The 51,168-nt window shown below is 36.7% G+C and overlaps 3 protein-coding genes across 3 annotated transcripts; 2 read left to right on the top strand and 1 right to left on the bottom strand.

Annotated features, from left to right (window-relative positions):
- The first annotated feature begins 3,646 nt into the window (after positions 1-3,646).
- LOC105225580 (cubilin homolog) lies at positions 3,647-26,977 on the top strand. Its single transcript, XM_049457396.1, has 22 exons — positions 3,647-4,228; positions 8,981-9,084; positions 9,155-9,536; positions 9,698-9,934; positions 10,246-10,998; positions 11,060-11,383; positions 11,454-11,619; positions 11,726-11,967; positions 12,041-12,417; positions 12,481-12,614; positions 12,969-13,158; positions 14,410-15,925; positions 16,017-16,178; positions 16,239-16,713; positions 17,899-18,050; positions 18,136-19,916; positions 20,612-23,003; positions 23,067-23,243; positions 23,312-23,474; positions 24,656-24,831; positions 24,893-25,181; positions 26,713-26,977. The coding sequence occupies exons 1-22, from the start codon at positions 3,686-3,688 to the stop codon at positions 26,928-26,930; spliced, it is 10,953 nt and encodes a 3,650-aa protein (XP_049313353.1). The 5' UTR covers positions 3,647-3,685; the 3' UTR covers positions 26,931-26,977.
- A 2,508-nt stretch (positions 26,978-29,485) lies between these two features.
- LOC105225579 (MOXD1 homolog 2) lies at positions 29,486-37,255 on the bottom strand. Its single transcript, XM_011204110.4, has 10 exons — positions 36,828-37,255; positions 32,140-32,694; positions 31,790-32,062; positions 31,479-31,670; positions 31,225-31,420; positions 30,990-31,159; positions 30,748-30,910; positions 30,553-30,688; positions 30,324-30,489; positions 29,486-30,253 (listed from the first exon to the last, which is right to left on the bottom strand). Exons 2-10 carry the CDS (start codon positions 32,638-32,640, stop codon positions 29,969-29,971), a joined length of 2,082 nt encoding a protein of 693 aa, XP_011202412.2. The 5' UTR covers positions 32,641-32,694; positions 36,828-37,255; the 3' UTR covers positions 29,486-29,968.
- Positions 37,256-47,749: 10,494 nt separating this feature from the next.
- On the top strand, positions 47,750-48,824 carry LOC105225627 (uncharacterized). Its single transcript, XM_011204176.3, has 2 exons — positions 47,750-48,378; positions 48,444-48,824. Exons 1-2 carry the CDS (start codon positions 47,844-47,846, stop codon positions 48,629-48,631), a joined length of 723 nt encoding a protein of 240 aa, XP_011202478.1. The 5' UTR covers positions 47,750-47,843; the 3' UTR covers positions 48,632-48,824.
- The last annotated feature ends 2,344 nt before the right edge of the window (positions 48,825-51,168 follow it).

Raw genomic sequence — 51,168 nt, 5'->3', positions numbered from 1 at the left:
AAATAGCCCCATCTGTTATAGAGATATAATATGATTTGGTAATATTAATAGAAACAGTTACAAACCCGCTGTTAACAAATGAAGCACATTGTTATTGTCATTTTTTTATAAGTGAAATTGTTAGTGTAGGAGAGTAGCAACGGCAAGCTAAGAAAGTCATGTCATATAAGTATTTAAGTTCATACATATGCACTCGTATATATTTGCGCACAGGTGTAAAGGAAACGAGGATTTCATCGAACGGAACACCCATAAATCATTTTTGGATTTCGATGGCAATACTGTCGAAAAGCAATGAAAACTTAAGTCCAATGGATTTAGCCTCGGAGTCATGTCAAAAACCCACACCGATTAGTAAGTATCGTCTATATGTAAAATATCTTAAATACAGATAGAAAAATACATAAATTATAGCAAGTATTGCATATAATACATACATATAACGGCAAATATCAATACGTGGTAATAACAAGTAAAGTAGGGCTAATACGGGTGTAGCTGAATATTTTATACTCCAGCAATTTGCAAGAATCAAAGCCGGAGAAATGCTTGCAGGGGTTGGCAAAAGATTATCATAAAAATATTGCCTTAGCATTCAGCCTTCAGCATTCAGGCAAAGTAAACCTATTTAATTTAATTCATGGCTGAAATGAGGCAGAACTCAACCGAATAAGCGGAAGTCATTTTACAATAGCAGGGATATGAGGTCTAGACCAATTCGATTCATATTCCACACTAAATACACTATTATGAGGAATTATTTGGAATTTTTTAAGAATTCTAATTTTGCAAAAAGATCTTGGCATACATCCTCACAAAATCAATTTGACGCAAGAACTGTAGCCGCTTGACCACCAGAATCGTCGTATGTTCGTGAATTGGGCTGAGCAACAACTAGAAAATGATTCGGATTTTCATCGAAAACTCATCTTCAGCAATGAGTAAGCAAAATTTGCGTTATTAGTCAGGCAGAAATCCACATGTACTCCAGAGTTACCATTGCATCCCGAAAAAATTACGGTGTGGTGCGATTTATGGGTGGGTGACGTCATTGGGCCGTACTTTTTCCGTGATGATTAAGACCGGCACGTTACTGTGAATGGGAATCGCTACCGCTCAATGATAACTGAATATTTTTGGCCCTAATTGGATGATATGAACTTGGACAATATGTGGTTCCAACAGGATGGCGCCACAAGCCACACAGCGAATGTCACAATCGATTTATTGAAAACCAAGTTTGATGAACGTATTACCTCACGAAATAGCCCATTCAATTGACCATACATAATAGCATGAATGTACTTTCAGAGGAATAAAGAATTTCATTGATATCCTAAATTATTTTGGTTTTATTTAAAAAAAAAAAAAAATTTGAAGCGCTTTTATTGAAAGTTTTATTGAATTCATAGGTATAAGGGCTAGATTTTTATTCTATGGCAACCTGTTGCTACAGAGTATATATATAACGATTGTATGTATCAGCTAAAACTACTTGAGGTAGATATCAGGTTATACATATATATACAAATGGTTAGGATGACGAGAAAACATGAAATATGGGTGGCTGCCTTTTCGTGCATCCAGTAAGATGTTGATGAAACTTGGTTCGCGAGTTCCTTAGTACAAAAAAATACGAGTTCGTAGGAAACGTGGTAAAAATTTGACGATAGGCGTGGCACTGCCCACTTTTAGGTGAAATCACATATGTATCTCGGCACCCGATCGACGGATTTCGACTAAACTTAGTACGTAGCATTTTCCTAATATTTCATTGTGTGAAAAACGCACTACAACCACGCCTGCTCCCCATATAAGTTGAATTAGATTAATCTGGTAATCCAATAAGCCACGAATAGACCAGTAGTATCAGTATCTTGGAATTCCCCAAAATTCTTACCGTAGGTTGGCAGTGTTGTCAATTTCACGGATAGTGATACATAAGTGAGTTTCATTATTCGTCGATGAACGTTTTACTGTGAATTCGAGTTAGGTTTTTTTTAATGCTGTATCAGGAGTAAGTAAGCTAATGTCAATATAGAGAAATGATGAATAAAAAGAAGAAACTCAGTGCAAACGCAAACAACGCCAAGAAAGAAAATACAGTAAACAATAATTTCCAAAGTCAACAGGACTTTTTGAATCTAGCACCCTCTGTATGTCGACTAGTGCGCTAGAATTTGCTATCTTTATCGATTGCCCAGTGCGAATTTCATGACATTTCATTGATTAGAAGTGAAGTTATTGCGTTTTAAGTCTCAGTATGTTTGTGTTATCGGTGCGAAAATGAGCTTCGAACAAAGAGCCAACATTAAATTTTGTTTTAAAATTGGTAAAACTTTTACTGAAACGTTTCAATTGATGAAACAAGGTAATGGCGATGATTGCCTATCTCGTATCAGAGTGCACGAGTGGTTTCAACGTTTTCAAAGCGGTCGTGAGGACATACATAAATGGCGAACAACATGTGGGCTAATCAAAATCCCTGATCACGAAATTCCATCGAAACTGTGCGTGAATTCATCAAAAATCAGACGAAATGATCATCGAAATTCTTGGAAATGTAATTGAACATCTCCAAAACATCGATTTATCGAATTTTGACCGAACATTTGGGCTTACGAAAGGTGTGTGCACGGTTTGTTCCGCACAAATTGACTGACGACCAAAAATTACTCAGAATTCAACATTCGAAGGACATCATTAAAGAGGTCAAAAAGAAAATAAACTTCCTTTACAATACTGTGACTGGTGACAAAACGTGGTGTTTCCAATATGATTCCGAAACGAAACGCCAGAGTAATGAATGGAAGGCACCGGAAGAGCCGAAAACGAGACGCAGAGGCTATTCAAGAGGCTTGCACCGGCATACTGGCGGCCATACCGGCCATACCGCCCAACGAGCTAAACCACTCTTTCGACATTGGACTGTGCAGAAGGACACTATTTTGAATAAAATAAATTGATTTTGCCGAAAAATCCATTTGTTCTGTTTTTTTTAATGCTGTTTACTTTGAAACGCACCTTGTAACGCACAATTGGTTTTCGTTTACTATTACTTATTACTCCTTATCTCCGCATGTCTATTTATATTAATATTTGGAATATTGGGTAGTCGAACAAGTCTTTTCGTATTTCTAATCAAACTGCCACTTATTTTTTTATGTTTGTACTAATAAATAAATAAACAAATATGTACCATTTTGGTCGATCACTTTTTGCCATTTTTCCTCTAGAGACATTATTCAATCAGTGTCCCTTTTTTATACAAAAATGTCGAAATATAGCGAATTTCTTCATTATTTTAATTAATTTTTGAAATAACTTTTTTCAACTTCTCCGAGTTTAATTTTTTTTTGTTAAATGAAGCTTAAAATCTCACTTTTCCAACAGAATGTGGTATGACACAATGTGATTGGTAGCACTGGAGATACTCGTATACGACTGATGCGACATCTTTTGACAAAATACGAAAAGACTACCCAACATTTATATCAATTTTAAAATCGAGTGGCTACGAACATGTAGTAAAGTATATATTATATGCTAATATAAATAAAAGCGACAAATGAAATAATTTTATAATAACGCCCCTTTTTGTTTTTTCGTTGCCTTGTATAAATGCAGGCCGCATTCATAAATTCCGTTCAGTACTTTAAACGGTCGGTGTGAGAATCCAGCAAAAATGTGCATTAGAAAGTATTTCATATCGTTATTAATAATTGTGAAAATATTTAGTACCGTTAGTGATGAATTCAGTGAACAACCGCAAATTCATGCCGATGACGGAAAATTGATATTTCGTGCTGCGCCTTATCGAAACATCACACTTCGCGTTAAAGGTGAAGGGGGCATTTTTCTTAACTCAGTGAATATTCTAAATAAAGTGAAAAAGAAAAGGACAAAACTCGGGCCGATTCAAAACGAAGATGTGCTAACTGCCGAACGTCTTCGTGCATTATTATCCACATTCAAATCAGATTTGCAATCGCTGGGCGTACGTTACGCCGTCTTGCAAAACCGGACACGGGGCCGTGGTCTGTCAATTAATATACGCCGTAGTTTGGGGCGTTTACAACGGGCTCAAGTTCGAATCACGCGAATCGAGAACATTATTCTGAAAAATGAGTGCGAAGATAAGAGTGACAATGGTACGAAATGCAAGAATGGTGGTACCTGTTACGATGGCTACAACAATTTTCACTGTGAATGTCCAAATGGGTGGTCTGTAAGTAGGAGGTTTAAATATTTAAGTATTAAAGATAGCAGTAAACATTAAATGATTCCTGAACTTCGAAATTATAAATTTATAATAACTTAACATAACTGAATACTTCTTGTGAAATTGGATTAATAATAGAAACACGACGACAACCGAATGCTTACTTATACAAAGCATGACATGACAATTTTCTGGTTTCAGTCAGAAAAATACAATCTCATACCACTTAAAAAAGTAGGAAAAATAACTTTACTTGGATTATGGAGGAATTCACTGTCGTAAAAAATGTCCTGTTGAACTTAAACTTTCATAAAATTGAATGTTTGTGGACACATTTTTGCGACATTTGAAGATTCCTAGCGTAGCCAGGTCTTTCTCCACCTGGTCTTTCTAACCCTTCTCTTCCTCTGCAGAACGGGGATGATGAGTGACTTGTAGAATTTGGCCTTTGTTCGTGTAGAGAGGACTTTACTTCTCAGTCCGAAGTAGCTCCTGTTGGAAAGAGTTATTCTGCGTTGGATTTCGAAACTGAGTATTCATATAAAACTCAAACTCAATCAACGGTATATGTAATGACTTCTGTCTGATTTTCAACGGTTTCAAAGTAGGCTTAGAGGCCGTTGAGTAGTTTCGGCGATTAAGATTTTGGAACAGGCAGTTAAAACATTTAAAACAGAGATGCTCACGAGGCTCCGTTTGGCTGACAACAACTCTACTTACAATAAATATAGTAGTATTTTTTAAGAACCATACGCAAAATGATCACAGTAAACAAGTTGGCTTGCGCTGGCACCGTCGTTTCTTTATTGTTAGTAGAAATGTGAAAAGTTTTAAGTTCAAATATTTTTTGTTATTCTATTGTCATTTTATTGACGTGATTGGCGTGTGGCTCCGGAGTTAAACTTTTGGTCAACACTAATTTATCATACCTGTAGCTCCCTTTTCTCAAAATTTAAAAATATTTTCGGGCGTAATTCCATAGAGAGATTGCGGCTTCTAATGATTTTGACCATGTTCTGAAAAGACAACAACACATACATCAGCAGACACGAAAATTTGAGGTACATACATACTTGTATAATGCTTGTGTCAGGTTGTATCGGTTGGCTGGCTTGTCAGCTATCTTTAGACAAGTGTGCATACGCGCACGAATATGCACCGAAAAGTGGGCGTCATACAGTCACTAAACGATACGTATGGTATATTTATACGTACATACATACATATATGGAATTACATACATATGAATGATTCCGACTGACTGTCTGTCCGTCCGCCAGTTCAAGCGATAACTTGAGACTGTAACTTCGTAGAGGGCATCGAAGTATGAATGGGAACCTGGATTTACAACTTTTCACAAGTGGGCATCCCTAATTGGTTTAAAGTAAACCATAAAGCACTGAAGCTAAATCGACCAAATCTGCTGAATACAAGTCCTTAGAACTTATTCCAATACTCTCCTCGTCCATATAACGGCTACGTTGAAAAATACTAAAAGTGCGACAAGTGACTAGATAAATACGTCAGAAGCTTCAAATTTCACAACCAAGATAATGGAATCGGAATAAAATGAGCAGAACACCTTCTATCCTTAGCTAATCCTACATCGGCTGTGAGATATATTATTGAAATCTGTGCTTTATTGCTCTTCAGTTTTCTACTATTTTGAAAGGTGGTATATCTGAACTTTGCATAACAACTTTTTCCACTTGTTAAAATCCATAACAATTTCTCGTTCCTCTGCCTTGTATCAGCTTGCGTAGTGGCGTTTTCGCGGAGCTTAGCGACATATTATATATTCGCAGGTTTCCGATTTTTTCTTTTTTAACTCATGGAAGCTCACGTTATTCCACGCTTGATTTGTTATAACGTGTCGGTAACATTTGAAAGAGGCTTTTTACTGTATTGTACTATTGGTGTCTATTTCTGAGATGAGTTTTAAAGCGCGCCATTTTCGTCTGCTTTGGTTCTCTTCTGGGAAGTTCTATGTTTTTAATGATACATGCCATATGTACAAACAGTTTCATACAGATCCAGCTCCTTGGTTTCAAGCTAGAATAATGCCCTGGTTGTTCAAAAATTTGTTGCGCCTTCTATCTTTAGAACTACTAAACCAAGTCTCACTATCAAACGAAAATATTATCACTTGGTGTTAAATAGACACGTTATATAATGTAGGGATTGCTGAGTATCGTTCCCGCTCGCACCCAAAATTGGAATATCTGAGACAGGTGTTATTTAAAAAAACGAAATTTATAGTAAGAGACCCTAGTGAGAATGTAAAGAGGCAAGCTTGTGAGATTAAGCCCGAATTCTTGGCGAAACTACAAAGTTAGAAAAGGCTTACGATGATTCAGTTTTATCAAAACACAAGCCTACAAGTCTTCAAAGTAGGTCGAGGGATCGTTGAAGACATGCCACGTTTTGGACGATTCAACCTCTTCAATTGATGAAAATATACGTACGTATAAGGATATGGTGCTTGAAAAACGTCAGGCAAGTGTTAGGGAGATGGAGATGGAGCTCGACATCTCTCGCGAGTCCGTTCGAATGATTTCGGTGGATAATTTGGGTATGAAACGCATTCTTGCCCGACTCGATATAGCTGAATTTTTTTAAAACAGACTACGATTATGACCGAATTTAAAGCGAAAAAATTAATTATGAAAATGAATACCATCGATCAAGCACCGTATTTAACAGATTTTGCTCCGCGTGATGTTTTTTTTTTGCTCCCTAAAATGAAATTTCCGCTCCGTGAGACCTGTTTTCAGTCGATCGAAGAGACAAATTCGCTGAAGGAGCAGAAGGTTATCCGAAAGGAGAAGATACTCTCTAATTTCAGGCATATAATTCACACATTAATTTTTATTTGTGGTCAAAAGTTGACTATAGGTACTGTGGTCCACATATTTTGTACTTAGGGGTTTGGACAATTTTTGGTCGTAAGGTGGCACACTATAAAGGTGATATTCGTGTAAAGTTTTATTCCGTTATGTTGTTGTTGTTGTTGTTGCTGTTGTTTTAACGGTCATCTATAACCCATTAGGATAATAAGGATTATCTAAGTTGTCGTCGACGTCATCTAACGTAGGCCCAAGAAACGTGCTGTTTCGACGGGGTCGGGGCATTTTTGTTAGTAGGTGCATTTCTATTAGTAACTACATATGTGTTCAGTTTGGAAGCTATATGCTATAGTAATCCGTTCTGAACAATTTTTTTTTGGAGATTATATTGTTGGCTTAAAAAATAATCTATACCAAATTTCGTGAATATATCTTGTCAAATGTGAAAGTTTTCCATACAAGCATTTGATTCCGATCGTTCAGTTTGTATGGCAGCTATATGTTATAGTGGTCCGATATCAGCCATTCCGACAAATGAGCAGCTTCTTGAAGGGAAAATGACGTTTGCAAAATTTCAAAACGATATCTAAAAAACTGAGGGACTAGTCCGCATATATAGAGACAGACGGACGTGGCTAAATCGACTCAGCTCGACATACTGATCATTTATATATATACTTTATAGGGTCTCCGACGCTTCCTTCTGGGTGTTACAAACTTCGTGACAAACTTATTGTACCCTGTTCAGGGTATAATTAATTTCTGATTGGTACAAATTATTTAAAGAGGTTCGAGAACGCGTTGACGATGAACCACGTCCAGAACTAGGTCATCACCATCAACTGATGATCAACATCACAATAAAATAAAGGAATTGGTGCTTGAGAATCTGTGATTAACTATCAGACATCAGTGAAAAACATTTTGAAAGACCATTTGGGCCTAAGAAAAGCACGATTGATCCAAAGTCTTAAAATGTTTTGTTCTAGCTCTATTTGTTTCATACTAATTTTGGGTCGTATAGCTTAAGGGGAGGGCCTGCTTTAGTAGAATTTTTAAAGATTCTTTTGGGAGGAAGAGAAGAAGTTATATATTTAAACATCATCCGCAAATTTTTTAGATTTAAAATCTTTAATATACTACCTTTGGGAAGCACTTGCCCGATGCGGCGGGCAGGATGCAGGACGCAATTCCTATCTGAAACAAAAAGTTCAAAGAGATTCATATTTGTTAATAACTTATCTTCTAGTTAAACTAAGGAAATTCCACAAATAGTACAAAATTCTGCAATTTTTTGAAAATTGAAAAAATGTGGTTTTTGACCAAAAATTTTTACTTTATGTTGTTTAAAAATATGTAAAAATAAAAACTTGACTTTCTCTTAGTTTTTTTAAATAGAAGATAATTTAATGCCAAAGGTAATAAACCTTGCCCCAACTCCATACGATGTTTAGTTTCTTTCCTACCCGTCAATTAAAAAAAATCGTAAAAATTAAAAACCGAGAATTAGCACGTCAAAATTTTCGCTTTCTGCCCAAGCGCTCATATACATACATACAAGTATGTACCTGCTAGACGCTCGGCTACTATTTCCCTTCTAGCTTCGACAAAAATTTGGAATTCCCATCTATAACTTTGGGGACATATTCTTAGATAATTTCTAAAGAGATTTATGTAAGCAAAAAAAAAAATTGATCTTTGGAAGCTTCTAACACTATACTACTTTTAGGTGAAACAAACAACCGTTAGGTGACAAAAATAAAATACTCTGTGGCAACAACAAGTTACTTCACATAAATGACTATGGACTATTTATGCTACTGTCTATGTATATAATTAAAATGTGTATTTTTATGAATAACAAAAAATGCATATAGTATTTAATTTGAACATATATTTTCTATTTATTAAGGGGAAAACGTGCGAAGAGGATGTGGACGAGTGTTATTTGTTTGCGGGTACCGATTTGGGCTGCCAAAATAACGGAGACTGTATTAATACCTTAGGAAGTTTTAGGTAATATGTCAAGTTAAAATGAAATGAATAATAAAATATTGTAAATATTTTTAAACTATTCAATTTTTAGTTGCTCTTGTCGTAACGGATTTTATGGCTCGCATTGCCGGATACGTAAGGCCGTTTGCGAGGAGTCTGGCAATGAAGAACTATGTGGTCACGGAACATGCGTGTATGCGAACAACGATGCTGGCTACACATGCATCTGTGATCAGGGCTGGACTAAGAATAAAGTAGTGCCGGAGGCTGCCTGCAATATAGACATCAACGAGTGTGAAGAAGCAACTAATCCCTGCCATAGTGAATGCATCAACTTGCCGGGTAGCTTCAAATGTGCTCCATGTCCCATTGGCTATTCTGGGAATGGACTATTTTGCTCAGATATTAATGAATGTTCTACTGATAACGGTGGATGCAGCATTCAACCGAAAGTGTCGTGTATTAATACAGAGGTAACTTTAGTCCAATATACAAACATTCATAATTAATAATACACCCTTTACTATAAGAAAAGCAAATTTCATTACGTTGTGTCTATCAAGAAATAAATTACACTAATTGGTGTGATACCCGAAATAATTTTTGATGTTAACCTTCTTTACAATTCTAATAGGGATCATATCACTGCGGCGAGTGTCCAGTAGGTTGGAAAGGTGATGGAAAAATATGTGAAAATACTGCTCCAGAAAGTTGCGAATCCAAAAACATATGCTATGCCGGAGCGAAGTGTGAATATATTTCAAATACAGTCGTCTGCACCTGCCCACCGGGCATGTACGGTCATGGATTTGGTTCTGATGGTTGCAGTTTACAGTTATTAACCGATCCCTGTACGAATCATTCATGTCAGGTTTGTATAAAGGCACATGTCGTAAACTTATAACAGAGACTCAAGCGCTTAACATGAATTTCTTGGCCAGATTTGCAGTGAATCGGATTATTAAGAAACTATTGCTTATAGTCTGAAAAGAATACAATAGAAAACTTTGCACAATTTTAAACTTTAACTTTTTTTCTTTTAGTGATTTTCTTTTGTATTCACTCAGCATATCCTTAATTAGTTTTCGCGAAACCCAAATGAACTTAAACTTATTTCCTTTTCGCCTTAGTCTCCATTATATTCTGACAAATGTAACAATAAAGAACTTTTATTTTGTGTAGAATAATGCAACTTGTGAAGTGGTGGGAAGCGGTACACGATGCTTTTGTGAGCCCGGCTTTATGGGTCCCACATGCGATAAGCCCGATGCATGTCAATCTAGTCCGTGTCAAAATGGTGGCACCTGTACTCTTCTGCTAAATAATAAATACCGTTGCTCCTGCCCTCGTGGAACTACCGGTCCGAATTGCGAAATAGTTAGAAGTTTTTGTGGATCCATAATACAACAACGTACGGGCGTGTTATCTTACCCTCCGAATGGTGGGGAATACCTGTCAAATGAGCGATGTGCCTGGATAATACGCACCAATATTTCTCAAATATTAAATGTCACCTTCAGTAGATTTGATGTGGAACCAGCTACTGATTGCAACAAAGATTGGCTACAATTACACGATGGCCGGTCCTTAGCATCAAGACTGATTGGGCGCTTTTGTGGAAACTCTTTACCTCTGGGCGGCAATATAAAAACTTCGCAAAATGCGCTCTTTTTCTGGTTTCGTTCTGACAATGAAACGATTGGCGGCGGTTTCAATTTAACTTGGAATTCTATGGATTATATTTGCGGAGGAGTGATCGATCTCAAAGGAGAAAGTGGTATAATACGATCGCCGGGTTATCCAGGAAATACGCCACCTAATCGAGAGTGCGAATGGAAATTGAGTGCGCCATATGGCTATCGATTCCTTTTAAGATTTTTCGAAATTAATTTAGGTAGTACCAGAGATAACAATTGCACCAGAGATAAAGTGCTTGTAAGTATGTACTACTTCTGTCACTTTAATAGATTTAATTGATTAGGTTATCTTTCTGTAGATATATGATTCGGACTTATTATTAAGATCAATATGTGAACCAGCTCTGGTAGAACCATTGCACTCTTCTTCTAACTTAATCCAAGTACAGTTTCACACGGATGCCTTCGGTACAGATAGCTCATTTCAGTTGCACTATGAAGTTGTCCCGACTGCACCCAACTGTGGCGGCATATTTACGGAGCCCGCAGGCGTCATTGCCGGCTACATCAACGGCCGCATTTGTTCGTATTTAATACAACAACCAATTGGCACAAAAATTCAGCTAGATTTTACAAATGTTGATCTCGTCAAATCCGAAGGTTGTTACATACAAAAAATAGAAGTAAGTATAAACGTTTGAAAAAGAGTGCCAAAATATAATTGACAATTTTGAATACCTGCTTCATTGACAGATCTTTGATGGAAATACAGATGAAGCCAATCTTCTCCAACGCATTTGCGGCTATCAGGAAGGTATTGAACCACTAATATCCAGCGGCAACACGATGCTAATACGTTATGAATACCTTTTGCCATCATTCAGCCTGCCAAAGAGCTTCGAAGTGCATTACAAAAGGGGTACGAACAAATATAAGTATAACCGCATAACTGCTTTGTTTATAAATATATATAGTATGCAGAAATATCTAAAGAGATATATGAACTAATAATTCATTTATTTAAGTTTGCAATGAGGAATTTATTAGCACCGACGGAGGCTTTGTCACAACACCCAACTATCCAAAGTCGTATTATGAGCACATGGAATGCTCTTTTATCATACGAGGACCAGTAAACACCGTTGTACACATTAATTTTACGGACTTTTCAATAAGTAAAAATAATGCACATCAGGAGTTAGACGACGCTTCCTCATCCTTGCTGAGCAATACTACATCTTTTAGCGCTGACGAAACGTTTGTTGATGTAAATAAGACTAACATAGTTCGTCTCAAAAACCACTCCATAATACAAATGGTTTTTTTTGTGTTTTGAACAGGTTTATTTGTCGAATAACAATAAACGTCGCTATTATGAAGGAACATTTCTCCATCTGGTATCGGAGAAGAATGTTTTGCGTATAGTTTTTCATGGTGGCAGCAATCAACAAAAGGGGAGAGGCATACGCATTGAATATCATTTTGAAAAAATTAATTGCGGCGGCATTTTAACTGAAGACAGTGGCCGAATCCAACATTTGTCAATGACCCAACCGGCGGCACAGGACTGCGAATGGGTGATCGAAGTGCCACAAGGAAAACACATTCAACTGAATGTACATTTTCAACATTGGAATGTATTTAAATGCGATCCAGGTGATACAGATGTTGAAATTTATGCTAACGATACTTCCACCGAAGGTCAGCTTTTGATGAGGTAATTTTTTAGTATTCTATGGTTAAAAATTTAAACCGAACTACAAATATGTGCATATTTTAGTTTTTGCCAGCAATCAAAAACATTCAGGGAATCATTCCTTACGAAGACTATTACTGTAATCCTACATATGAGCCGCAAGATACGTTCTCTTGTCAATCTTGTAGTCGATTTTAAATCAGTTGATAACAGTGCAGGTAAGGAGCGCTAATCACATGAGAAAAATAGTTTTGTGTTATAGTATACTCGTATGTAAGAAAGCATTATACATATTGGGGTGGAGCATAACCGACCCTATCAAATTCATGGGTTAAAAGGGACCCATATGCATGAGAAAATATTCCTGTAAGAAAACTGTTTGGCTTTATTTTACAAGGTGTCGAAGATGCTCCGCAATGTAAGAAAATGTATTTTAAAATGTCTTTTTTTTAATTATGGAACGGAACACAAATAATACGTCTTATAAATATAAAAATTGTTTTTGAAATTCAAGAAGCACTATTAATATATCTACACAAAAATAAAATTAAATTTTTTAAAATATATTTCAGCTTGTGGTGGGAATTTCACAGCGAGATACGGAGTTCTCAAAACACCGTCCTGGCCAAAAAATTACGATGATTCAATGGATTGTACATGGGTCATTAGTGCTCCATTAGGTCACAAAATAGAGCTTGTCGTGCAAAATTTCAGCGTAGAAACAACATCAGAAATTTGTAACGATGATTATTTAGAGATCAGGTAATTACATATATAAGTATATCATATTTACATACTCGTATAATATACGGAAGAAAGAATTTCGCTGTATTTCGGCCGGCTAAAGGGTGATTCTTTTCGAAGTTCCCTACTTTTCAAAAGAATAAGTACAGAAACTGAAAATTTAAAGGAGCATGTTTATTATCATTAAAAAAACATTCTGTGGCATTTATTTTTTGAAGAGTAACTCTTTCAAATGTTGATCGCGTCAACATCTCGGATGGTTCATCCGTTGAGTCCAATTTTCGATTATTCGTTGGAGTATTTTGACTGGTAACTGACGAATGGCACGTGTTATATTTTGCTCCAAGGCCTAAATCGAACCGAGATTGTTCGCATAGACTTTGCATTTTACATACTTAAACAGCAAAAGCCTAACAGTGTGATCATGATGGCCAATCGACCGCTCCATAACGTGAAATCATCTGCACACCGCGATGTGTGGAAAGTGGTGCCATCTTGTTAAAACAAATTATCGCCGAGATCACGAGCTTTAATTTCAGGTATCAATAGTCTGTTATCGTGGCGTGATAAAGGTCGCCATTGATGGTTACGTTCTCACTGGCATTACTTTTGAAGAAATATGGACCGAGGATCCACCGGCTCACAAACCACACTAAACCGTTGTTTTTATGGATGAGATGGCAGCTCTTATTCTCTTTAGTTTGCTCTTCGTTCCAAATGAGGAAAGTTTACTCATGGCTGAAGGAAAGTTGGCTCGAAACGTCGGATGTTTTCATAGAGCGAAGCGGTGTCTCTTGGGAAAGTCGATCGGCTTCAGTGCTTGGAATGTCAAGTCATTCCATATGTCAGTCCGATTTGTCGCAAAGGCGCCGAATCAACTCTCCACGCTCTTTGTGTACACTCTCAGCTACGGCTGCTATATTTTTTTACTACGTGTTGAACATGGTCTATTCGGTCGAATGTTATCCAATGAATGTTGAGTCTCAAGCTGGATGATGGTTTTGCGAATAGCACGCTCAGTAGGCCGATCATATTGATCATAAGTTGACCATAAGAGATAATCTTCAAAAAATAAATACCAAGGTTGTTCCTTCGAATTATGATAAACAATCCCTCACAAATTTAAAGCTTCTGTGTTTTTTCTTTAAAAGTATAGCAAACCTCGGAATGGATCACCCTTTATCTAGTAGTTATTTAGTCTTTGTTTACTTATAAATTCTACAGATTAATTGTTTAATATTAAGACTAATTTGTTCTCTTTTTATGTAGAAATGGTAAAAGCTCAACATCCCCTTTGATTGGCAAATTCTGCGGAAGTACAATTCCCGCACGTTTACCATCCTTTACAAATTACCTTTATCTTCGTTTCGTTTCCGACTCTTATATATCCTATAAGGGCTTCTATATTACATGGCAGCAAACCGAAACCGGTTGTGGTGGTAAACTAAATTCGTACACGGGCTCCATACATTCTCCTCATAATTCAGATGTAAATGCTGGAACCGTATCTTGTGACTGGCTAATAACTGTAGCTAGAGGATCAACAATAACAGCACATATCACAGTTGTCGGACACGACTCGGATTTATGCAGTCAAAATGTTTTAGCTGTATACGATGGACGAACTGTAAGCAGTCCGCAATTAAAATTCAACTGTACGAACATTGGTAGCGCTGTTCAGTTAACAACTACTTCAAATCAGGCTTTAATAATTTACAACTTCGATAAGAGTGATGTTGAGAATGGCTTACAGTTCTTCATCGATTACGAGACTAACTGTAATGCTAAATTGGATAACTTACAAGGCGTAATCGAATCACCGAACTTTCCGGACAACTATCCGCCGAACTTAAATTGTTTTTGGGATGTTCACGGCGGTCAAAACAATAAATTTCAATTGATATTTTCGCATTTAAACGTTGAAATGCGAGATGAAAGTTGCGATTTCGACTTTGTGGATGTTATTGATTTGCGCAACGAAGACATACTATCCAAGCAGCATTTGTGTTCGAATCCTCATAGAACCATCACAACTGAAGGAAATCGGTTCCAAGTCAAATTTGTTACCGATTATTCTGAGCATGCGATAGGTTTTAGGCTGGAGTACAAACGGATCGGTTGTGGCGATAAATTGTCGGCGAATTATGGTACCATAAAGTCACCTAATGCTCCGTATAGCATCGATATGAACTGTGACTGGTATATTGAAGTTCAAGCAGGAAGAAAAATTATTCTTAACTTCCATGAAATACATATTGAAACTGAACGAGGTGACTGCACTGAAGATGGTATTATTGTTTCAGATGAAAAGAATTCCACTACTAACCTTTTAAAGGAGTGTCGTATAGATCAAGTTCCCGTTACAATAACATCACCGGCAAATCGCTTGTACATTCATTTTTTTACAAGTAATACAAGGTCGAGGAAGTATATATCCGCCACATATAGCACTCGAGATGCCTCATGTGGTGGAACCTTCCGCGGTAATAGCGGGCAAATCAAATACCCGACTAATTCGGATGTCTCTGGTATAAATACAGAATGTGTATGGCAAATCGTAGTAGATAACAGTTATGGAATAAATCTTGTTTTTGATACATTTAATATCAGTTGTAGTGGTACGTTTTTAAGTGTGTGGAAGCCACTTGATAGTAGAGATCAACTTATACAAAAAACTTGTGGAAGCATATTACCCGAGAGCAAATGGATACAAAGTAATCGCCTGAAAGTGGTTTTCAAAGCGAGTGCTGATGGTTGGGGAGTATTTTCCTTCAAATTCAAGCGCGTAAGTCAAAGTCATTAATTTAAGCATAATTCAAAATTATTTATGCTCAATGAGCTTAATAAAAATTCTTTCTTGTAATTACCTCTACCAGGCATGTGGAGGCTATTTGAATGATACTTCTGGTTACATAAAGGCACGTTGGGATGAACATTGTGAATGGAAAATTGAATCCGAGAACTCAAAGATTTTTCTCAATATCCTCCATTTAGAATGTGATTGTTCGAAGCAAACCAATTGCACAAACGGCTTGAAAGTAGGTGCTTTGAGCACATTGCATGAAAACTTAATAATTTTTTAATTTCTTTTAACGCAGTTAATAGATGGAAATGATGAAAGCAAGTTAAATGAATTTTGCGATAATCATCAGTCCAATATCATACTATCAACAAGTGCTTTGTATATTTATGCCACAAAAATTGAATTTAACGCAAAATATAGTATAGTACAAAGTTCATGTGGCGGCACCCTTACATCGATTCGAGGCATATTGACTTCACCGTACTATCCTCAGACCTATCCATCAAATGTTGAATGCGTATGGGAAATTAAAGCGTCCTCAGGAAACTACCTTGAGCTGAATATTAATGAAATGGATATTGTAGAATCCGAAAACTGTAATCAAGACTTCTTGGAAATACGACAGAAAAACGAGCTTGGCAAAATGGTCAAATTATATTGCTCTAATGAAACCGTTACGGAGAAACTAACCATATTTGAGAGAGCATGGATCAAATTTCGCAGTTCAGAAGGAAACACAGCGAAAGGCTTTAAGTTACAGTGGAATTATGGTGAGTGCATTTTGGCGTCACATTCCAACTAATATCAATTAGGGTGGGTCAAAAAAGCTTTCGCTTGGAGATAATTTGGTAGAGCATTCAATTTCATCTAAAATTTATCCAACGAAATATTTTTTTATTTATTTGTTCGAAGCGTAATAAAAATGTTTCCATCTGATAATAAAAAAAAATGCAAAAAATACGTTACAATTAAGAGCTCATACTCGGAGAGTCTTTCTGAACCAATTTTTAAAGTACCAAGCGAAAAAAATATGGCTGTTTTTTGAATTAGGGGGTTGGAGCTGCTAGGATTGCGGACATAACGCCGTCCGGAGCCAGCTAAACCTAAATACATGAGACTAAGTTAGACTTCAATAGTCGCTGTCGGGTTTACCTCTAATTAAGAGAAAATTAGTAGAGGAAGAGGATACTACATCTATCCATACCGACGGCTTCAAAATGGACTGCGGAGTAGGAAACTTGACATCAATGAACATGACATCTCCTTTTCTGTCTACAAAACTCTATAAGCACCCTTCCAAGCGAAAAGCTCGTGGTGTTCTATTGATAATTTTTTGGACAACGAAAAGCAGACGAGTTAGCAAAGCTATGAGCCTCTTTAGACCAATACGAGGCGGAGTTATGACCATGCCCATTGGGAACTAGAGAGACTAGAACTAAGACTTAATAAATAGGTCCAGGAATACGTAATATACTGTCTTATAGCTCCTTTATCTGGGCACGGACTTTTGGAGATCATGCACTGAAAACGGGTCTGCCTTATAATAATATTCGCTGCAGCTGCAAGCTAGAACGGAATACGTAAACTGTCTTGCGACTCTGTGTCAATACCCAACTCCATCACAAACCCGACACAGAAAACTTGGAATCCATCAGACACCTTGAACACCTGCCTTCAAAAAAGTATAATGGATGTACACAAGTAGTTTAATTCAGGGCACTAAATGTTTTGAAGGCAACAGAAATGATATATAAACGTCTTACGATAGCTCATAAAAATGGCGAACCCAGCGCAAATTGAGCCCAAGTTGACTGCATTCCTACCCACCCACCTATAGTTGTAGACTAAAACTCGAGTTGAATACTTCCAATACAAATCCTTAGTATTATTCAATTTGCAGCAATTATCAATATTTTAATGAATCTAACATCTTCTGTTTTTATTTTTTTTTGCAGCCCACAACAGTGAACTAAACAGCAGCGTGGGTTCAATAGAGGCGCCTCCGTTAAATTCTATTCGTAATCAGGAACCATACACTTGGAGAATTTTAATGCCTAGAGGAAGATTTATTTTTATTGACTTCAAAGAGTATAATCGGGGTTTGAGGGTAAGAAAACAAATACACATAGAAAATTCAACTAAAATGCTTTTATTCGTTTATTTTATTTATATTTTACGTACTTTTGTACTAGCTATATGACGGTTTCGATGACTCAGCCTTAGAGATACCGATATCCATTTCTCCCTGGCAATACACATCCAGCAGCAATGTTTTATATTTAGTAAGTAATAATGAGGCGTTGGAAGCATTTAAAATTGATTGGAAAAATGTGAACAACACTGTCACACAAACCAACCTAACTACAAACGAATGCAACCAGACATTTATTCTAAGCTATATGAATCGCTTAAATATATCTTCACCTGGCTATCCCAAAGATTATGCAAACGATTTGGACTGCGAATGGGTAATAAAACCACAAGATCCTACGGAGCATGTTGTTTTGAGCATATACGACGTTAAACTAGAGCTGTACGCGCAATCAGACTACTTACGGGTCTTTTCATCCTCAAATTTGAGAAATTGGCATCAAGAACTAAATATTTTTGATAGCAGAAACAAATCAAGTCTCATGCCAATTGAAGTTGTGCATGGAACTCCATATTTAAAAGTGGTATTTCATTCAGATTATAGCTTTAGTAACACTGGTTTCACATCTATAGCAAGGACTGCTTGCGGATCCAACATGACCGCTTTAACAGGACAAATACTGAATAGACGCTCCTGGAATTCAAATGCGCTTTGCACATGGCATATTGAAGCACAAGTTGGAAAGCGGGTCGTCTTGAACTTTAGTTTTGGGAACCGTGTAGTATCGAAAACGCAGGCATGCCGACAATACGCAGTTGTGTATGACGGTTTCGATGATAACGCACCTATATTACCACCTGGACGCATATGCAATCAAGATGGTCGCAACGTTAAAAGTTTGGTGTCTTCCACTAACCGATTAACAATAAAATATAACCTAAATTGGACTAATATATTTGAAATGGATCTTGACTTCAATCTAACTTATCAACAAGTCGGAAGTTGTGAAACGGAAATACAACTAACTCATTACCTGCCTTCAGTCAACATAAGCTCACCTAACTATCCCAATGTACCCAACCCACATACCGACTGCAATTGGCTTATAGTCGGTCCCATTGGCGAAACATTGCAAGCAGAATTCATAAGCCGATTTAGCCTTAATACTCGATATTGTGATAAGGAATTTGTTGAGTTTTTCGATGGCTCCACTGAGTTATCACGCAGTTTTGGGCGCTTTTGTACAAAACCACAACCGATACGTTCCACAGGAAATATTCTCCGTTTGCATTACTTGACGGATATAAATGAACCACGAAACGGCTTTCTACTCAATGTTTCTATAGCGAACTGTGGAGGCATTTATACTAATGTTCAGGGAGAAATCTCGTCGAAAGATTACCCTGCACCTGGCGCTTATCCGAAACCCGAAATTTGTGAATATACAATAAAAATGCCAAATCCATCAAGGATACGTTTAAATTTCAATGATCTTGATTTACCATTCTATGCCAACAATTTGAACCATTCTGATCGCATAGAAATTGTCACGTTGAGCGATAATCCAGAAACGATTGCTGTTCTATACGGAAACGCTACGCTCATGCCAATCTTAGAAACCGATTATAATATCATAACGTTGCGGTTTATAACATTCCCTGGTAGTCATTTACATAGGGGATTTAGATTAAAATTTCAGCGGTTATATGGTGGTTGCTACCGCGACGTTGACAACGAGTCAGGTGTTTTAACATACAAAACTCTGGAGCGATCGCGTTTATATACAACTTGCAGATGGAAGATTAGAGTTCCGAAGGGACAACGAGTATCCTTTCAATTTGAAGAATTCGAATTGCAAAGTGTGGCCAATAATACAGAAAGGTAAATCGCATTCACATTTTCGTATAAATTTCTTTGGTGTAATTTGGCTTGGGTGCAAATCTTTGTGACCAAACAAAGTTTAAAAACCATATTGATTAGTTCAACGCTTTCATACTTTTCCGGTCGAAAGATATCGATTACGGGGACCTTTGTGCCTATTACCGAAAATTTTGATTTACGAGTATCTGTAAGGTATTTTAATATAATAAAAGGCGTTTCAAACTACCGTTTGAATTTATATTGTGTATATTATCCAAGTGTATGCACTTATGTGAAGGTTTGGGTAGATTTTAGATAGGTACCAACTTGGGTCCACGAATTACCTCAGCCGCATTTCCTACAAATAATGACGTTCGTTATTATAGTAAACTTTCTGCGGAATGTTTACCATATATATAATATATATTTCCATTTGCTACTCGTCTTTATAAGATTGAGTGAAAGCATGTTCTCGTGCATATAACCAAATAGATATTTTTGATTTTCCGGTTAATTTTCAGCCGTATAAATTGGTAAAATTGATTGTAACGTAAATATTTCGGACATTGAACAAAACATAGTAGGCAACGAAGTATATAGATTAAGTTAAAATGTACGGTTACGTCCGAACTTAGCCCCTTCTTACTTTTTCTGTAAACCTTTTAACTTCATAACTGTAAAGTTTTCAGCTATAGCTTTCTCTTCCACTCTTCTAGATTTCGAATGCCATCATATCCTTACATAAGAACAAAAATCTCATTTTTCAATGATCTGGAATTACTTTCAAAGATTACTGAAATTGATGCAAACAGCGTGAATATGTCCGAGAAAATAATCTCTTCCGATAACTTCATGTATGTCCTTATCGATAATAACGCATACCTAGCGCCAATACGCAAAATTCAAGCACGCTACAGCTCGAATGAAGAATCACCTTGCCCAAAAGACATTAATGAGCAGTTTGCTGGAACAGTGGATACTAACAACCTAGAACCGAACACAAATTTCTTTTGTAACACAAAATTTTCCCTAAACGGATTTGAAACTATAACATTTATTATTAGGGAGCTTCAGGTTACCAGAAATAACAATAATTGGATTTATGCCATTCGTTTCAATGACGAAAGAATGCTAATCCCATATAAAACGGTAATCGCGAATGTTAGTGATACGATGGTATCGGTGTCATCCCGAGGTGGCATGCTTTCCATTTTACAGAATGATGCGGTTAAGATTAAACGATTTTCTGCAAGCTTTTACCGCCATTCCTGTGGCGGAAGTTTTGATATATCTGATGATTTCAAAATAGTGTTTCCCCCAGACGACTTTGAATACAATGGAGATGGCAAGCCTGTTGAGTGTTCATGGCTGATCACAGGTGCTTCCGAAAGTCGTCCATATAAACTTATCGGAAATGTCAGTCTTATTAACGATTGCAATAAAGAATACATCAGCGTTCATTCCCTTATGTCTTCGGATCAACCACTAATAGCGAAAATATGCCACAATTCAACAGAAATCGCTGCTGGTATTGACTTAAAAAAGTATATAATAAACATATTGTATCATTCAAGCGATTATAAGGCAAGCTCATCATCATTTCAGATAAAGACTGAAACATCAGTTGCCTGCGGCATGAAAACGATGGTTAGAAGTAATTCCCCAACAATTTCAGTAAATTCGAAAAGTTATCGAAACAATGTCGAATGCAGTTGGGAATTTGAAGCAGGGTTAGGACTCTACATGTTTTTGGAATTCACTGGGAGATTTTTTATAGAAAAATCCGAAAACTGTACAAAAGATTATCTTGAAATATACACATATGAAGATGAAGTTTGGCAGCCGAAAGAAAGATTTTGTGGCCGAGAGGTTCCTAGCAAATTTAATGCAACATCGAATCGCATGCTTATTGTATTTCGCACTGATAATTCGACTACTGGAGACGGATTCTCTTTTAGCGTTTCAGCATCGTGTTTAGCTACTTTCAATGTTACCGACCAGGTGCAAATAGTGCATACGCCTGATTTACGAAGCTTGCCGTACTCAAGATTTCAGTGCAGTTATACATTTTTATCGAACTCCACAAATGCAATCAACTTACAAATCAGAGAAGGTTCCCTCTCTTATGCTCGCCGACCACACTATACATCGTGGTCATGTTCATTGGGAACTTTCACGGTTTATAAAAAAGATACAGATGGAAATGAAATTAAAGCCGGCGAATATTGTGGTCCAACTGAGATAACTGAAAATCATTATTTGCGTTTAACGTCCAATATATTCTACGATTTCTTTTTGATATCTTATCAATTAAATACGTGTGGCGGAAATATTTCTTCGTATACAATAATTCGCCCTCTGGCAGCACCAAAAGAAGAAGGGGACTTATACGCACACAATATGAATTGCGTTTGGAATGTAATGGCACCGACCGATTACTCCATATTAGTACGTTTTAAATATTTTGAAATGGAAGCACACGACAAATGCCAATTGGATTTTGTCGCCATCAATGCCGGCCCGTCTCCAAGAGCGGACAATGAACTAGTTAAGTTATGTGGGAATTTAAGTGGCGACCCGCCTCTGGTCTTGGTCGATGCGAATCAGGCTGTCATCACAGCAGTATCTGATTATAGCCAAGCAGAAAAAGGGTTTATGGCTGAGGTGATATTTGTGCGTAACTGTAATGAGCGCATTGCATTGACCAACGACGACACCGTTTCACAACCTCTTATAATGATCCGAAATTATACAATTGAGTCATATGAGGAATTACACTGTCAAATTCGTGTGACCGCACCAGAAAGTTATCGCGTCAAAATTCAAATGCGTAATCTATATATCAATCCAGTTGAATGTGCGTACAAGAAATGTGAACAGTGCAATTACTTAGAGATCATTGAAGCCGCGCAAACAATGGATACCTCCATTTCAATGGGGAAATTTTGCACGAAAGACGGCACCAAAAGAACGCTGGTAACCTCCGATGAGCATGCATTACTACAGTTCAGTTTTATTAAGGCGGGAAATTATACACTCGAACTTGTTTTGGAAATGGAAAAGCCTGTATGTGGCGGACCCAGTGAAATAGACTTGCGGCGTGAAACGGTTAGTTTAATAAAAATATAACTAACATTTTATATATGTATATGTGAAATGTTCCATTTTTAGGAGCTAACTATCCAATTTCCACCTAATAATGGGTCCACATATCCTGCTAATGCACACTGCCTCTGGCGTATAAAATCAGCAACAGATTTTCAAATTCATTTTGAATACCTGGTCTTACAGACGCCGTCTGCTGAGACGGGCAAATGCGTTGACTATCTTCGTGTAGCCCAATATACGGCAAGTTAAAATCCAAATTATGTTTTAATGAGACGATATTAATCAATTACACATACATATGCATGTAGACTTACTTACAGGAAGAGGAAAATTATTGCGGCAATGCCACGGGCTATACCAAATATGTAACTGCCACTACGAGAAGCGAAAATGATTTTACCGAACTCACTTTTCATAGCGATGACTCCGTAGAGGATAAAGGCTTTAAAATATCAATTTCCACTCAACAATGTGAGTAGATACTGACTACCGAAGGCAAAAAGTACGCCAAGATTACTTTTTAAATTTCTTATTTACAACAAATTTCAAAAACAGCCGGTACAATTTTTTTACATAAACAACTTGTCAGAGCTTTGGAGAATCTAGAAACGCAGTATAAAGCCATGTTCTTTTCCAAGCGGACGGAACTAACAGTTGGTCAGTTGGTCATTGAACAAATATTTTCTTCAAACATGAAGACATAGAAATGGAAACTTACGGCGATATTTTATTAAATGAGAAATGACTTTTACTTTCGGAAAATTATTCAAAGTCGAAGGGTTGAAAACCGTGCCCGCAAAAGTTTAGTCTAAGTGATCGGAACTAACAGAATTTTATGCCTCCAAGGGCTGTCAACTCAGCAGCATTTTAAAAATTATTTGGGAAATGTTTGCTGTCGATACAACATCGACTAGAGGGGTTGAAAAGTACCTATAATTCCATAAGCAAATAACATTATAAAATGTATTTACGACATCTCAGATTTAGTGAGTCCATTGTAGTTTAACTTATGCTGTACCGAAGCTACAATACCCTTCATAGGTGCATATTTTACACCCTCAAATCTTTACTCTGCTACAGTTGTTTGTTCGGAGATTAAAACAACACCTTTGGTAATAATCTATGCTAAATTTCTTGAAGATAGTTTGCCAAATAAAAATGGTTTCCATACAAAGATTGAGTTCGATCGGTCAGCTGTATGGGAGTAATATCTGCGGATTGACAAAGAGCAGCTTTCTGGTGAGAAAAATACGTCTGCAAAATACTCGTATTAGGCCGATATGATCAAACACTGATGCTTTAGGTCGGGTATATACAGACGGACGGACAGTTGGATGTGGCTAAATCGAATCAGTTCGTCACGAAGATCATTTTTATAGTTAGATATAAAATTAGGAAGATAAGGACGATGGAATAAAAATGGATAGCTTTAAGTATGTGTGATTACAAGGAAAGCAACCAAAACTAACTTAAGACGCCAAGGAGTAATATCTTGCAATTAATCCTTTAAACTGAACTACACATCATTACTAATTGTTTTTTCTGTTATTATATACTGTTCTTCCTTAATATACGGAAAGATAACAAAAAAGTTAAATTAATTTTAGCTGTTAGTTTATTTGTTTACGTAACTCACTATGCCATATTTTTAGTTTGCAATCGCACTTATACAAAACTCAGCGGAAATATCGATTTCAGTGGAAGTGGCGAGCTAAATCAAACCTGCATCCAAAATATTGTGTTACCAGACAGTTTCAGCATTAACTTATATGTGCTCATAATTACTTCGCATTCTGCAGAAAGCAATTGCTCTGCGCCAAATTTCCAGGTAAATATTCTATGGTATATTGATGAAGGGTTGTCTTAATGGATTAATTATTTTTGTTTAGGTAACTGACACCTCAGTTAATAAAACTTTACGGACTCGATGTATCTCCTATTATTACGATGAGCACCTGCAAACAAACTCGAGTGCAATTAGTATTAATGCCAGGAACTTTGATCAATTAAATATATTTTACTTTGCCAGCAAAAAATCCTCGGGCGTAGGTTGCGGCGGTGAGATACACACAATGAGCGGTGATATTTCGAGTCCTTCTTATGCGCACCGAAACTTTTCTGAGTGTCGTTGGGATATAAGCGTTCCTGAACCAAATCGCCTGGAACTATCTTTTAGAAGTACGTATGTCTACAGACAACCATAAGTATAACTCACTCAAAGCATTATGCAATTATTATTATTAACTTATGCTATAGGCCCTAGACTAACTTAGAGTCATAAATATGTTTTGCTTCATATCCGAGAAAATTTTTTTTAAATCAACTTAAAACTCAAAATATAAGGAACCTCTAACACGGTCTAGACCAGTTTCGTTCATATTCAGCGTTAATCTACATTATGTTTAAGAAAACGTGTCCATTAATTGTTACTTATAAACTAAATTAAAGCTCGGCTGAAAAGTCAGAAATTGGGTTAGTGGAAGGTCTGGAATGATTACACTAGTTTTTGATATTACTCAAGTAATCTGGAAACATGTTTATTTCATGAAGAGAATTGACTGACATATTCGGTACATAAAGCCTGCTAGAAAAGCGAAAATGATTATATATATATACTGCATAAAAGATCCGATCTCGCAAACCCGGTACAATCAAGAAGAAAGTGTTGAGATGTTTCCACCTCGAGTTCTTCAAAACAGTTTATGTAGCTGGCATCCGATAAAATCAACCTTACAGCATGAATATCGATAGGATAATAGTGTGCTAAAACCGCTACAACTTCATAAGGAGATGCTAGCCTTACTGGGGGCGAAACGCTCAATTGATCTCTTACAATCAATCTTGGAGCTAGGGTGCTTTTCCTTGCCAGCTACTTAAAGACAGCAACTTGGGCTTGAAAAGCTCTACAATAATCAGGAATGTTTCACCGTTGCACCACATACATATGTTGATGAGCGCGGTTCGTTGAACGTTTTCGGGCTTCCTTGCAAGTATGGTATTTTCTAGTACCATTGACTACACCAAAACCCCATAGAACATAATAGGCTTGACTATGGTCTTGTAGGACCAGAGGTCTACTGAGCCCTCAATACTTCACCGTATTTGCAGGGTGCAGGCGTATGCTTTCCATCCTCAGCAGTGGTGCCTCCGCGATCTTATATCTCTTAGTAAATAAAAACATCTCAGTTTTATTTGGGTGAATGGAGAGACCACTTTCGGCCGCCCAATCAGTTACAATGCTGAGATACCCTTACGTCAACCCGTACACATTGCATACATAAGTACTTTCCTTTCACCATGAGTGCGACATCGTTTGCATAGGCAGGCACAATCCCTAAGTTTTTTCTCAACTTTGTCGCACAGAAGACAGAAAATAAGGTGTTTGATGTGCTTGACAAGGCTTTTTGAAAGATTCATCAATATATACGAAAGTCTCAACAGTGAATTCTTTAAACTTTACAGCTTCTTTCAAATGAAATTTTGTTTTCGTTAGATAAAGCAGTTAAAGGTTCAGCACGAAGAATTTCAAAACGGTACGCATTTGCGTAGTTGCCGTATGCATGTTCCAGAAGGAAATCTTAACTCGAATATGCCTTATAATATTTTAACAAGTTATATTTTTTTGTAATTTTTAAAACATTTTCATAATATTTCACACAATTCTAATTGTTCTTTTGCCATTGGTTTTTTATTGTTATTCAACTTTCAGCGTTTGACATGGGTTCAAAGGTAAACTGTGACTTGGATTATGTAAATATCATTGAAATTTCAAACGATGGAGAAGAAAAAGTGGCGAAAAGTATATGCGCAAACCAGTACATGAATCGCTTCCTTCCGAAAACAAGCAAAATAGCGGTTGTTTCGAAGAAATCACCAAACTTTGATGGAAATGGATGGATTCTGAACTTCCGAAAGATAGTTAACTAGAATATTTTTGTAATTTCAATAAAATAAGTATACAATTACCGCAGACAAAATATATTATGGAATAAACAAAAAAGTTCAAGCTTATTATTTAATAAACGTGAAATCATCTGCTCAACGAAGTGTTGTCTCAATAATTCCATTGATTGATGCGGTGTGTGGGGAGTGGCGCCGTATTGTTGAAACCAAATGTCGCCGAGATCACGAGCTTCAATTCCAGGCATCAAATAATCGGTTATCATGAGGAGACCAAACATGGCAATCTTGCTTAGTTTCAAACCCACAGAGTCAGAAAAGGGTCTCATCGCTGAACAAAATTTGAAAATTTGGCTCGAAAACGTCGGATCTTCTTGGAACTTTTCAAGAGCCCATAAAGCGAAGCAATGTCACTTGGGAAATCTAAATTTCATTAAAATTTATGTTGATGTTTTAATCATACGCCATATATATATAATACTTGTATTAAGCTTCAGCCCTCACTTGTAAAGATGTATAATCGCTGAATTTATTGCAATTTATGAAGTTTTGCACTGCGAGATATGCTTTCAGTTCTTTAATCCACGAGCTCGACATTCGTTACTTTCATCAAGTCTCTAACAAACCATTCTTTCTAGAAGATTGCTACATTTATTCTGCGAGTGTGAAAAAATGAGTAATTTTCCCAAAAAGCAGTATAAGGATCTTAATTAGTACGCATTTGTTAGTATTTCGGTTTTATGCCTCAATAATGTTCAAGACGCGACGATAAAGTCAAGCACGCACAATATTGTGAAATATGTATATATATGTATACACATATATGTGTGTGTGCATATGCACATGTCTGTACGAGTATAAAAGAAGCAGGAAAAAAGAGATAATATTTAATGTGCATCCCAAATGGGGCTAAGTATTTGCGCGCGCACCTTCAGAAACCACACACAGCGGCTGCGGTCCTTCTACCTGACTAATCCGCTTATCAAATTTCAGAAGGATGAACATACAAAGGGTTTCGTCACGATCGCAATCAAAGGAGATCCAGTAGGCAGTAGAGAAGCAAAAAGAAGCAAAGGTGCATCCGCCATTTATTTGCTTTCAACTTAATCCTACTTGACAAGAGTCGAAGTCAGTGTTTCTTTGCTTCTGTGCGCAACTTTTTTTTTACTCTTTATACACACATACTTGTATGTACATATGTATGTGTGTTGCTGTTATACGTTATGTTCACGTGTAGCCTTGCCACATACTACTGTGGGTAAAAATAGTAAGACCTTTTAATTTAAATTCATGTAATAAAACTCATCTGTCGAAATATTTCTTTTCTAAGTAGGTATGACTGTCATTGACATCTGTGCCAAATGTCACATCAAAATAATTATTAATGTGTAGTAAACGCTTGTCTTTCTTGCCTTATAAAGTGCATTCGGCGCTTATTACGATGAGTGAAATTATTCAACAAAGAAGTTTCATTAAATTATGTTTACGAAATACATTTTCTGGTATCGAAATGTTCAGAAAGTTAGAAAAAGCCTTCGGTGATAAATTTTTGTCACCAGCAATTGTTTAGTACAATAAAATTGACGATGAATCAATTCCAAGACGGCCATTGATCAACATGTCAATAAAATAAAGGAATTGGTGCTTGAAAATCGACGATTAGCAGTCAAGGATCTTACTGGCATCGTTGGAATATCAGAAGGATCAGTGAAAACCATTTAGAAAGATTATTTGGGCCTCATTGGTTCCAAAATCATAAATTTTTCTCGAAAACAGCTTCGCGCTACCGTCTGAAAAACAATGTTTTCCGACAAACAGGATGTCATTAAACGCATTATTACTGGCGATGAGCCTTGGATCTTTGGTTAGGACCCGAAAACAGACAAATATCGTAGCAAAGGTAAGCCTAAGCCACGAAAGCAGGTCAAAAATCAATGTTATGTTGACAGTTTTCTTCGTTTATCGAGGTCTGGTGCACTCCGAATTTCTTCCGACCAGTCAGATGTCAACAAGGAATACTATTTAAGTGTTCGCTCGAAGTTATTCGTAAAAAGAGGCCATATGCCGACAACTCTGACGTAACCGCCTAATTTAGTCCTTGTGATTTTTCGCTATTCAGCAAACATAAACGAGCACTCCGGAGTCAATTGAAGACATTAAAGGTGAACCGCTGCGGGCATTGAAAGCCATTTCCGGAATTGACTTTAACAACTATTTCGAGGATTGGAAAAAACGTCGACACAAGTGTATTGTGGCCAAGGGGGTTTATATTGATTGAGACGACATAGATTATGAGGAATAAATTAAGAATTTTAAGATTATGAAGTAAGGAGAGCAAACTTAGCATTCACTCGGAAACTTCTAATATTTTTTGAACTCTTGCCCGCTCCATCTGCATAAGTTGACGAAACCATTAACGAACATATTTTCGACTCCTTGGTGAAATTCGCAAGGGTCGAGAAGCTGCGGCAGACCGAATACCATCCAAGGAACGCATGCACTCACTGGAATAATTTAATAATTTTGTATGGGCCCTGCGCTCCAACATTAATTAAAGTTTAAATAATTGAAAGATGAGAACATTTTCTAAAAGTTTTGAGCAGTATTTTTGTTTTATTTTATAGTAATCTTAATCTTTATACACAATTCCGCACTGTTACAATATAGGTAACTAATAAATATGATTTTATTATCGTTTATCGTCGACTTACAGTTACATAATCATTTCTACATACTAAATACACATAAACATATATTGTTACTTACTTATATAAAGTACTGCTAAGACATATCACAGCTTGGTTTAGCATACTAAATATTAAAGTTTTTAGTATGCTTTACAGTTATGTATAACTAAATAGTATATATATGTATGTATTTATCTTAAAATATGAAAGACTCACAACTTTAATCACGAACTCTAACATCAACATTACACACATTATTGCTTATATATACGAGTATTGGTTAAGGTAAGGTTACAACATTATTTTAAGGGCGATTCCTTTCATTGTCAATTAAATATTGCTTTATCATTACAGTCATTCACTTTTCATTATTTTCTTTTAATTTATTATTAAAGTTAAAACTAGGAAGGTCAAACTACCACCGAACAATCGCCTTGTAGATGACGCAACAGTTTCTTCTCTACTCAACGCTAATGTCTCACTAAATGAGCTGCGGCTATTACGCACGGACGATGCAACTAAATCGTTGCTTGAAACATCCTTTAAATTGTATGTGTCCTGTTCTTCAAAGGTTGTTCTACTATTTGCTCGTTGACTGCACAGAGTTGGTGGCTCATATGTGTCGGTTATATTAGTTGGCCAACTTGTTAAAGCGTTAGAAACCTAAAAAGAAAACAATACACGTATAATATTTATTATATATGTTAACGAAATAATCTGTATGATGAATTACCTTAGGCATTGAATTATCAATTTCGCATATAGCTTTAAAGGCACCTTTCAGTGTTATATCCTGAAACGCCTTAAACTGATTGTCCCAATCATAAGTTAATAAACGTTCTTCCAGTGTCATGCCTTTTAATTCCACAGGTAATGATATAACCACAGGATCAGAGTTGCTGTTGAACCAATAATACGCTTTAACAGTCTAATAATATAATTTGCAAAAATAAAGGACTTACGCATTTAAATATTCAATTCCAAGCGAGTGTAAAACAGTCGACAAACTTGGCGAGGAATGACATGATGTGAGCTTCTTTTGTTTTGGATAGTACAGCGCAAAAATCATACAGCTTTCCTCCTTCATAGATGGTCCACCTGAGATATTATTTCAATTGTAAAAACAGAAGTAAAGAGAATTTGACAAATTTATATACCTAAAGTGATTGCTTGGCGAGAGGATGTATCATAAACACATTCAGCTATCAATCGGTCGCCTGGAAGAGAGCGCGTAACCTGCGTTAACCGTCGGAACGCTTGATAATTCGGGTCAATATTGCTATCAGCAATAATGGGAGCCAGTTCTCGTGTTTCTCGTATCTAGAAAGACAACCATGTTATAAAGAGGCTTAACGCTTTAAGAAAACTGCTATAAAGGATCAATCATCAATGTTTTTACCTGTCGTAATTTCACTTCCACACCTATCTGGTGTGTTCGCGACATAGTGGCAAAGATATTTATACCCTCTGTTGGAAATAAAGAGCCTGTGCACTGCTCTATGCAATGGCCTTGTGAAACCACACGTTTTTGACTCGGCGGAATAATATGATGCCAGTTTGGTTCGATGCCTAAAAAATAAGAAACAGTTGTTAATATTATTATGCCACATTTCTTATTCATATTGTATTCTCACCGATAGACATTAATCCAGCATCATGCGTGCGCAAGTTTTCGGTGATATGTAACATCAAACCAGAACTATCGAACATGTGATTTATTTTGAATTGCTCAAAATCAATCTTCAAGTTATTATAATGTGTTTCCATCATAACAAAGCGCATATTATTCGTTTCTAAGGGATAGCCAACTTCAGGTGGATAGATAAACTCCTAAAATTTAAATTGTTTATTAGTAAAAGAGAAGGTTTTTTAGGTTAGGTTTGCTTACAGAATTGCCACGAGACCAAGAGGCTATATAAGTATTACATGTCTGTGAAAGCTGCGAGTTGCGTATATTGTGGCACTGCTGCCCTGGTTCATGAGCTAACGCTTCGAGTTCAGGCCCGCTTCCATGGCATTCATACAGCGTAATATATTGTAGATATTGAACACTCCAAGATGAATCGAAAATAGGCTCATACTGTATATATCAAAATGAAATATTAAAATTGTACACACAAAGTTACATAAATGTTAAATTGTAGCAAACGGAAATGCTATAATAAAGTTTGATACGTTTTATAATCAATTAATACTAACCTTAACAACATGATTTTTTTTCTTCATTTTATCCAATTTGAAGAATTTACACCATATCAAAGTTTCATCGTCGTATGGCAACTCCACTCCAGAATTACGGAATTCCAATTTTCGAGTGTTTTCTAAGCTTTGCTTAGGAATGGGACGTTCCGTTAAAACTACTGAACGCGATTGGCGCCAAGCATTTCTTATATTGGGTAAGGAACCAGGACTTACTAAACCATTCGGTGGATCGTTCTCATCGTATAAAAACATTAAACGCATAGTGTTGTTCTAAAAAGATTTCATGATTTTACTAATGAACTAAATACTAGAAGTTTAATAGGAAATCTTTATAACGAAGTACTTACTGTAATTGGTATATCATAAACACTGTCGCAGGTATCTAATTTTCGGCGAAACCTTATGATTGTATGTGTCGTGTTTTCGTACCCCTTTAGAAGTACGTAATCCTGAGAGGCATCAACTTGAGGTTCTGTAGAATTCACAGTTCTTGAAACATGGCGATCTTGGAAGAATGTCTGCCCCTTATCCACCCATCCAATAACAATGTCCGCCCCTTCTTGCCTTCCATTTCTTGAAAATCCAAATCCCACATATCCATGGGTTCGGACTTGTACTTCAAACATAGCATCCTTATCCGTGATTGTCCATAACAAGCGAAAACTATCATCTAAGTCTATAATATGATCCCACGACATGGGATGTGATTTATCAATTTCAAGTTGGGACGTCATTCCACTTATCCTCGAGTCTGCTACTTTAAGCTGTGAGAACCCATAGCTTAGAAACAGCCAGCATTGTAATGCTTTTATAACATAAATAACGGTTTGTAAATTCGCTTGTGCCATTTTCAGTGTTTTGAAAAACTTGCAGTTACTTTTCTTCTTCGACGTACTTATATTCTATGGAGCATATGGAAAATGATGTGATATCTTATTAGTTTGCATAGAGGTTTAATTTGCAGACAAGGCATTAATTAATAGTAATACTTCAAGAGATAAGTACACTACAATTAACTAAATAAACATCCAACAAGCACTTTGCTCTAAAATGCAGAGTAGCAAACCTTGCACAGTGATATCTTTAAATTGCACTTTGCAACTTACAACGAAAATTCGAAACTATATTTTAACGAGGCTACTTTTGAAGGCTACTTTCGAAAAAACTTGCCACCACTTTCTGAACCGCTGATCATTGATTAAAACCATAGCAAAGCAGTGGTCTTTTATCGCCATAACATCCATGATAAATGTACAGACTAATAATGGCTCTCACTGACATTTATTCAATGTGGGAGGTTTTGACGGTTCACTTTGGGCTTAAATGTCAGTTTAGAAATTACTATTGATTAGATAAATTTAAATTTTGGTGGTGAGATAAAATTTTAATAAATCTGCATACCGTTCGTAGACGAGTTTCCTTCATCAGTGTCTACGAGCGTATTCTTGGGTCTTTAACATCTAAATCTTTCATTAAACGGCGTTGATGTTCTGAACTACTTGCAGAGCTAATATTTCCAATAGCAAAAAATATGTTTTCTGGGTTCAAAGTGTGATATTAATACTGCAGTCAAGTCAACGATTTTCAGAAACTTATAAACATTTTTAAACCGCCTGACTTACTATACAATACACTGCATGCTCAAGAAGCACTTGTTCAAGATGGGTATAGTCTTTTGTGCACACTGCCGGTTTTGAGATATGGTACAGGAAACTCCAGATAACCTGATTCTAAATTGCCAGCAATTTGCAGAAGTATGCTCAAAGCCCTAGGTTCCACCTAAGAGAACAGGGATCACATCATCTCATTCGCGTCCAACAAGCTTCTGGAATGGTTCAGAATGCTGGATCTTTGTGACCATATCGTATATAGACGAAAATGTATATATAATTGATCTGCATGCCGTGCAGAATTGTTTTAGTTTTGTCCGTCTGTCAGTCCTACTGCAAATCTGTCTGTATATACGCGTATCAGTTACTGCTTTAAAGTAGCTCTTCATTTGTGGTTACTACCGATATCGGATCACTATACTATATAGCAGTCATACAAACTGAACGATCAAAATCAAGTTTTTGCAAAAAACCTTTTTTTACAAGATATGTTCAGGATATCGTGATCAATTTGGCATGGATTAGAGAGATTTCCATTCCAAACTCCTATAGCATATTGTACCGCTGGTATACAAAATAACGATCAAAATTAAGGTTTTGTATGGTATCTTTTGTATCTGTAAGGCGTATTTAGGAGAATGAAGCCTCTCTGAGCGCCATTCACTTGACCAAGTATCCTCTGGGTAGCCAAAAAACATCCGTTTGAAGGCGAGCGAAAATGAAAAGGCGAAACATCCCTCGGCAGTGTTGCGTGCTGGAATTGGGACCCATCACGTAAACAACACCCCCAATAAAAAGTCGGCTATAACCGCATAAGAAGCGTATTCGGTGCAACCGAAGTTAGCTTTTTTTCTTGCTTTATTGTGACATCCAACTTTCATTGTTTTTTCGGATAAACGACACCAATAATTTGTTATAGTTTTCTTTAAAGTGGCAACACCTACGTATTTCTACGATTGACATAAACACATGAAACTTTATTATATTAAGTGTATGTAGGATTTTTAAAAATATTTAAAATGTTTAAAGAATTTCTTAATTTTTTAGGCGAACCGCACTGTTATACATTTTTTTCAGATTGACATACATACGTCTTAAATTGTGAAAGCCGACGGCACAACAAGCGCGTATAAGTTGCTTAAAAATTAAACAAGTGAAGTTACTCAATTAGTTGTCAATTGAAGCCTTCGCCATCTTCACGACAATCCCAGAGCTCATAACACTTCTAACACAGAAGGTAAGCGCCCAAATCTAATGAAAGTTGAACAATTCACTAATGTACATGAAGTCATATTTATAGTTTCTGATGTCTGATGTAAAGAAGATTGAGATTTAATTGAGTAAATTACTCGGAAGTTTTTGCTCTTATTATCAGACAACAGCACAACGAGTTTCGGGTATCTAGAGTGCAGAATTATTATTCCAACAGAACTATGTATACATATCTATATGTCCCAATTCCTCAGTTTGAACTGATATTAAGAAACCTTATTTCTTTAATGACACCAATATTATAATTTCGATATTTGCGTACGCATATTTTATATACATATGCATATATGTACATATATACATATGTATATCTATATAAAACAATGTCGCTGCACCACGATGTATGCCACAAATCGAAAAATGACTAGTGCCATGGGTATCCCAGCGTGATGAACACAATACGTCGAGAACAAAGCGTACTTTCTTTTTTCCGTGGGCAGTAAGACTTTTACACACACACACATGCATAAGTACAAGTTTGGTTGCATGTGTATATGTACGAGTATAAGCATTTCTAATTTTCAGTTATATGAATGAGGCATCTCCTCATTTTGAAAGAAATACATTTCAATTTGTACACATACACACACATACTTACATCGGCTTGCATGTGAATATGCCGATACTTTTAGTTCAGCATGCTGCAAGTCAAGTAAGAGGTAAGAGGTAATAAAAGGTGCAATGATGAAACGTTGCTTAACCATTGCACTGTGCAGCTAAACAAAAATCCAGTAGCGATAGCAGAGCTGCGGAGTAGTAAAAGGAGGTGAGTAAACGTCTGTTAATGCACAGAATAGTGGCATGACACATACATATGTACATACAATGGTCACGATGTGTTAGTCCGTATATAAGCAAACTAGTCCTTCAATTTTTGAGATATGCACGTCATTTCCCCCCTCAGAAGCGATATCGGACTCCTATAACGTATATATACATATATACTACTGTGATCAAATTGATTAATTTATATTTCCCCTTTTTTGAATCGGTGTCTGTTAGTCACATCTCACAGCTTAATTTCACGACAAAATATTCAGTAATATTTGAGATACCGTCGAGAAAGTGATTTCTTCGATTTTTACTATGTCTAAATTTATTGAACAAAGAAGTGCTATAATGCACCATCTCATACTGCATCGGTTATTCGTATTATTATTATATATTGGTGCCGCAACCACCGCATTCGCCTGATTTACCTTCGTGTAACATTTGGCTTCCGAGAACACCGTTTTGACTCAATTGAAGATATAAAAGCTGAATCGAAGAAAGCTCTGATGGCCATCATGATGGAGGACTTTTCCAAGTGCTATGATGACTGGAAAATTCGTTGGCATAAGTGTATTGCAGCGGGAAGGGATTACTTTCAAGGAGATGAATTGGACAAAATTCACCTTTCAATTTGATCACAGTAGTATATACATATCATACAAGCTAAGCGATCAAAATAAAGTTCTTGTATGAGAAACTTTTTTATTTGACGGGATATATTCACGAAATTTGGCGTGGATTATTTTTTAAGGTAACACACCAATATCCGAAAAAATTTCTCGGATCGGGCTATTATATCATATAGCTTTCATACAAGTGGAGCGATCACAATAAATTTCTTGTATGCAAACTTTTTTATTTGGGATAAGTAGTAATATCATCTAGCAAAAAATATTAATGCATGTGTATTTATACACATATATGTAATTATTTTTTTATTTATCCTATTTAAAACATAACTGACATTGTACCACATATGGATGTGTAATTTTGTCAGTGTAATATTGTTTCACGTAAATAAGTGAAAACGATGGGGCATTTGATTTAAAACGAAAAAGTCGCTTTACTTAATTATTTTTTGAGTGATCCTTTCATATATGAAATGTATGTTCTATTCACCATTTACCATTTGTATAAATATTCAGACGAATTTGTATAGCTATTTCAACATATGCATATACTCGTATGTATGTATGTACATATGTGCATATGCATGAAGTAACAGTGATGTGTGCTCGCTTGCTTTATTAACGCTATTGAATAACTTAATTAATGCATTATGCAGACCCTACAGAGCGCGCATTGGCTGCGTTCATACATACATACACTTATAACTTCTGACTTTTGTTAAAAAGAATAGATTCTAAAAAGCGTAGTCTTACCTAATTCATACACAACAGTGAAGTTTTTCAGTACTCCAGCGGCAATTCCATTTATATTTCATTAAAACTTGTCGCTTCTTAAATCCAATTTGGTTGTCGTATGCATATGTATATATATATATGTATATTACTTTAAAATTTTATATCCACTTTAAAATTTATATACATATACTTTAAAATTTTAATCAATTCACTTGTTTGCAGAGCAATATTAATAACATCACAACACAATTTTTCGTTTGATTAATATCCCAACAAATCAGTTTCTTGTAGCAGTCACACCATTCTTATGTATTTATGTACAAAAACATAGCAATTTATATTTCTTCACTTCACTCAGCAAAATCACTTCTATGCGTTAACGTTACCGCGACAAACACCGTCCTAATAAACAAACAACTTTAGTAAATCGCGTTCAGAGAATGACTGAGGCAAAATCATAAATTCAATTTCTCTTTTCGTTTCGTTTCATTTTCAAATTTTCCCCCAAGTTTAAAACAGAGAACGTATAATATATTGTACGTTCTCTGCTAAAAAGGCAATATTAGCAGAACAATGTTAAAAGCGGAACACCAGAGAGCAATAGCAACGAGAAGAGAACAACAAGAGCCTCTTGTTTGAGACAACAGTGGCATAAATTCTCTGTTAAGATTACGGTTGCATAACCTTGGCCAATTTCAAATTTGCTCATACATAACAGAATTATGAACAAATCGAAACTCTAATAAAAAAATGGAATGCATTTTCCGTTGACTATGTTTCGACTCTTGATCGCTTGTATTGTTACACACTGTCGTACAGTTTTGGGTGTTATTTGTCTGATAATGTCGATATCATCTTCTAAATGCATCCCAATCACACCTAAAAGAAATGATTGGTCTCGTCTTTTTTCTCTTAATTCGCGAAGGAAACCCAATTTTATCTTGGGTATTATTTTACTCTCCCCCCCCTGGTCCTTTACATATACACATACATACATATGTATAGGGCGGGTCATCTAACGTTTTAAATTTGAGTTATCTATATTTCGACATTGGAAACGTCAAATTCCATTCGGAAAGTGACAGATATTCAGTAAAAAGTCTAAAATGTACGAAATGGATCGCTATTCACTATTCTACAGTTCGCAGATTGGGCAGAAGATCGTTTGACCGAGGCTGGTTAATTTGACCGAAAAATCATCTTTTTGGAGGAGGCTCATTTCCACCGCGATGGTTACGTTAACAAGCAGAATTGTCGCATTTGGTGCACAGAAAACCCGCACGTAACCGTCGAGAAGCCAATGCATCCAGCACGACTCACTGTATGGTGCGAATTTTGGTCTGGAACCGCCGTTCGCCGTGGTGAGCGATATCGCGCAATGTTAACCGAATTTTTCTTCAAGCAAATTGAAGAGGAAGACTTGGACAACATTTGGTTCCAGCAGGACGGCGCTACGTGCCATACAGCAAACGTTACACTCAATCTTTTACGCCCTATCTTCGAAATTTAAAATTTTATATGGCCCACCCATATTTTGTCGCCTACATAGTAATCCCCACCAGAAGTAATAAACGTATGCTAACGATTTTTCTAGACTTCGAAACACTTTTGTTTTATCTCTTCGATCGACTGAAAACGGGTTCTACGGAGCGAGAAAAAATCACAGAGATCCAAATCTGCTGAATTCGGTGGCTGATCGATGGTATTCATTGCTTTTTTGGCTTTACAATCGGTGGCAATCGTACTCGTTTTGAAAAAAAAAATCCTCTTCAACAGGACGAGTCGAGCAGGAACGCGTTTCATACCCAAAATATCCATCTAAAGCATTCAATCGGACTCGCCAGAGATGTCGAGCTCTTTTGCCATCTCCCCAACTCTTGTTTGACGATTTTCTAGCACCATATCATTCACTTTTTTAATATTTTCATCGCTCTTATTTGGCATAGTAGTTAAGGCAGTCTTACCACCTTACCAAAATACATTTATTTGAAATATAAGTTACCCGGGGAATTTAATTACAATTTCCGTGTCTTTTTTGTCTTAATATATGTAAGTATATGTTACGCCGATAGCCAGCCGGTAATTAATTCAATAATCACACATGACAGTGTTACATCCGAGAATGCTATTAGAATTAATATATTAGTTGTCGGTAAACGGCTGCATATGTACTGAATTCCAAACCACAAAGGTATTCCGGGAAATGAAATAGCTGATGAAATTGTCAAAAGTGCCATCCCTGTGGCCACTGAACCAGTACAGGAAATATTTATGTGTGTCGTTAAAAACAATACCTTATAAAATTTCCGAAAGCATTGGCAAACGGTTCAGGTGTGTTGGAATGTCTCAAGAACAACAAAGATCACCAAGATCATGAGCAAGGGTCCCGAAGAAAAACACACTCACTCTCTCTCGTCTTTATGGATGAAAACACTCCAGCTATGAAAGTATTCGACGCACTACCCGCCGGGAGAAGCAGAAGAAGAGGAAGACCTACACTCCGTTGGAGAGATCAGGTGGAGAATGACCTGGCTGCACTTGGTATATTGAATTGGCCCCAAATTGCTAAAAGAGGAAACGATTGGCGTGCTGTTGTTAACTCGGCTATAACTGCGGAAGTGGTGTCTACGCCATTAAAGAAGAAAAATATCTCGAACTGAATGCAAGACGTTTGACGGCCTAGAAAAGGATTAAAACAGGTATTCGCACTAAATATGAGCCACGGTAAGTGCGTCCGCCTGCAGTGTGACTGCTCCTGCTATCGACTAATAGTCTCAATTAGACTTCCAACCATTATTAAGAGTAAATTTAAAACTTTATAACAATTATCATCCAAATTGAAAAAAATATTGTCGGTAAAGAAGCAAGACCAATACTATTAAGCACTTAGTTAACTTAGAGAGACATCTGTTAGAGCAATTCAACTAATTTTGATATTTGTCGAATCATGCTCTGATAAGTCAAGGTAAACCTGCATACACGAAGTGCAGTCAAATGTGCAAATGCTTGTATGGGAACGCAGTATAACCGCAATTATATTCATTACATATAGAAAATGCCTTGATACATACATGTTTGTATGTATGTGAGTACGTATGAAGTAATGAATCTATCTTCATTATACTTCCCAAGAATCATCGAAATTTAGCCATTTTAAAACAGTTACACAGCTATACCTTTTTACGAAGCGGATTAAAGGCACAAAATCATCAAGGAAGGTGTGCCAAGTGAACATCTGTATCCTGGTCGCTGTACATCTTAATTTTCAGTATTGAAAAGCATATCATTTACCATTTTTTATTTATTTTGTAAAATGCCAATGCCGAAACAATGAACCACTATTTCAGTACACACGCTTAGGTAAGGTAAAGGTGCGAGTATCAATGCGATTCAATATAATTGTGCACTATAAGCACACATTCCCCTATTCGTAAGTATCCCTCTGGCAGCCACATACGTACAAATGTACCTACAACTTATGTTTACATGAAGGATTCGGATCACACATCAACGAGCATTTTTGGCTGTGGCTGTGGCTGTGATGCTATTTTCAGTAGAAAGGGCGTTGAATTGTTTCGCAGTTGTACATACTTATGTATATTTCACTAACAATATATGAGCTAGAATACTAAACAAAAAGATGTGTCAAAAGTGATATGATCTTTACGAAAAATTTAAGATATGCATATATTTTCATTTCCACAACAGCGCGTCATTTTATGAACTGTTTTTTCCAGTCCAATCAAATCTATTTGCAGATTCAGAGGCACAAATCAAGCGGTATAAATAACTTACACCTTTACCTCCGATCAGAATGAGATTTACCAAAATTTAATAATTTCCCTGTAGTTAACGGATGCATTTAACATATTGCAAGAGTTTCTCTGCACAATTCCTTGCCGGTCATGCAACAAAAGCTGTAACCTAACAAAGCAAAGATTAAGTTCGGGTGAAACCGAACATTTTCTATTAAATACTGAAGCTCACAGGCCATAAATTAGTTTCATTAACACAATTTGCTTCGTGTTAGAGATATTTACATTAAAGTCAACGTAATTAGCTCAATCTAGCTACGATTTATACTGTTCTATGCAGGACCGTACTCTTTGCAAACATCTGCCCTGCGTATCTTGGAAAAGAGAGAACCTGAAAATATACTACTATTTTCCTAGGTGTAATTTAATTAAAAAATTCGGATGTAGCCCTTTAATATCGAAATGTGAACAGTTGTCATTTCTACTGAACGTACATATGTATGTATATTTTTTCAATGCCATTTTATAAGCAGCATGTAGCGATCTGACCCGTGAAAAGACGATTGACATACACCACCTCTTCGTCTAATTCAAAGCTGCTTTGGACATCACGAAATGGAACTGCTTTTATGTCGCTATGTCTGAATTTGGTATCACCGTAAACTAAAATGGCTGTGTAAACTGACGTTAAGCAATACAAAAGCTCCGGCAGGATCGTAAAGGACCTTTTTGATGCCAAACGAGGTTTCAGACAAGGCGACTTTCTATTGTGTAACTTCTTTAATATACTCTTGGAGAAAATAATTCGAGCTGCAGAACTAATTATAGAAGGTAACATCTTCTATAAGAGCGTACAGCTGCTGGCATACGCTGATGATATTGATGGCATTGGCCTCAACAGGCAAAGCAAATGGGTCTGGCAGTGAACAAGGGCAAGACAAAATATTTCCAGTCACCAAAAAAACAGTTGTCGCACTCACGACTTGGCTTCTACATCATTGTTGACAGTCATAACTTCGAAGTCGTAAAAAATTTCGTATATCTTGAAAACAGCATTAATACCAATAACAACGTCAGCCTCGAAATCCAACGCAGAATAAATTTTGACAACAGGTTCTAATTTGGACTCAGTAGGCAAATGAGAAGTGAAATCCTCTCTCCACGAACAAAGACCTAGTTCTATAAGTTACTCTTCATTCCCTTCCTGCTATATGGTACAGAGGCATGGACGATGACAACATCTGATGAGTTGGCATTACGAGTTTTCAAGAGAAAGGAAAACATTTTAAATGCAGAATTACTTTTATTCGGGTGTTATATAGACTACATATCCAACATACATATGTACAATACAAATAAATTAATGTCAATTTCCCCACACAGAGTTAATTTTGTTAAACTGATTTTGAATTATTTTTGTTTAAAAAATAGAACTGTGTTTACGTGTTCATTTATATTATTTATAATTATCTATATATTATATTTACATATATACATCTTCAGCTCAGTGAACATAGGGATCACATATGGACATATGTACATATATGCATATACATATACAATATCAACTGACGCATGCAACAATTGTTTACTCCATCGGGTCGCACACAAATTGAAACACTTCAAGTGGTTGGCAACAGATTTATTAGTAATTAAGCGCCAGTAAAGTAAGCAAATACAGGTTTTGCCTCTTCTGGGCTCGAATTACACGCCATAATATTCAATACCCTTTTGAAGTGGAAAGGCAATAACAACAACAACACTGTAACATGATACGTAATGTAGTTTTTGTTTGTAGAAATATCTCAATATTTAGATGGTGACTACAAAACGGTGCTCTGCCTCATGCAACTAATGAAAGGCATCGCTTTAACTGATTGTCTTGCTTTGCGCCAATTGAAAGGACCACCTTAAAAACCAAAATTCAGTTTATATTAAATAATTTTTTAGAACTATTATTATGCCTGTACATAACTAAGGGTAGGTAGGGGGCATATTTTCAGGTGTTGATAAGACTTTATATTAAATAATGGATCAAAGCCGGGAAAATATATTGAGGTATTGACAAAAGTTTATATTAAAAAACTTTACGAAAGAATTCCAGAATTACAATCAAATTTAGTAATTTAGTAAGATTTATTGTGGGTCATACACTCACATAGATTTTGTTTCTATGTTTTACTTCGTGTCAGCTAATGTTATATTAAACTCATCCGCAAATAAGACATATCAGTCATAAACTCATACCAAGAGGATAAATATAATATATTGAGTTGAAGTGGAAAACATCACTTTATTAAACCGATAATATCTATTTCTTACATTACTACAAGGATATGCATACACTTGATCTCCTTTTTGCACGGATTTCCTTATCGTAATACCAGTTTCAAATTGGCGACGGAATAATTTCCTCAACTTGGACCCAAATTTGAAACTTATTGTTATTTTATCATTCTCACAATATTTTTTGTTTGTTCCTTTCAACAGTAATACGTACATATGTACGTATGTATATAATGCCATGGTTCGAATAGATACATAGATTTACATGAAAAATTACATTTTTCTACACGATTTTCTTTTTTTGTACATAGTATTTTTTTAAATATTTTCTAATAGTGAGGTTTATATAAAAATCTGATTTTTTTGCGCGAGAATTTTTTTTTTTTTTTTGAGGATGGAGCTCACAACGTCCGGTCTTTGACCAAGTATCCTCTGAGTAGCCTAAGAACATCCGTTTGAAAACGAGCTAAAGTAAGAAGGCGAAACATACCCTCCACAGGGTTGGGAGTCGGGTTTGGGACCCGCCACGTAAATAACAGTACCAATGAAAAATAACGACAAGCTTCGGATGAGAGACCCCTCTTTTGATGACGACCATGCCAAACGAATTAAGGACTACGATTTTAGGACATGCAGCTGGAATGACCGGTCCTTGTGGCATTTACTGCAGTGGCCATATAAAGGAGATGTGCGTGCGCTCCGAGGTCCTAACATCGACTCGGACCTCTACCTTGTTGCAGTCAAGATACTCACCCGCCTCTGTGCAGCAAAAAACGCACGTCAACAAACACAAGGAAGGTTCGACGTCGAGAAGCTGCAATCACAACAGACAGCAAATCGATTTTCTACTCGATTTACACTCCTGCTCTCTGAGAGCACTCGTCAACAATTCAGTATATTGACCGATTCCAAGAGCATACTAAAATTATTGGGGGAACATTTCTCCAGCCTGCTGAATGGCAGTGAAAGTACATGGCCAGGAGAAGGCGAACCCGACTCCCCAATCGATGACGATGGAGCAGACGTTCCATTGCCCGACCAAGAAGAAGTTCGATTAGCAATTACCCGTCTGTACCAAAACAAAGCAGCGGTGGTCGATGGTTTGCCGGCCAAGCTATTCAAACTGAACTGATAAGGAGCATGCATCAGGTTCTTTGTAGAATATGGTCGGGCGAAAGCATGCCCAACGATTGGAATTTATGTGTACTCTGCCCAATCCACAATGAAAAAGAACAACAAGACCCCACAATCTGCACCAACTACCGTGGGATAAGCCTCCTAAACGTCGGGTATAAGGTTAAGGTGAAAGATTAAAGCCCACCGTCAACAAACTGATTGGACCTCGTCAGTATGGTTTTAACCCGGGAAAATCAACAACCGACCAGATGTTCACCATGCAGCAAATTTTGGAAAAGACCCGTGAAAGGAGAATCGACACACACCACCACTTTGTCGATTTCAAAGCTGCTTTCGACAGCACGAAAAGAGCTGTCTTTATTCCGCGATGTCTGAATTTGGTATCACCGCAAAACTAATACGACTGTGTAAACTAACGTTGAGTAAGACCAAAAGCTCCGTTAGGATCGGGAAGGACCTCTCCGTGCCGTTCGATACCAAACGAGGTTTCAGATAAGATATTGATATCACCGGCCTCAACACCCGCGCCGTTCAGACTGGACAAGGAAGCAAGGCAAATGGGTCTGACAGTAAACGAGGGCAAGACGAAATATCTCCTGTCATCAAACAACAGACCGTTGGCTCTCACGTCACTGTTGACAGTCACAACTTTGAAGTCGTAGATAATTTCGTCTATCTTGGAACCAGTGTAAACAATGTCAGCCTGGAAATCCAACGCAGGATAACTCTTGCCTGGCAATTGAGAAGTAAAAAAAAAAAACTTTATAAGACAGTCTTAATTCCCGTCGTGTTATATGGTGCAGAGGCTTGGACGATGGCAACAACTGATGACGCAATACCCGCCTGGGGAAGCAGAGGAAGTGGAAGGCCTCCACTTCGTTGGAATAACCAGGTGGAGGAGGACCTGGCTTCGCTTGGAATATCCAGTTGCCGCCACGCGCTGTTGTTAACTCGGCTATAAACGCGTAAGCGGTAGACACCAGAAAGATGAAGAAGAAATTTATCGTTAATGTTTGGGTGTACCTGATCTTTTCATGACTTGTTTCTTGATAAAGAATACTCCTTTGACAAACCCTTTTGTTATTATTGCGCAATTTATCTCAAGTCTACTAACTCTGCTCTAAAATAGAGTTAGTAGGTACATTCACAGAAATGTTAAACACAAGAAGAAGGGTCGCTGCTGTGGATTTTGTGAGAGTGAGTGTGAATACATCACATACATACATATGTGTATATGGGTATGGGCATGTGTATACACTTCAACATAGAAATGCATTTCATTTGAATAGAGATGTTGTTTGACTTTTGCTTATCCCTCACAGTAGGTGCCTACTCCCTTTGTCCCGTATTTTTAAAGGATCACAGTCCAAGATCACAAGCGCGTATGTATACATACATATGTATAAATATGTTATATATGTACAAAACAATATCATTGTTTCGAAGTGCTTTGTCCTATTTTGTTTTTCGTTACCCAAAGTAGCAGGAAACAAAAAGTGAGGCAACATGACAATATTTCGGTGGGGCACTTATTTGTATTCTTAACAAAATTAAGTTGCCAAAGGAAACAAAATCTATGTACACACGTGTACATACTTATGTATTACATTCGATGTCATACAGTTTTCTAAAAATGTGTCATAAATCAACGCCTGAATAGGTGCATTTAAGTAAGGATGCATGTTAAGTGATTTGGATTACTTACATCATAAGAATGTTAAACCAGTAAGGAAGGGCTAAGTTCGGACGTAACCGAACATTTTATACTCTTACATCTTCCGAGTGTCTAAAATGGAGAAATATGTACCTTCCTTATTCGACAAAATCGTGAAAGAATTACAATAAAATTTGTATCTTGTTTTCATTCACGGAAGCAATCGCACCGTCAACCAGCAAACCACTTCATTTGTTTGCCCTCAAGCGGCTTTCTGCGACAATGATAAAAATTATAATAAAGGGTGACTCAGTTCGATTATTATTGATTATTGATTGCATTATGCCAGGACTCGGCGACGGAATCCCTCTCTCTCTCCAACCAAGAACCCATGACGAATTTGCCCTTCTTTATATGGCCATTGTAATAAATGCCACAAATACCTACTCGTCTCAGACCGTCCCATCGCATTTCTTGGACGACGGTGATGTCTTACGAGGATACCAACCAGCTGGGCAGAGGTACCTTCCCAATTAAGTGATAAGACATTCCATGCTCTTAAATCGTAGTCCTTAACAAGTTTGCAGGGGTCATCATCAAAAGGGCCGAAATTTCTGAAATAAAATTTTGCTCTCGAAATTGGATGTTATGTTCTTAAAGTAAAAAAAATACCCACCTTTTGTCAACAACAAGATTTGAAGAAAATCCAGTCCGCATAAAACTAAAATAAGTGTTGTCAAAATCATAGTAAAAAAGAGCAAAATCAATACTTTTATATCAACCAGAAGAATTATGTTTGAATTTAATCATAACTTTGGTGTGGATGTGTCTAGAAAGTTTATAGGCAATTGTGTTAAATAAACTAAAGTACTAACTTGCAGGGAGAAACCACTGAGGCCCACAAAGACTAACCAGCGGAATTTTGGAAGAACGGGCTTTGCCGTGACGAAACCAAGATAAATAGGATGGAACCAGATGGAAAAACAATTGTACTTCGTCCACAAGGTCAAACTCTTAACTCTAGGTGCACCAAAACACCATTAAGCACAGTGGTGGAGGTATTTTTGTCGTTTTTTCTGCTATCAAGCGTAAAGTCTATTTTTATATAACATCCCAACGGACGCAGAAACAAACACATACAAACCGTGCACCTCTTAAGCCCAATGTGTAAGAAAGGGATGAACAATCACATGAACAAAACAGTTTCGGCTAGAACTGTCAATTGGGCCTTTGCAATCACTGAATCGAAAGCAGTTTTGCCACACAGTATATTAAGCTCAGAAATTCAGAATGATCCATAGAACATTTCCCGCATATGCGATTTTATAGAAAAAACAAGTAAGGAAGAGCTAAGTTCGGGTGCACCCAAAAATTTTATATTTTGCTAGAATCAAAACCAAGAAAATTCATTAAGGAGCAAGCCGTCAAGCAGAGAATAGAATCCAAGCAATTATACTAGTATATGCAGTTGAACAGTTGTAGAGTTCGGTCTTTGTTCGTCGATAGAGAAATTTACTTCTCAATTGCCTACTCAGTCCAAAGTAGCACCTGTTAGCAAGACTAGTTCTGAGTTGGATTTCGAGGCTGACATTGTTGTTAATGCTGGTTTCGAGATAGACGAAATTTTCTACCATTGTTAGGGAAAAATTATCCCGAATTTCAATTTTATATCTCAGTCATTGACCGTTTTTTGCGGTAAAAGTAAACTTTAGGTACTGGTTTCCAAATATTCGGTACCTAGGGGCTTGAACAGTTTAATGAATTTGAACAATTTGTGGTCATAAGGTGGAACACCCTAAAGGGTACGGATCGCGCGTACCTATCACTATATATTTGTTAAGAGATTGTAACGTTACAATAACACATGCCAAATTTCATGAACATACAATATATATTTTTCAATAAAAAAGTTTTCTTTCATGAAATAATCGAATTGTTTCCAGTACCCAAATGAATTGTATTATTACTTATCTTACAATTTTTGAATTTGTAAGCATATTACAGTTTCATTTACCATTCCAAATACCTTTACTTACCAGTGGCATCACTAAATCTGTCTAACTAATGTGGACACTGCTTGCTTAATAACGAGTGTCGCTACGGTTACAAATGAACTTAGTTATTATTTTATCAATACTTCCCCAACATTAAAATTTAACCCGAAAATAAAGTTGTCAAGAAATAAATCTGAAACTTTCTGCCATGAGTAAATTAGAAGATATATTGGCAAAGAAGAAAACGGTTGTTCCTGTACTTGATCTAAGTAAGAACATCGCTCAGACCAAAGAAGAATTTAAACGACTAATGGAAAAAGTGCCCGATTATAAAATGCGTCCAATCAAAGTACGTGCCGATGAAATAAAGATTAAAGAGAAAGATTTCTCTTTCAAGATATCGAAGAGAGAGGTCAGAAAACTATCAAAGCATAATGGCGAACGGGAACCGATTTATACATACGCCGATCCTATACCGTCCGAAATGAAGGATGTACCTATAATGGACTTGTGCTCAGTACCAATCGACTGGAAGATGCTTACCACATTGCGACCGAAGTCTAAGCAGGAAGAAGAGTACTTTAGTCGCATGACGGAAATGGCCAAGTTGCAATTGAAGACTGAAATGCGCGATCGCAGAGATTTCATTCTTAATAATTGCGTAAAAAAGAATAAAAACAAATCTGGCATTGTAGAAACTAAGTTGGCAACATGTGCCGAATGTGGACAAGAAATGTGTTGTGGTATACGAAAATTATTTTTTGAAGGAATTATTGAGGATTATGATTATTTATGAAATATTTTCCAGGCAAGGCTTGCATGGACTTCAATTATGATTTATTTGTGCGTATTGAACCAAAAATCTCAAAGCCGAAACCACCCGTAAATAACACAAACAAAGGGAAATTGTCTGGACGGAAATCACTCACGAAGAATGGGGGGAAAAATAAAGCAAACAAGAAGCAGAAGCCTCCTTCTGCCATGCCGATGGCTTAATAGCAAACAAAATATACTGCATGCTCAACCTTTATACCTTTAAAACATCGTTTATGTTTATTATATTTTATAGTATTGCCACCTTTGTTGACCAAGATGGTATCCGAAATTTTGTTCGACAAATCGTGGCCTAGTAAGAACAACTGTTAAGATAAGTGGAATGTTAATAAAAAAAAAAACAATATGTAAATGTGAGTCCGATATTAGTTTAGGTTAGGTTGCTCTGGCTGGCTGTCACGCTATACATACGTAGACCTACAGATCCTTTGTAATGTTAGATATGAGTCCATTTTTAATACGAACTGAAGTTTCCATCAAGCAGAACGACAACGCTTTATTGCAAAATTTTATAGAGACTAGATATCTTATTGTTATTCTTCAACCAGTCCCTTGAACTGCGAAACTATTAGATATTTAAAATGAGTTTTAGATAACATAAGGCTGGTCAGATGCATAGAAGGTGTTCCAGCGTCTCTCTCAACCTTACAATTCTTACAATTTTTACATTTTTACATCTTTACTAATATCCATACGACTCTGCAATCTTTTCGAGACCGTGTGGTTAAAACGCATATGCACCGCTGACTGGCACATAATCTTGGAGATCCTGCATGCTCTGAAGGCATTCCATCTCATCAGCGTCAGTCTTTTAAGAAATTCCGTTGTGTATCGTTTTTGCTTATATCCTAAACTGATTAGGTAGCCGAGCGAATAACACTTTTGGCAATCTCATCGGCTCTTTCGAGTCCCGGAATGATCTTGCGGCCTGAAGCCAGTGTATATGCGCCCGCTTTCCGACACCGACTATATGTACTGCCTCTCTGCATCTAAGGACATTCTCTGAAGTAATGCGATGTGAGATTATTGCCTTAATTGCTATCGTGGTACATATTGGTAGTTTTTATATTCTTACAACATGTTGCTACAGATTATAAAAGTTTTGTTCTCCTAACGGTTGTACGTATCACCTAAAACTAAGCGAAACATTTATAGGATACCGACAAGAATTATGAATTGAAATCCAGACGACGCACATAAGAGCATTTTCCTTCAAAAACCGGACAAAAATGAAAATTACAAACTACAGCGGTGCTACTCAAAATTGATTATTTTTAGTACCTAAGTAACCGTTCTACAATGAACCGATTAAATGAATGATCTTCAGCACGCTATATTGTCGCACAAGTAGTCGGAACCTAAATTTCGTTCAGAACGCACGAGCTTTCAAAATTATTTTATTTATTGGGTCTGCTTTTTCTTAAAGCCTAACAATAAGTTACAAAGTCTTAAATCTAATTAAAAACTACACAGGCTCAAGCAAGTGATTGAGCTGTTTTGGTGATACGCCGCTCTTTAATACGCAGGCATATCTCTTCTTTTAAGCCGTGTTAGAAATGTACCAAAGCATTAGCCAAAGAGACATTTTTGATAGTAATCTCGGAGTTTGATATACATAGAAGACTAATTTGGTCTGTATGAAGACGGCTGTGTTAATCTTTCTTTACCTTGGATACCAATCCGAACTTTATGGAATTGCATTGAGAGCAAAGATGTACCATCTGAACACGTGATTAGTTAACTAAGCATTTTTGGGGAAATATTATCCTGTCCCTGTATCCATATTTTTTGCATTAGGTCTTTGATGATACCACAGTTCAGAAAGTGCATACATCCAAATTGAGCGACTCTTTAGACCGCATTGGGTAATATTTAAAGCTTGTTGTCTTTAGGCAAATTGGTTTGGAAATACCTTTTTTATTTGTAAAAGCCAATTTAAGTTTGCCCTCGTCACTTCATACAATTTCCTACCCAGAGGTCTCGTGTTGGCATGTTGGAGTCATTGGTGCCTTCTGGACTTTTAGGTGAATACCAAGGATATGTTGCTTTTTTCGATTTGAGGTACTATAAATATTGGTTTTTCATTCTTCCGGCACATCTTTGTCTTAGCGAAAATGTTTTTTTTAATATGTACGTACTTAGCACTTCTGTTTCTTGAAGCTGAGTGGAAGGTTTATACGCCAGTTCACGTTTTGCACTCTTCGACAGCAACTTAAGAGATTCGCGAATATTCTGATGTTCTGAAATTGCAGTGTTTTTTTTTACGTGATAGCGTGTCATCTGCAAAAGTTGAAGTTGAAATATTTTTTAGGGATTCTGGACAGATGTATCTTATATATGACTTGCTAGTCACGTGTTTCTTAATAACACTGCCCTGGGTTCGTAGATGGGCGTAAGTGGAACACTACATCAGATCCCGAAACGCCATTACAGAACATATAAAGGTCATAAATAAGACTCCAATGTTTTATACAATTCTAAAGGTAGAATTTTTTTAATCACATGTGGGCCAATCAAAAAGACCTTCGTGCCACACCTTATCGAACGTCTGTGCTGAATTCATCTAAAATATTGCTGAATCATCATTGCTCAAATTCTTTGGAAATCTCGTTAATAATTCTATAAAACATCGACGACATTGACATAGTTTCAGCACGAAAACCGAAGACAGCGGCTACGCTGGGTTCATGTTGTCCGGA

The sequence above is a fragment of the Bactrocera dorsalis genome, chromosome 5 (assembly GCF_023373825.1).
Source record: "Bactrocera dorsalis isolate Fly_Bdor chromosome 5, ASM2337382v1, whole genome shotgun sequence".
In the NCBI taxonomy this organism is placed as follows: Eukaryota; Metazoa; Arthropoda; class Insecta; order Diptera; family Tephritidae; genus Bactrocera; species Bactrocera dorsalis.
The sequence above is the reverse complement of the archived record's forward strand: the minus strand, read 5'-3'. Positions and strand labels throughout refer to the sequence as shown.

Bases quoted from the DNA above. Each gene is read 5' to 3' on its own strand.
- LOC105225580 (XM_049457396.1), top strand. From the start codon at position 3,686: ATGTGCATTAGAAAGTATTTCATATCGTTATTAATAATTGTGAAAATA. The intron at 18,051-18,135 runs GTAAGAAAACAA...CTTTTGTACTAG, and splicing joins AGTATAATCGGGGTTTGAGG to CTATATGACGGTTTCGATGA. The intron at 23,244-23,311 runs GCAAGTTAAAAT...ATATGCATGTAG, and splicing joins TTCGTGTAGCCCAATATACG to ACTTACTTACAGGAAGAGGA.
- LOC105225579 (XM_011204110.4), bottom strand. From the start codon at position 32,640: ATGGCACAAGCGAATTTACAAACCGTTATTTATGTTATAAAAGCATTA. The intron at 31,421-31,478 runs GTAAGCAAACCT...TTTAAATTTTAG, and splicing joins CTTGGTCTCGTGGCAATTCT to GAGTTTATCTATCCACCTGA. The intron at 30,254-30,323 runs GTAATTCATCAT...TTTTCTTTTTAG, and splicing joins TTGATAATTCAATGCCTAAG to GTTTCTAACGCTTTAACAAG.
- LOC105225627 (XM_011204176.3), top strand. From the start codon at position 47,844: ATGAGTAAATTAGAAGATATATTGGCAAAGAAGAAAACGGTTGTTCCT. The intron at 48,379-48,443 runs GTATACGAAAAT...AATATTTTCCAG, and splicing joins TGGACAAGAAATGTGTTGTG to GCAAGGCTTGCATGGACTTC.